Source organism: Grampus griseus (assembly GCF_964374135.1).
Source record: "Grampus griseus genome assembly, chromosome: 4".
Classification (NCBI taxonomy): Eukaryota; Metazoa; Chordata; class Mammalia; order Artiodactyla; family Delphinidae; genus Grampus; species Grampus griseus.
In genome coordinates this window covers 78,255,095-78,316,042 of record NC_138997.1, presented here as the reverse complement: position 1 = coordinate 78,316,042, position 60,948 = coordinate 78,255,095, and the positions used below count along the sequence as shown (strand labels likewise).

The 60,948-nt window shown below is 42.8% G+C and overlaps 1 protein-coding gene across 1 annotated transcript; it reads right to left on the bottom strand.

Moving 5' to 3' along the window:
• Positions 1 to 20,766: 20,766 nt before the first annotated feature.
• Positions 20,767 to 48,108, bottom strand: BEND4 (BEN domain containing 4; the record flags this gene model as incomplete). Its single annotated transcript, XM_082653892.1, has 5 exons — positions 20,767 to 20,984; positions 24,594 to 24,834; positions 29,243 to 29,334; positions 39,858 to 40,424; positions 47,625 to 48,108. 5 exons carry the CDS (start codon positions 48,106 to 48,108, stop codon positions 20,767 to 20,769), a joined length of 1,602 nt encoding a protein of 533 aa, XP_082510018.1.
• Between the last annotated feature and the right edge of the window lie 12,840 nt (positions 48,109 to 60,948).

Sequence of the window (60,948 nt, the reverse complement as noted above, 5' to 3'; positions counted from 1 at the left end):
TTGTTGCGGCATGAACCTGGGCCCCCTGCATTGGGAGCGTGGAGTCTTACCCGCTGGACCACCAGGGAAGTCCCTCCTTCGAAGCTTTAAAGCCAGGCACTGACTTCTCTCTAGCTATGAAAGTCCTACATGGCATCTTGCTTAATGTAGCCACTTTCATTTATTATCTGAGCCAGATCTTCTGGGTAACTTGCTGCAGCTTCTACATCAGCACTTGCTGCTTCACCTTGCAGTTTATGTTGTGGAAACGGCTTCTTACCTTAAACCTCATGAACCAGCCTCTGCTAGCTTCAGACTCTTCTGCAGTTGCCTTGCCTCTCAGCCTTCACAGAACTGAAGAGAGTTAGGGCCTGGCTCTGGATTAGGCTTTGGCTTAAGGGAATGTTGTGGCTTGTTTGTCTTCTATCCAGACCACTACAACTTTGTCCGTATCAGCCATAAGACCGTTTTGCTTTCTTATCATTCATGTTTTCACTGGAGTACCACTTCTAATTTCCTTCAAGAGCTTTTCCTTTGCATCTACAACCTGGCTGTTTGGTGCAAGAGGCCTAGCTTTTGTCCGGTTTTGAGACACCTTCCTCACTAAGCTTAATCATTTCTAGCTTTTGATTTAAAGTGAGAGAATGTGCACCTCTTCCTTTCACTTGAATGCTTGAGGCCATTGTAGGCTTATTCACTGGCCTAATTTCTACACTGTTGTGTCGGATGACAGGGAGGCCTGAGGGGTGGCAGATGGGGGAATGGCTGGTTAGAGCAGTCAGAACACACACAACATTTATCCACTGTTTGCCATCTTACATGGGCACACCGTGCCTCGTGCCTCAAAACAGTTAAAACAGTAACCTCAAAGATCACTGATCACAGATCACCGTAACAAATATAATAATAATGAAAACGTCTGAGATACGCAAGAATTACCAAAATGACACAGACACAAAGCGAGTGGATGCTATTGGAACAATGGTGCTGATAGACTTGCTCGGTGCAGGGTTGCCACAAACCCTCAATCTGTAAGAAACAATATCTGTGAAGGCAGTAAAGCAAAGCACAATAAAACAAGGTATGCCTGTTCTAACCCATTTAATCCTTACAAAGAGCCAGTGAAGAGGGAATTATTACTCATTTTTTTTTGCAGATGAGGAAACTGAGATACAGTAGTTACATGTGTCTGAGGACACTCAGCTGATAAGGGGCGGAGTCAGGATTTGAACTCACATAGTCTGGTTCTCTACAAGTCACTGCTAAGCAGAAGAGCCCAAGAAAGCTAACACTGTATAGAAAGTGGAGACAAAATTTTCATTTTGGTATAAAATGAGAAAATGAATTAATATTCAGTGGACAGAATAACTAGCTGGATCTAACTTGAACTGCCTGGAACAAGGGAGTTGGTGGGGTCGGGTGGCGAGTGGGACACTGACATTGTGTGGAAGCTGAGGAATTGTGTGTCACCTCGAGATTTATTTTCAAGCATTACTTAAAGGCCACCTTAGAGACAGATCCAGAAAACGGTATTTAGTTCACTTGCCAGTCATTGATTTGAACCATGCAGGAAAGAAATTTAGGGAAAGTTACAGAAATTAGCATTAACCAAAAATTTTTTAAAAATTTTAAACTTATATTTGAATAGACAAAACATATGACCCAAAATTAAGAATGTTCAAACAGATATATAGGGTGGCAGAAAAACAGAAACATAGGTCAATGGAACAAGATAGAAAGCCCAGAGATAAATCCACGCACCTACGGTCAACTAATCTATGACAAAGGAGGCAAGGATATACAATGGAGAAAAGACAGTCTCTTCAATAAGTGGTGCTGGGAAAACTGGACAGCTACATGTAAAAGAATGAAATTAGAACACTCCCTAACACCATACACAAAAATAAACTCAAAGTGGATTAGAGACCTAAATGTAAGACCAGACACCATAAAACTCTTAGAGGAAAACATAGGAAGAGCACTCTTTGACATAAATCACAGCAAGATCTTTTTTGATCCACTTCCTAGAGTAATGGAAATAAAAGCAAAAATAAACAAATGGGACCTAATGAAACTTAAAAGCTATTGCACAGCAAAGGAAACCATAAACAAGACGAAAAGACAGCCCTCGAAATGGGAGAAAATATTTGCAAACGAACCAACGGACAAAGGATTAATCTCCAAAATACATAAACAGCTCATGCAGCTCAATATTAAAAAAAACAAACAACCCAATCCAAAAATGGGCAGAAGACCTAAATAGACATTTCTCCAAAGAAGACATACAGATGGCCAAGAAGCACATGAAATCTGCTTGACATCACTAATTATTAGAGAAATGCAAATCAAAACTACCATGAGGTATCACCTCACACCAGTTAGAATGGGCATCATCAGAAAATCTACAAGCAACAAATGCTGGAGAGGGTGTGGAGAAAAGGGAACCCTCTTGTACTATTGGTGGGAATGTAAATTGACACAGCCACTCTGGAGAACAGTATGGAGGTTCCTTAAAAAACTAAGAATAGAATTACCATATGACCCAGCAATCCCACTACTGGGCATATACCCAGAGAAAACCATAATTCAAAAAGACACATGCACCCCAATGTTCATTGCAGCACTATTTACAATAGCCAGGTCATGGAAGCAACCTAAATACCCATCGACAGACGAATGGATAAAGAAGAAGTGGTACATACATACAATGGAATATTACTCAGCCATAAAAAGGAACGAAATTGGGTCATTTGTTGAGACGTGGATGGATCTAGAGACTGTCATACAGAGTGAAGTAAGTCAGAAAGAGATAAACAAATATCGTAAATTAACGCATATATGTGGAACCTAGAAAAATGGTACAGGTGAACCGGTTTGCAGGACAGAAATTGAGACACAGATGTACAGAACAAACATATGGACAACAAGGTGGGAAAGAAGCAGGGAGTGGTGGTGGTGTGATGAATTGGGCTATTGGGATTGACATGTATACACTGATGTGTGTAAAATGGATGACTAATAAGAAACTGCTGTATAAAAAAATAAAATTAAAAAAAAACTGGGCTTCCCTGGTGGCTCAGTGGTTGAGAGTCCGCCTGCCGATGCAGGGGATGCGGGTTCGTGCCCCGGTCCGGGAAGATCCCACATGCCGCGGAGCGGCTAGGCCCGTGAGTCATGGCCGCTGAGGCTGCGCATCCGGAGCCTGTGCTCCGCAGTGGGAGAGGCCACAGCAGTGAGAGGCCCGCGTACCGCAAAAAAAACAAAAAACAAAAAACAAAAAACCCAAATATATAGGGAATATTCTCTTTCTCAACTCTGACCCCTAGCTACCCATTCTTTTCCCAGAGGCAGCTAATGTTACAGTCTTGTGACGTATCCTTATTGATACTTGATGTATATATGCACACACACACATATATACAAGATTATAGTATATATTTCCTCTTCTACACAGATGGTAAAATACTTACACGTTAATGAATCTTATAATTTAAAAAGTACGCAGCCAATAGGACTTCCCTGGTGGTCCAGTGGTTAAGACTCTGCACTCCCAATGCAGGGGGCCTGGGTTCCATCCCTGGTCGGGGAACTAGATCCTGAGTGCCGAAACTAAGAGCCTGCATGTGGCAATGAAGATCCCAAGTGCCACAACTAAGACCCAGTGCAGCCAAATAAATAAATATTTTTTTAAAAGTTAAAATCATGTGATAAAGAAAAAAAAGTATGTGGCCAGGGGCTTCCCTGGTAGTGCAGTGGTTGAGAGTCCTCCTGCCGATGCAGGGGACACGGGTTCGTGCCCTGGCACGGGAAGATCCCATATGCCACAGAGCGGCTGGGTCTGTAAGCCAGGGACGCTGAGCCTTCGCATAAGTTTAAAAAAAAGTATGCTGCCAATTTTCAAAGTTTTGTGTTCACTGAAAATTATTGTATCGAGGATGTAACACAATATAGTGCTGTGCTTTACCATATGGTGGCCATTTGTGACTATTTACGTTTAAATTAATTAAATAAAATAAAAAATTCAGTTCCCCAGTTGCATTAGCCACATTTTCTTGTGTTCAATAGCTATGTGTGGTTACTGGCTACCATGTTGTACAATGCAGATATAGACCATTTCCATTATCACAGAAGGTTCTTTCAGACAGTACTAAAGATATATTGATATATAATTAGTTATTGGGCTATAACTTAAGGCTACCAACTAGTTAGCATTACTTTGAACAAGTAAATTTCTCATCTTCAAAATAGTTTGAACTTCATCTCTCATTCAAATGCACAGTCAACGTTCTGAACATTAGGGAAGAAAACCCTAAAAAAGTGTCCCTCACAACCCTCTATAAAATAGCAAACCCTATCCATTTCTCTCCATTTCCTATACAATATAGGAATACAATATACAACCCCTTAGCAAGAACTACTGGCTCTACCTCCAGAATATATTTGGAATCCATTTCTCCTCATCTCAGTTATTATCTTAATGTTAGCTATCATCATATCGTGCTTGAATTTTCAAAATAGCCTCTTAAGTGATTTCCCCCTAATAGCTCACACATTCTATTTCAACACAGCAGCTTGTGATTTTTTGAAAACATGTCAGATCATGTCCCTTCTCTTCTCAAAGCCCTCCCTGTGGTTTCTCATCTCACACAGAATAACATCATCTGTTCTGAGGAAGCATACAAGTTCTCCATGATGAGTTTCTCCACTATCTCTTGGACCCCATTTTCTACTATTCTCTCCCTCACTGTTCCAGCCAGACTGGCCTCCTTTCTGCTTTTCATACATCCTAAGCATGCTATCAACCCAGAGCCTTTGTACTGTCTGAAATACTCTTCCCGCCACATACCTGCACAGCACGCTGCTTTACTTCTTTAAATGTCTGTTGAAATGACACCGTATCAGTGAGCTCTTTCCTCACCACCCTTTATAAAATAGCAAACCCTCTCCATTTCTCTCCTTACCCCCTAATATTTCATTGCTTTGTTTTTGACTATAGCATTTATTACCTGCATACTATAATTTTATTCTTCTTTATTATCTATCTCCACTAGAATGTAACATCCATTAGAGCTGGATCTCCAGAAACTAGAATGGCATCTGACACATAGTAGGCATTCAATAAATATATGTTGATAAGTGAATATTTATGTATGATGCTGTCTCTAGAAGTATAAAGATAAAAAAGACCTAGACTTGGGATTTCCCTGGCGGTCCAGTGGTGAGGACTCCGTGCTTTCACTGCCAAGGGTGTGAGTTCGATCCCTGGCTGGGGAACTAAGATCCTGCACACCACATGGCAGGGCCAATAAAAAAAAGACATAGACACTCACAGTCTAGTTAATTGACAAAGAAGAAGCCCATACAAATAATTGCAATACAGTGTAATAATGTGCTTATCCAAAAACAGTTAAGTGGAGTAATATTAATCTTCATCAAAAGTAGGTTTGTGAGATAGGTCATGCTGATATGTTGCTCATGGGAGTGTGAAATGGGGCCTCCTCTCTGGAGGGTACTTTTCTAGTAGGTATCAAGAGTGGAAAATGTTCACACCTTTTGACCCAGTCATTTCACTTGTAGGAATGCAATCTAAGGAAATGGCATTGCTCTAGTATAAAAACATTTGAAAAAAATTAGGTAAATAGTTAAACAAAGTATGGCGTATTTGTAAGATAGACAGATCATAATGCAGTCTTTGGAATCATTTTTGGCAGAATACTTAATAAGATGACAAAATGCTTATGATAGAGAAAAACCTAAGAATACGCACCTATCACTTTAAGTTGTTACTGTTAAAGGTTGAGATTGGGGTGGGAGACGTCCTTTACTTTTCATTATTAATACAAAAATATTTTATGATCAAGAATTAGTTTTGCCAACTTTAGAAATGCTTGACTAATTTTTTAGTGGAAAAATAAAAATAGGACCCTAGTATATTAAGAATAATTTCAATTTTATGTACATAGAAAAAGGCCTAAAAGGAAATACACACACTAAATAGTAACAATGCTCATACATGATTTTTTTTTTTTTTTGATCATTTAGAGATTTCCTATGATGAACTTGTCTTTTAAAATTTGTTTTTAATTTTTGGCTGTGTTGGGTCTTTGTTGCTGCGTGCAGGCTTTCTCTAGTTGCGGCGAGCGGGGGCTACTCTTCGTTGTGGTGCACGGGCTTCTCATTGCGGTGGCTTCTCTTGTTGCGGAGCACGGGCTCTAGGCGCGCGGGCTCAGTAGTTGTGGTGCACGGGCTTCATTACTCAGTGGCATGTGGGATCTTCCCGGACCAGGGTTCGAACCCGTGTCTCCTGCATTGGCAGGCGGATTCTTAACCACTGCGCCACCAGGGAAGCCCTGTAAGTTTGGGTTTTGTTTTTGTTTTTTAGATTCCACATATAAATGATATCATATTTGCCTTTCTCTTACTTATTTCACTGCACATAACACCCTCCAGGTCCATCCATGTTGCTGCAAATGGCAGCAACTTTTCCTTCTTTATGACAGAATAACATTCCATTGTGTGTGTATATACATACATACATATATATTACATATACACATTTTCTTTTTTTATTGAGGTAACATCATTATGTAAGTTTCATGTGTACATTATATTTCTACAACACGCTCACCACCAAAAATTTATTTTCCACCTGTCACCATACAGTTGATCCCCTTTACCGATTTCACCCTCCACACCCTTCTTCTCTCGTAGCCACTATTGTGTTCTCTGCATCTATGTGTTTGTTTTTGTTTGGTTTGTACACCACATTTTCTTTATCCATTTATCCACTGATGAATGCTTAGGTTGTTTCCATATCTGGGCTATTGTAAATAATGATGCAATGAGCATCATTAGTGTTTTTGTTTTCTTCAAATAAATACCCAGAAGTGGAATTGCAGGATCATATGATAGGTCTACTTCTAATTTTTGAGGAACCTCCATACTGTTTTCCACAGTGGCTGCACCAATTTACATGCCCACCAGCAGTGCACAAGGGTTCCTTCTTCTCCACACCCTCACCAATGCCTATTATTTCTTACCTTTTGGACAATACCCATTCTAACAGGTGTGAGGTGGCATCTCATGGTTTTGAGTTGCATTTCCCTGATGATTAGTGATGTTGAGCACTTTTTCATGTTCCCTGTTGACTATTTGTATGTTTTCTTTGGAAAAATGTCTATTTAGATCCTCTGCTCATTTTTTATCAAGACTTTTTTCTTTTGCTACTGAATTGTATGTGTTCTTTATATGTATTCTGGATATTAACCCCTCATCAGATACGTGATTTGCAAATATTTCTCCCATTTGGTAGGTTGCCTTTCCATTTTGTTCATGGTTTCCTTTGTTATGCAGAAGACTTTTAGTTCGATGTAGTCTCACTTGCTTATTTTTGCTTTTGTTGTCTTTGCTTTTGGTGTCAAATCCAAAACAATCACTGCCAAGACTGAAGTCAAGGAGCTTACTGCCTACGTTTTCTTCTAGGAGATTTATGGTTTACTTACTTAATTTTTTGAAATTCGTCTGTGGTCCACTACATTCAGCTGAATTCCTCTTGAAGATTTACATTCCTAAAACTTAACTGTAGAATTAATTTTCTCCTTAATAAAGATAGTCATCACTGACTACTCTATCAGAAAAGAGCTTCCTTCTCTTCATTAGTTATTTTCATTGGCATTGTAAATTCTGTTGTCTCTTCATAGGATCAGCTAGAGCTGTGTTTCTCAAATTTTAACCTGTATACAAATCACCTGGGAATCTTGTTAAAATGCAGATTTTTTGATTCGGTAGGTATCAATTAATTCTAAAGTAATTAATGCTAAAGTTGCTGGCCCATGGACCACACTTTGACTATCAAAGCCTAAGATTATTTTCAGATGTTGTATATTAAGCCTGCTGGCACAGTAATATCTCATCTTTTACAATAAACGTATCTCTAAAGACATTTGATAGTTACTGTGGTTGTAAAATTGAAACACTTTTTAAAGAGAGATCACTATGAATTCTCATAAAGAATGCATTCTTACATAATTAATTATTGGGAGTAAATCCTGAATTGTATCCAAAGTATGATCATAAAATAATGTCAACAGTATTTTTAATAAACATTAAAGCTCAACTATGTGTTCCTTTAAAAATAATCCCTTGTGTAAGCTATTGCCTTAGTCTAACAATGCTGCCATCTTTAGGATATGTTTGGAACACCTGCTTGGGAGTTAACTATAGTATTTGTAACTCATTTGTAAAAATAGGCCTGATGAAGTGATGGATATCTTCATCTTTTGAGGATAAATGGAAATGTTTTGGGAAGCAGTCAAAGCTAGCTGGATCCAAGACTGATGAACATGGTGGATGGGTATATGATGGTTATTATCATTTTGGGTTAAAAATAAGGAACACCGTAATGAAATCTATTTTGTGTTTGCAGTTTATCATTTCATTCTGTAGGAGGAGCCCTAGAAACAACATGAATATTGTTTTAATGAGTTCATGTCCTTTCAAGGCAATTACTAATTTGAAGAATAATACTTATCTGAGCATATAAATTCTGGTTTCTTTGTTAAAGAAATCAGTCTCATTATCAGAGTTTCAAAATATGTGAGGCAAAACTGATAGAACTGAAAGAGAAATAGATAAATCCACACAACGCCCCTCTCACAATAAAAGTAGACTGGAAAATCAGTAAGCATACAGAAGATGTGGACGACACTATCAACTAACTTGACCTATTTGATATTTATAGTACATTCCATCCCAAAACAGAAATGAACATTCTTTTGAAGGGCACTTGGAATATTTACCAATAAAGACCATGTGCTTCGCCATAAAACATGTGTCAATAAAGTTAAGAGGATTTAAATCATACAAAGTATGTTCTTTGACCAAAATGGAATTGAGTTTAAAAACCCATAAAATGTAGAATTAAAATATATGACAGCAATAGCGCAAAGGAAGTGCATTGTTGTAAGTTTCTTACACTGTTAATGAAGTGGTATGTCTTTATTTCAAGGCAGCCCGCGATGTTAAAGATGTATATTGTTAAGTCATGGAGCAACCGCTAAAACACACGCGTGCGCATGCATGCGCGCACACACACACACACACACACACACACACACACACACAAAGAGGTATAGCTAATAAGCCAACAGTGGAGATAAAATGGAAACATAATAAATAATGAATCCAAAACAAGTCAAGTAACAAAGAAAAGATGAGTCAAATAGAAAACAAATAGCAAGATGTTAGGTTCAATTCTTATGTTAACTCAAAGAGGTAGATATTTTACAGATAAGGAAACTGAGACCTGGAGAGAGTTAAGTAATTTATGTATTGGGGCTGGGATTTCAGTTTAGGTCCCCTGTCTTCCAAGGTCTCTGTACTCTATCTAATGCCAAGGTACTGTAGTAGTGTGTGTGTGTATGCATTCTAGCTACCTGTGTGTAGAATAATTTGGAGAACTAAACCCCTATGTCTTCTAAGAGCTGTGAATATGATTGACATTTACATTTCCGCATGCCTGTATAACTAAAATAAATTCTTGCTTTTCGAATTACAGTGAAGTTATATAGAATTATTTCTTGAGGGTTTTCCCATCTGTCTTCACTTTCCATCACAGGTCAGGATGTGCATAGATTCTCTGCAGTTGAGGGAGTGGGATGAAATGGTGCCAGCGCTGCCACAGTGAGGACAACCTAAGTCATTTCCCACAAACCTCTTCAAATCTCTTAAAAGCTTCTTGCTGTGTTCATTATCTACGTATATACACATACATGAGCACAGTACACTAACATGTTAAAATATTTTGACACTCCATACAACATGCCAGGTTCTGTGGTAGGCAAAAGATATAAAAAGGTGAAAGAATTAATTATGTCCCCTGATATCATAGAGTTAAAAGTTTCATGAGGCATACAAACTTTATACAAAGAATCATACAAATATATATAATACTGTCATAAGTGCTATGAGAGCAGCAGGATACCATGACAGTTTAACAGGATGACCTATTTGCAGGTCCTCAATGGAAAAAGTCATTTTCTTTTTTTTTTAACATCTTTATTGGAGTATAATTGCTTTACAGTCATTTTCTTCTTATACAAACATATTAAAGACTTTGAAACTATTACAAAGCCACCAGGCTAGAAGTTGACTATAAGTCAGGTAAGTTAGTAATAAAACAATTCTTTCAACTTTAGCATGCTTGGAGCCACGTGATATATTTCTAACAGAGTCTCTTCAGTATGAAGGGCTGTCACCGCCAATTATTTTGAAAGTTATTCATCCTTCTCTTTCCAATTTGCGAAAAGAATGATTTTTTAAAAAATATTATTTATTTATTTGGCTGCGCTGGGTCTTAGTTGCGGCATGCGAACTCCTAGTTGCAGCATGTGGGATCTTAGTTCCTCGACCAGGGATTGAACCCGGGCCCCCGAGAGTGAAAGCCTGGAATTCTAACCACTGTAGTCCATAACATTTTTGTTAGATGAGAATAAAGATACACATCTTAAAGCTGTATTTCAAAACCACGTTTTAACCTCATTTATTAAAATTGGACAATGCGTAAGTACAAGGTCCACAAGATATGCTATTTTGATGTAACTCATCCCACCTTATCTGTCTATCATCTATCTATCTCTCCATTCATTCATAGAAGCAAGCGTATTTCTTAAACATCAGGATCAATGAATACAGAGGACTACTGACAGGCATTGAGACTGTGTCTCTACGGATCTTTAGGACTGAATCAGAACCAAGACTCACCTGGGACCCAGAAACTGCACCAATATTAATCTGGGAATTTTTTCAGGATTTTGAGCATCAGTCTTCTCGGGCCACCTTGAGAAATGAATTATAGTTGGATCAGCCAAAGCTGGGTAGACTTAAGAAGTAGTTACTGTTTTATCAGCCTCATTGTTGCAACTTTTTCCCTCAGCCTTGCAAATCTTCAAAGATCAGTTTTATTGCAGTCAGTGAAACACGGGCTTCTCACCTGGAATGGGCCGCCTGGATCAGCACCTGGCCTTTAGCGCTTCACCACCACTAGCTCTGTGACCTTGGGCACATGTCTCTAAGCATCAGTTTACTCATCTGCAGAGTGGGGATAATATTAGAGTTTACCTCGTAGGCTGTAAGAAGATTCACTGCGATAACGATAGTAAAGCATTCAACTACTGACTTAAAAAATGTTAACTATTCAAATTATTAAAAATTAAAAGGTCATTTATGTAAAGATGTCGACTCTCAAGATTTCAGTGAAGGGGAACCAAAGAGATCTTTGAACTATCTTAACTCATCCCCACGATCAATTGTGATTCACTTCTTCCCTTTACTGTGCCTCCGCCTTGCTCTACGTCCCAGGGGGCTGACCTGTGTGGACATCAAGGTGCTCTCCTGCCCTCTGGTTTCCAGCTGCTCGCAGCTAGAGGGGAGCATCGTGAGGAGACAGAAGTGAGTTGAGAAGTAAGGGTACTGATTCTCCTGGCTCCCTCCCTGCAGGCTCTGCAGAGTCTATCCATGTTTCCTCACAGGGAGATCACATTTCCTAGCAGGGAGCCCTCATTCCAGTACACCCACAGGCTCACCTCATCTCTTCAGTGATGACAGTGCCCTGCCAGTGCAAGGTCTGGACACGACACTCCTCACTGTAGTTTCAGGCTGCCCTGCTCACACCTTTGGACTAAGTGTTTTTATCCAGCTCTTCTCAAATCAACCGTGCCATCTGTTTCCTGACACACCGGTTGAAACACCAGGTATGGACCACTAGGATGGTGTCTATGTGAGGCCTGAGCAACGGCTTTAAGGGGAGAGGGGAAAAAGGAAAAGAGAAAATAGAATGATTCAACCAGGATTTGGGAGCACACCAAATTATGTATGAATAATTCTTTCCCTGAATTGGCATGTACTTTGGCTGATATGGTCAGATTGAACTATTTTGGTATGATAGAGACAGACTCAGTGACCTTTATTTTCTCTCATTCTATGCCTGATTCAGCTTTGTAAATACAGCTTTATTGGGGGAACAAGTTGCCTACTGGAACTTGGGATTTTCTCATAATTCATAATAGGTCTCGGTCATTTTTCTCCAACTGTTCAGCCGCTGGCTGTATTTATTTGGTTCTTGGGACACAGTACCTGATACAGGCAAGCACCTCAGGCTCTCAGTAAATATACTGCATGAATGTGTAATCAACTTTAAAGGGTCCATCCATGTTGTAGTATGTATTAGTATTTCATTCCTTTTTTATGACTGAACAACACTCCACTGTGTGGATACACCACATTTTGTTTGTCCATTCATCAATTAACGGACATTTGGATTGATTCCACTTTTTGGTATCATAGGGCTCCTGTGAACATTTGTGTACAAGTTTTTGTGTAGACATGTCTCCAATTCTCTGGGGTATATACCCATGAGTGGAATTGCTGGGTCAAAGGATAAACTATATTTAACTTTTTTTTTTTTTTTTTTTTTTTGCGGTATGTGGGCCTCTCACTGTTGTGGCCTCTCCCGTTGCGGAGCACAGGCTCCGGACGCGCAGGCTCAGCGGCCATGGCTCATGGGCCCAGCCACTCCACGGCATGTGGGATCTTCCCGGACCGGGGCACGAACCCGTGTCCCCTGCACCGGCAGGCGGACTCTCAACCACTGCGCCACCAGGGAAGCCCTATATTTAACTTTTTAAGGAGTTGCCAAACTGTTTTTCAAAGTGACTGCACCATTTTACATTCCTTCCAGCAATGTATGAAGGTTTCAATCTGTCCATATCCTAGCTAGTATTTGTTACTGTGTATCTTTTTCATTGGTATTTCACTGTGGTTTAATTTGCATTTCCCTAATAACTGGTGATGTTGAGCATCTTTTCATGTGCCTAACGGCCATTTGTATCTTCCTTGGAGAATGTATATTCAGAACCCTCGCTCACTTTTAATTAGGTTATTTGTGTTTATTGTTGAATTGTAAGAGATCTATATACTCTGGCTACAAGTTTCTTATCAGATATATAATCTGCAAATATCTTCTCCCATTCTGTGGGTTATCGTTTTGTTCTTCATGTTGTTCTTGGAAGCACAAAAGTTTTTCATTTTGAAGTACAATTTATCTTTTCTTTTTGTTGTCACTTATGCTTTCCGGTGTCATATTGAAAAAAACATGGCTTAACCCAAGAAGATTCACTCCTGTGTTTTCTTCTAAGAGTTTTATAATTTTAGCTCTTCCATTTAGGTCTATGATCTATTTTCAATTATTTTTTGCACATGGTATAAAAGTAGGGGTCCAATTTCATTCTTTTGGATGTGGATATCCTGCTGTCTCAGGATCATTTGTTGAAATGACTATTCTTGCCCCAATAAGTTATCTTGGCACCCTTGTTAAAAATCAACTGACTGCAAATGTAAGGATTTTTGTTGGCTATCTGGATTCCTTGCAGTTCCATCAGAACTTTAGGGTAAGCTTGTCAATTTCTGCAGAGAAGTCACCTGAGATTTGCGTAGAAATTGCAATGGACCAGTAGATCAATTTGGGGAGTATTGCCATCTTAACAGTATCGATTCTTCCACTCCATTATCATGGGATGTCTTCCCGCTATTTAGATCTTTTAAAATTTCTTCCAATAATGTGTTGTAGTTTGCAGTGTACAAGTCTGGCATTTGTTTTTTAAAATTTATTCCTAAGTATTTTGTTCTTTCTGATGTTATTGAAAATAAAACTTTTCTAAGTTTCATTTTCAGAGTGTTTATTGTTAGTGTATAGAAATACAGTTGATTTTCCTATATCGATCTTGTATCCTGCAACCTTGCTGAATCTGTTCCTATACTTTTTTGATCTGTAGCTTTTACTCTGTGTGACCTGCTACAAAATATTAAAAAACCGAAGTTACTTAATAATCCTCTTTTAATGCTTTAGAATAATAAAATAATTTAAATTTCATTTTAATTGATATCCCAATTCAAACTCAAATTATTTGGACTAAATTATTATTTTTTCATCCAAAACTACTGTTCAGAACATTGCATCTTGTAGTGCAAAAATAAAACATCTCTTTTCCCTAAAATGAAAAATGTGTTTTGTCTTAGTTTTTCCTTATGAATGACACTTATTCAGTTTCGCTGTTCAGTAATGGTTGATACATCAGATTTATATTTTACGTAATAACTAAAAGTGGGAAGCCACCACTATGCCACCTTATTTAGCCATAGCTACTTTGCTTTTGTAGTCAGGTCACTGTTCAAAAACCATAAACAAGCAGCGTCTGTTTATTGTTAAAGGTCAAGAGTAGCAGCTGTGGGGTTTCCTCCTCTCCCTGATAGAATGGAACTATAGAAGCATGTATGTTTAAAATGCGAATGTACAAAATACTGTACAGAAATCTTGGATTACATGTCCCTGGATCATCATTGGTTGTCCCATTCATTCACTAGATCAAGTGAATTTTTGGATGAGTTCTGGTCGGTTCCCTGACATAACCATCTTTTCTGTTTAAAAACAAACGAACGAACAAACCAACCAGAAAAGCGTCTGGTTGAATTGGAGAAAGATGCAAAAAGCAAGTTAAAACACTTAACAGAGACTTGACATTTATTGTGCAATTTCATCTCCAACAGAACATGTGGCATTCTAGAGGTATATGAGGTAATAAAATCAATACTCCAGTTAGAACACCTGAAATAATTGGCTCTAGTAACAAATGTTTCTTATAATTAAAAATATTGAATGTTTAGAAAACTCTTATAACATTTTAAGTTCCTAAAAGGAAAGTGCTAACACTTAAAAAACAACTTACTCTTCTATATAAATTGTTCACAGAAAATCTTGCTATTCTATATTACACTATGCATTTATAGTTTTATTAACATACCTCTGGTGGGTTTTAACTCTACACAGTACAATCAAATAGAAATTATTCATAGAGAATCAACAAGACTTCAACAATAAAAATATTAGGATCAATGGATTTGTCACAGTTTCTCCACAAGTGTTCATCATAGAAAATAGAGTAAAGGCAAGTTGGCCCCAGTGTTAGGCTGCTACATGAAGTTCCAGAGAGGAGAGACACACGAGGGCAATGCTTAAATGGGGCAGGGTCGGACTAGACCAGGGACCTTGAAGGTTTCAGGACCCCTCTCATGGACTGGCATGCCCTATTCCTTAGAAACAAAGCCAGGCCCTGGTGGCCACGGCAAGCTCTTGAACTTAAACACAGCCAGAGATGTTAAAGCCACAACTACAGGAAAGAACAGATTACTGTATTTTCCTACAAAAACTTCACGACAGTTCTCACAGTGACATCACAGATTGAAACCCTCCCTTCCAAACCAGACTCATCAATTCTAAGGCTATGAATACAACAAATGTGAAAAGTGAATGGACATTGGCTCTGATGTCCAGTGCCATTTCTACCATCTAGCCGTTCCCAAAGACCATCACGTCACTGAGTTCAAAGTTTTGCTTTTATATCCCTGCGTTTTTGTACTGGGAACCTATGACAGAAATGTGAACAAATTTTAATTTATTCACTACCTCAATTAAACAACAAATCCATTCCAAAGTGTTTAAGGGGTTTGAGAACCTTAACTACTAGGGAAAACTGAACTAGTCATTCTGCTTACTAAACCCAAAGATTTCCTCTTATTAGCTGAGTACCTTGGGCAGTGTCCTTATCAATAAAATGGGGTGGTAACAATAACACCCTAGAGGGTGGTTGTGAGGATTAAAATGAGAGGATGCATTAAAGTGCTTACCAAAGTACCTGGCGCACAAGGGCTCAACGTATATAAGCTATAGCTATTGTTATTGTTGGGGGTTTTGAATGGGCCAATGTGCACAAGACCCATCTGGCTACTTGTAGTGGGGCAATTATTCTGAGAATGAACAGGCTTTTGAATAAGTCATCTTAGCAGATGAATTTTCACTGTAATTTGGGGAATTGTGATTCAGTGAAAACCTAGCCTGTATATTAGCCAGCTATGGATGGTCAGGAGGAAATTTAATCTGGTTATTTTTACCACAAAGATTTGGTAATTTAGTGCTTTCAAGAGCCAAGCTTACCGAGCTGGTCATTAGATGAGTGAAGTCCAGACCTCTCAATGTTTCTTGCAACTGAATACACTGTGGAGGGTAAAAGTGGTCTCTAACGTGTAAACATATCCGTTATAGTTTTGAATGTTAATTAGGAGGCAAGTTTTGGTGAGTTATTATTTTTGCACTCCATGCTGTCTGGTATCAATTCTTCACTCTCCTCTAAATAATAACACAAATAGAAGTGATGCCACTGGCTCATAAAATGTAAGTAACTGCGGAGGGCCATCAACTGGGTGACATTTTTCTACATTATTCAAGTGAAGTGGTTATTTTTATCCAGTACTTACACGACTGAAAGAAGCCATCACTATGTTTACAAAAATATATCATAATGATACATACTGCTGTTTAGACACATTTACACTAGAGTTCTGACTCAAGCATCCTATTTGACATGTTTTGCCAAGCAGTTTTGGCAAGTGTCACCACATTAAACACGCACCAGCAAGGCTTGCACCATATGTGCAAAATCACTTTCTATTACATTTCTAAAAACTGGTATATAAGAGCTGTCAAAAATTACAAACAGCTGTACTGTGAAATGAGAAAAGTTTAAATCTTTTTTAAAACAAAGTTATCCAAGAATGAGACTTTTTAAAATGATAGAAATCGAAGAAAAACTAAGGAGGTAGTCAGTGGGTATCAGGTTTAGGTTCTAGAGTACACACTGAATGACAGAATTCACATGAGGGCAACATACGTTTGCTTTCCGGAAAACAGTGCATGCTTCATCCTACTTCATGCTCCATCCGTTTTCTGATAGCAACAGGAGGTCAAGCCATTAAAGGTGGCGGGAAAATGTAGACATCACGAACTTGTAGATTCCCAAGTTTGTATTATTGTCTAGATTTTTGGAAAACATCTGATATCACAAGAATATACTGGACTTAACCATTCTTTCGATATCTGACACACGGAGGAGCTGGATCAAATAAGATATTGAGTAATTTATATCGCCTTATAATCCTGGTGAACAATTCTCTCGGGTCAATGTGTTTATGACTGATGAAGGGCTAAGGAAGATCCAGGATATAAAATGACCCACTTGCCCTACAGCTATGAAGTAGCCACATGTATAACATATCTTCCAATTCCCCTACCAAAGGAGATGATGGCTATTTCCAGCAAATGCTCTAATACTATCCTCTCCGTTCCTAGTGAAGCCTTATGAAACATAAATGGTGACAGTAGCCTCAGTGCTCTGGTGGAAATTCTCAACCAAGAGAGTGGAGCCTGGGTTCAGGGCTGAATATTTTCAATTGACAGTTTTTCTCCAAAGCATTTAATACTGAGGTTAAACCATCAGATTGTGAATGGTGGACCTTCAAAAGAGACCGTGAGAAGTGGGAGCTTAGTAACTGCTCGCAGAATATGACGCATCCCCCCACCCCAACTCCCGGTTCCTGGCCTACATCCCCCAAACAGATCACTGAAGGGTTATGCTGGGCCAGGCGGAACTGCACTTGGCGTTCCATTCACTGGGAAAGCAGGCATGCTCTTTGTGATATGACTTTAATTTGGGAAACCTCAGGACACATCAAGACACTGTCACTGAGAGTAGGTATGGTTGCCTTGATAGATGGGATTATGAACCATGCCCAGTCACTGACAAAATACCAAATTTGGTCTGTGGTGTCAGGCCAGACCTATGACCTTTTCTCTCACCAATGAGGTGGAGCAAAGCGGCATCCTGAGCTGTTTTAATTCAATCTATGTTATTCCAATGCTAAAATGACTCAGGGAAGCTGCTAAAAGCTGACATGAGTATGAATGTCTCCTCAAGAGAGCAATTTGTCCAACTGCCAGACAAAGATGTAGAAGATCAAATCAAGAAAATATACAGGTCTCCAGGTCTCCAAAGAGATCAACGGAAAGGCTGACAGAGCAGTGACAGCATCCAATCTTCTCACTGGTGAGCTTTTAACCTTGCTACAGAGGCTGCGATGGCCTTACCCAAAAAATAAGTGAACGATCCTTGCAAACCCTGACTTGAAAATCAGGTGACCATGCAGGCAACCACCACAAGCCAGGTAATATACCAGCCTTAAAGGGGAAGTGCAAATAGCAGCATGTGACATGGACTAAGGAGAGGACAAAGCAGAACAGCCGAGCAGATACTGTGTCACAGCCCGAGGGCCATTGGTGCCCGCGTCAGGCGGTGGGTTCGGCTAAAGGAACACAGCAACTGCATCAACGGTGAAGAGTGGAATGGAACGTCTGACTGGGGACAGGGGATCGTAGGTCCTAGACCCAGGAGAGGCGTTAGAACTGGCCGTGTGATGCTAAGTCAGTCATCTTTCTGGGCCTGGATCGCTCATGTGCGTAAGAGATGACCAGTGTGCAGCTCTGAACATTTTAGAATTTGTGAAGTATTGGAAAACAGCTGATAGAGAGATAATTCACCTGAAAACAGGGGTGGGAGGGAGAGATCAGGTGTACCTTCGAGCAAAGGCTGGTGCGACCACGGGCCTTAAGGGGCAGAGCCTCCTGACCCCAGGAGCCTTCTCAGGGGATGATAACAGGAGTGGAGCAAGCACTTGTCTTAAGGATGCCGACCTGTAAGGCTGTGGAGAATGAATGCAGAAATGCTCCATCACCACCTTCCGTGAAGATCAGCCCAACACTCGGCTCCATGATGACGCGTAGATGTGAACATGTGTGGAATTCGCAAGCTTTCAGGGAAACGATAAGAATTGGAAGTTCTTTTGTTTTTTTTTTTTAAGGCAGTGGTCGAATATTGCTGCTATAGAACAAAAAAGGACAGTGAACTCAGCAGTAAGGATAACTAAAGTCCAATGCAAAGAAAGGAAAAGTAGGATGGAAAGACAGGTGAGATTATGGTGGTATTTTTCTCCTGGCAAAGATTTCGTGTCACCAAAGATTCTTATAAGATATTGACTTCTAGACCTTGAAAACGCCTCAGGGAGTATCTTTCTTCCTCGGAGAGCCAAAGATACTAGTCTCATCGTTCCCAGAAGCACCGCATTTGCCCTTATCTTTTCCTTTACCTGCAAATTTTAGCTAAGTTGCTCCAAAACAGGATTGAAATATTAGTTCTCCCCATACCATTTAACAGATCTGACAAATGACCATCTCTATAAACAAACTTTTCAGTGGGCGAAACTAATAATCGTAACAAAAGCTAAACAAGGACCTATTGCTAGGGTCATGCACAGAGTTGATGCTAATTATAGAAGATAAAGGGTAATTTATTATTTTACTTTGTCAAAAGGTGGCAAAAAACCCTCTTTATGCATGGATGCTCATAAACTTGAAATGAATTTCCAACCCATTCTCAAAACCCTTAGTCATGTTTGTAGATGACATTAGCAGCCTTCACTAACAGCTGCCCATTTAGCCCTCAACTCTAGAAAGAATGCAGACATCTGGATTAGGCTGATAAAGGAAGCCTCCCCTCCCACCCAAACCCGAAGCACTCAGAAAGATTCTAGCATCTCTAGAGCATCTGCGGATAAGAAATGGTTCCAAAGACATTACTACTAACTTCGCAGATGATGCTCAACATATTAAACCGGGGAAAGTGGGTGGGAGTGGTCACCGCTAACTCAGCCAGAGCCAGTAGTTCAGGGGGATACTGGCGGGAAGGAGGCACACAGCAGTTGGGATGAAACATTTCCATCGGTGACAACAAGAAACAAGATTTATGCAAATTCTGAAGATCAACTCAGCACAAAAAGACCCTCAAATTTCTGAGAAATTACAGACAAGCCCATTGCATAGTTGTCAGAATGGCCTTGAAGCTGTGTGTATACAATTCCAGAACATCTGGTCAATTCAGTGAATCCCATCAGTCACATCACTTTGTCTGGTCCTCAGTGCACCAACTAGCTGACTGAGATGCTCATTGTTCAACCCAGCGCTTTGGCATCGTGTCAACAAAGCCCGATTTAAGGCTATGGAAACTGTGAACTTACAAAATCGAGCATCTGAAAATGGTTTTGAATCTTTGGATGTTTCTTGACTGATACGGTGAAAACTATTACTGTTTGTTAACTTCAGAGATCATATAGTGCCTTCCTGATCAACACAGGAGAAATTCTTTTGTGTGGTAAACATAACAGCTGACTTCCAATTAATCACTGTCTAGAGGTGGCTTCTCATCTCTGGTTTCTTTTTAGTAACAGGCTCTGTCAATGTTAGACACAGCATGCAATGTCACCTATCTTATGTCTTTGCTGAGAAGTATAAATTCAAGTCTTTGGAAAACATAAAGACAACTTATTTGAATTAAATAAAGAGAATGCTTGTTCCTTGTCCCTTAGGATAACGCCATGTCTCTACCTTCCCCCATGGGCAGGGACACTAACCCAATCTCTGTGGGGACCAGCTCTGCTCAGGAAACAGAGCTCACTTGAAGATTTCGGACAGGTGACCAGGAGCTCACCTCTCTTTTTTCACCCTCACCGTCTAACTAGTCATCATTTAAAATCAATTGTCATTTTTTCTTTGTATAATGTAATACTGTGAAAATCTCTGTAGGCTCCATAGACTTCCCAAACAACCCTAAAATGGGTTTGTACTAGGAACTGTGGCAGTAGGTCAAGAGTTAAGGTTTAGGATGTGTAAACCTTTAACTCCGTTAGGATGTGACAGAGTGACATGCTCTGGATTCTAAAGTGATGGTAACAGAACATTCACAACTGGAACTCTTGAGAGGACCGGCTGCTAGTGTGGAAACATTCTGTCCACTAATCACCAGACCCGTCCTGGGAATTTTTAGTGAAGACTTCATCCTGGGAAGCCTGGTGATCAATCCCTTCATAAAAGGAGCCTCCGTTGTGCAGGAAAGTCCCCACTGCCCGCCCCTGCCGAGCGTGACCCACAGCGTCACTGAACACTTTGTTTATCTGCTCCTCCGAGGGCATCCACCAGTCGGGGTTGGAGGTACAGTGCATCCTAATGAATTCTGTAGGAATACACACAACAGTAAAAAAAAAAAAGAGAGAGAAAAACAGCTGGTTTTTGCAGCGAATTATAGGAAGGCTGCTTAAACTTTAACAGAAGCTCTATAAGAAAAGCTTTATGGGACATCCGATGTAATGCCATGATGATGTCACTTATTAGACCCAACTTACGCCATACACATTTTCTACTCAGGTGCAAAAGTAAAAATTACATAAGTGAGAGTGATTCCCTCTAAGGCACGATTGCTATGAAAGGTAAATTTGATTTGCGAGGCGTGGTATGCACCATGCTTGGTAAAAAAAAAGTTAAGAGTACATTTCAAAACCCTGTTGTTAACATGCTCACATTTTTAGAATGTTAACTATCTCCAGAAGCACAGCAAATATCATCAGATGGTATTCTTTAACCAGCTACTGATTTGTAGATTAAGTGCAAAAAAATAAAATCTCAATGAGTAAGAAATTGCCTAAGTTTTGGTTCAGGTTTTCACATTCTTAAAATGTTACTACAGGCTATACTTTATTTCTCTAATTGTGATGTCTATAAGTGTACTGACAAATATTTTTTAGATGACTTTTCCTCTAAATATTTAATATCACCAGAAAGCAATTAGCATGCCTGGAAGAAAGAATATACAAAAAGTAGCTCAGACTCCAATGAAACAAACTTGGCCTCCCTTGGGTTGAGCTCACATTAACCCTTCCTCTATTTTCTCAGGGAGTCAGGGGACATGTATAGTTCCTACACAGCTATTTTAATATGGACATCTGTAAACTGAAATGGAAAAAGTTCGACTGAAATGAGCATTCTGGGAAAAGTTCTAAGTCAAACTGTGCTTTTTTTCACAGCTGACTGAAAGTTCAAGGTGACCGCCATTTACACACCATTTCTTCGCCAGCACTGCTCCCTCTACAAGACAATGGTTCTGGCTGTAGGACTGGATTTGTCTGAAATTTATTTGTGAAATCCCGACCCTGTTTGCCCATGGAAGCTGATGCTTTTAAGTACCTGGACCCGAAAAATCCCATGAACTGAACTGTGCCCATCTTGGCAGAGACGCAGGGGCATCCCCTTCAACTCCATGCCTGAGGTGAGAGACTCGTTCACCTCGCCTAAGTCCCAGCCCTAGTGGCCCTCCTGGGGGACACAACTGTGTTTATTCAGCTCCTCGCCCTGCAAAACTGTCAGGAACCAGATGGTCTATGCTGGGCTACGGGCCTAGGAAACACCGAAGGATGCTTTTCAAACCTAGGTCGTGGTCATTATAATGCTGAGCAGAGAGAAAGGAGGTATTCTGGGACCACGAGTGCTCAAATATCTAGTCCTCTCCCTATTATTTTCCTTGCATTCACGTCTATTCATTATGTCCTCAAATCATCTCCAGCCAGGCTATCAACTCCAGAATTCAGGCATTCTGTTTTCTCTTCCTCTGTCTTCCTCAGGTTCCCTACCTCATGTGTTCAGGGAGTATGCAATAACTGTTTAAGTAGTTTCTCTCTCTCCAGATTCCCCACTCTCATGAACACAGAGAAATGAAAGACTCCAAGTATCCACGAGAGGAAGTCAAGGCTAACTGCTGAGGATGCCGCAGCCCCGCCCCTCTAAGAACGTGCTGCTCTGTGACACCTCCCTCCCCCTCCCCCTCCTCAGTGCCCGCTGCTGCAACAGGACTTCCCCTAACGTTGTGTCAGACTACTACAGGCTAAAAGCAGAGCTCATTCTGTTACACGGATAGGAAGTGTCCTCACATCACTGACCCCCCCCTTCCTTCCGGGGTCAAACCACCCTGGGGACAGGCCAGCCTAGAATTTGATTTCATTCCCCGAAGCACCCTGCTTTCCATCCCTCAAGTGTCCAACTGTCTGAGGCTTCCTTGGCCATTCTAATCTTGCTGACCACAAGGGTGTCCACCCTGGGAGTCAGCAAGCATAAACCTGCAGGAGGGGAATCCCATTTAGGTCACAGGAAGGCCCCAGGATTTCAGCCTTTGGGACAGACATAAATGCTCTAACCAGCCGCCCCGACACAATCAGCAGTTCTTGCCTATGCATTCTCCACCCATGGGCGGGTGGAAGCCTGTGCGTCCTGCCCAGCTCTCCCTGCTGGAGAGTGCACATTCTGGTCAGGCAGCCTGGACTGCATCTGTGTCACAGTGGGTCCCGCAGCACTGACACTAGTGCTTTGAGACGTATATTAATCCCTCAGTTTCACTGACTTGCTTGTTAAAATATAAATCATTTAACAAGGATTTCTGGAAAGGGATACCTTAGTGGGGCCCCTTATCCTGATTCCCTTGTAAGCCTCAGGGCAACTTCCAGAGTACTCGCGGAGCGGGCTCTCAGGACAGCCCCCACGCTCACCGCTGCCTCTGCTGCCTCCGTCTGCTCTGACGATGCTGGGGAATAAGGGAAACTATGGCTAGTCTGCTAAGACAGACCCTGGAAATTTCCATTACCCAGTCACTCTGAGTAAGTAGAATTTTCAGACTGGCCAACAGGGGGTGCTCCAGCATACCTGTGCTGACTTAATGCTGGTGTTTTCATTCTAGGTGGTTTTCTCAAGTCTAGGCCACCAGCCTCAATCACTTGGGGTGGTCGTGAGGTGCAGTAATGCGTGCCTCCCCTGTCTTCACGCCAGACCCGCTGAATCAGAAGTTCAGGGTGGGTCTGGGGATCTCCGCTACTAACAAGTACTACACAGGCACCTTAGGCACGCTGACAGTCCCTGTGGGCAGGCCCAGAGGGGTGTAGGAGTGAGTGTCCCTTCTGATGACTAAGGCCTTATCAGTGATAAGGTTTTTCAGTGTGATTTCTTCACCAGGAAATATTTTGATCCCTGTCCAGAGTAAATCTTTATTGTCTTTCCAACCAATAAGATCACTCTTGAACTGTACAGGTTGACATTTGAGCTATTTGATATGGGTTTTTCAGGTGTGAATGCGCTTTTGTTGCCACTATAGTGTCTCCACTTGTCTGTGTTTATTTATTTGCACCCACTGAATCAACCGTATACACCTCCTTACCCTCTGCCTGGCCTACCCGTAGTGTGGATCAGCTGCAAAGTAACCAGCTGTTAATGCTGAGGAAATGGTATTATCTGAGTAGTATTTTTTAATACAGAAACTTTAAAAAAACCGAACAGAATAAAATCTGAGTGGGCGAGAAATACTTTAGGCCTAAGGAAAATTGATTCTAAATAAATTTAAGGAGTTGGGCCAAGTATTCTTGAGAGGGTAGCTAGATTGGGGGAGGGCGTCATAGGCTGCAAATGAAATTGGGATAATTTTTGAGGTTCCTCGGCTTCTTTTCCTCTGTGCTTTCCCCAAGTGCTCCAGCTTTGCTGGAGGTCGCCTTCCCGGGCGGCAAAGAAAATCTGAACTTAAAGCGTGAAACATGAAGTGCTATGCAGTGCTCTGTGCCATTAAGTGCTAAAGCAAACGAAGAATTTTTAAAGGACTTCTTGATACCAAGGAGATGGGCCACATGAAGCCTATAACGTCTCAGCGGAAAGAAACCAAAATACAGTAAAGGCTGAACACTTGCACGGGGGAGCCACAGCCAATGCGGTGAAATGAGATCACAGATGGACACTGAGTGGAAGGATGCAGTACCTCGGAGGCATGTTACTTTAACTGGATCCAGAGGGCGTCTTTCAGGACCTGTCTCTCCTGACTGCACTGACCTTTTCCTTTTCCCAAGGCCGCATGAGTACTTAAGCTCATCGGTTGTGAAAACAAATCTGATGAGGTATCGAAGGAGCCGCCTCCCGTCTTTCTTTGAAGAATTTACAGCCTCGTCCCACTGTTTGCTCGTTATGTAGACAGGATAGTTGTTCAACAGCTGCTTGCTTCCCTGGAAAAGCGAAATATTTTCTCATTACCTACCTGGCCGGCCAGCCAGCCAGCAGCCCAGGCGATCTCCATTTCAAAGGCAAACATGCTTTTTAACCAAGTGGCTATACTGACAATGAACCAGGTACTGAAGAGCACAAGTAATTGCTCACACTCAGAACGGGGCACTTTTCAAATTACATTTGCATTTTCTATAACAAGAGCCAATGAGGTATAATGAACACCTTTGAAAGAGGAGCTATTTATAACTTGCATTTTAACAGGTAGGTTAAAATGTGTCAAGATCCAATGACAGGGAACACTATTTAAATATAACCCGTAACTTTCCTTTTCAATCTATTAAAATATGCAAAAATGACTTTGAAGAGTGTGATCAAACAGGTCTCTTCATCCTTTGGTTGGCGGTTAAGTACTTTTAGAAATGATGCTGGTGGGCTACTACCATAAGGTATTTTTTTGTGTTTCATGCACCTAATATCTGATAGCCATTGTATTTCAGTGGAAACATTAAACAGTGAATTTTAAAGAGGGGGCATTGTGGAAACAAACAAAAATCACTAATAATAATGCAAAACAAGTTTTCTCATATTATAGCTTCTGCAAATGCCACTATGTCAACTCAAAATTTTTCTTACTTTTCACCTTCATAATTTATGTCTGCTATAAAATTCCCAGGCTAAATAGTTGCACTGGGACTAATTACAGGAATTTCTGTAACATTTATAAGCCATGTTTAAGTCAATTGCACCTACACGACCATTATTTTAGCTCTGGTTGTCCATAAAATTCTACAGTCCAGGGCAAATTAATTAACCCATGATCTCAGCTTTAATGTACTTCTTCCCCAGTAATTAAGGTGTACAAAATAAAGAAGGGAAACTCACTCAGTTTTACAACTCTGCAAATTTACTACAGGTTATAAATTTGGCACTATTTGGAACTGATAGGTTTTAATTTTAAAAAGTGCTCTGTTCAGTTAAGCTCTGAGAAGGGCAAATGGTTTAGGAGCCAACAGGAAAGAAAGAGGCAGTAGGTATGGCTATGAAACTGTGACTGAATTATACCCATGGAAACTCATCACCGCAGCATTCATACTCCCTTGAAATAGCAGGAGTGTGACTTTGTGTCCTTTTTAAGGGAAGCAGCTGAGGGAGGTGGTTTGTGGTTTGAATTTAGAGTCAGCCTGGGTTTGAACTAAATCTCGGTTCTGGGTTTTATTTGTTGTTTCGTGAGCAAATTACTTTAACTTGTTGGACCAAAGTTTCCCCATCTATAACACGGGAAGAACTAAATTATCATGGGTTTAAAATACGAGTACTCGGGAGCATAAACCAACCCCTGGCTCTGTGTACTACGTATGATCAAAAGATGGGCAGGAGCCCAGAGGTTCCGAAGGGTCCTTCAGCCCAGGCTGCTGTTTCACGGCAGGAGGGGAGAGATGGAGGGACGACTGGAGTGACGGGCAGTGCCGATGGAGAAGTGAGGATGAGAGATGTAAAACCAAGGTGGTCAGGCAACCAATCCACTGAGCCAGGGTACGGGGGACTGAGGAGTGAAGATGGTTCCCAGGTGCAACGGGGGTGTCCTCCACAAAGATAAGGAACAGAAGGTTATGGCTGGGGGGAGGAGGAGGCAGATAGCAAGGAAGAACAGTGCCTGACATATACTAGGTGCAATGAACATCCATCGGGTGGGTGACTGATGCAGTAAATACTACCGCGGCTGGCACGGAGCAGACACTCAATACCGGTGGCTACAATGAAGAGTTCTTAATTTTCTTTTTTTTGCGGTATGCGGGCCTCCCACTGTTGTGGCCTCTCCCGCTGCGGAGCACAGGCTCCGGACGCGCAGGCTCAGCGGCCATGGCTCACAGGCCCAGTCGCTCTGCGGCATGTGGGATCTCCCCGGACCGGGGCACGAACCTGCGTCCCCTGAATCGGCAGGCGGACTCTCAACCACTGCGTCACCAGGGAAGCCCCGCTGTATGTTTTAAAAACAGCTTTCCCTCGGGTGTGTGAGCTCATCTGGCAAGCCAGAATGCCCGTGGCTGTTTGGCCAAGAAGGTTAAATCCTCTCCCAAAGTCTCACAAGTCAAAAGGCACAGCTGGGAACCCTGTCCCCAAATTCAGAGTTGCCCCTAAAACAAGAGCTGAGGCTATTTCAAGATGGGAGGTACTTGAGATGAGAGAGCTGGCAATCCAGGGAAGGTGCCCTCTCCAAGCTTGAAAGCATCCACTCCTGCAGAAGAGCTCAACAGCCCTTCCAAAATGTAGAAATACCATTTGGAGGCCATCTTCAAGAAATAAAGAAAGGGAAGGAGGCAGAGAGGAAGGAAGGGAGGAAGGAAGGAGGAGAAAGAGAGAAAGTCATTTATAGCCCCAAATGCTGTGGATGAGGTTACCCATGCTGTTTCAGCACAGCTAATAGAAATCAAATATGATTAAATAATACTACTGAGAAGATGCTCATTTGCCTGAAATGACAATAAAAATAATATAGTAATAACGATGATGATGGGTAATAAAGTTTTAAATAGTCCTATCTGGAGGAAATGTAGATATTTCCCTTATTTTTATATTTTTATAGAATTCTCTTCATATTAGCCACCAGAAGGGTATTGGTGACCTATACCAACTCTGACCTATTGTCAAGTCACTCTGAACAAACCAATTTGAACAGCACTTATTTAATGTCTTCATAGAGTCATATCCAGACGGAAGATGGAGGTGTATACTAACTTTTAAGTAAGTTCTGATTTAGTCTCATGAACAATGTGCTCTCTGAGCACAGAGGAGTGTGGCAATCAGGAAGAGCTTCTGGAAGAAGTGGGCTTTTCAGATGTGCTTTTTGTATAATAGAAATGTCAAGTTAAAAAATGTGGACCCGGGACTTCCCTGGTGGCGCAGTGGGTAGGACTCCAAGCTCCCAATGCAGGAGGCCTGGGTTTGATCCCTGGTCAGGGAACTAGATCCCACATGCATGCTGCAGCTAAGGAGCCCAAAAGCTACAACTAAGGAGCCCACCTGCTGCAGCTAAGACCCGGCACAACCAAATAAAATAAATAAATTAAAAAAAAAAAAAAAGGAAAGAAAATGATTGGAAAGACTTTGGGTTTAAAAGAGAGGTCGGTTAAAAAAAAATAAAATGTGGACCCTATTTTAGGGAGCAAAGGATTTTAAGCATGTGACATTTATTTTGGATCTGTATTTTAGAAAAATAACTTTCCAGTGTGGAGCACGGAGAAGAAAGAATCTACTGCGACAGCCCAGGTGACACGTGACTGAGAATGAACTAGCGACAAGAGGCTGTTCAACGTGACCGTCAGGAATGAGGAAGAGGAAGAGTCTGTGATGCCTCGAAAGTTTCTGCCCAGGGTTGGTGCTGCTTTTATTGAAGAGGAAACAGGAGTAACGATGGGTATTCAGAGGAGGCATGGTGAGTTCCACTGGTCAGGCAGTAGGACACAATGGTCTGGAGTCGAGTCCTGGGGACTGGGGCCTAGATCTAAATTTGGGACTCGTAAGTTCACACATGGTTGATGTTCAGAGAGAGCGTAACTGAGCAGAGAAAGGTAGTGGAGAGATGAAAGGTCAAAGTCCAGAGAACGGGGGTTGGAAAACTCCTTAAAGCTTAATAAGAAACGGACGGGGAACCACAAGAGAGTCCTGACACAAAGGCCCAGAGAAAGGGAGCAGCTGGAGGAGGGGTGAGGCCCTGCGTATGACGAGGGCTGGAAAATGGGCCCCTGGACTGGACAACTGGGAGAGTAGCAGGCTGAGGGGGCTCTCGCAGACCATTCGCTGCGTCGTGGAGGTGGAGCCGGATTACGGAGGCAGGGGAGGGCAAAGGAGAACTGAGAGTGGAGCAATGAATATACACCAGTCTTTCAAGTGTTTAATCACGGAGAAGAATGAGGTCCCCATTCAGCAAATGCCTTCGATGACACGCACTGGGGATGCCAATGGGGACGAGACCTGGGCCCAACCTTCAAGGAGCGGGATGTGTCGTGGTGTACGATGAAGGTGCCGATAGGATGCTTCGGGTGATGGAAGGAGAAAGAAAAGATAATCACTGAGGGATGGAGGGAGAATCAAAGGAGGGCTGATTTTCAGGGTGGGAAGACTTGGAACAAACACTGGCTCTGCCTGAGGGAACGACAGGTGGGTTCTCTGTGCCAAAAGAATGGGGGGAGACTTGCCCGCAGGATTTAAACTATTTCTTTTTCTCCCCCTCAGAGTACAGAGTTGAATCTTCACGACGCATGATCTTTCTCCACAGGATATATACTCACCCATAAACCTCAGAGTCAAACATGTATTTTGCTAGCCAATCTGTCCTGGTATATATCTACATGGGTAAACTACCAGGGTGCTTCATCTTAAGGAAATTCCACACGGAATGAGACCTACCTCGGCCGGCTGGTCGGCTGGCTGTGGGATCACAAGCTGGTTGTAGTGCTGAAGCAACGTCTTCAGGTAGTCTAAAACCGTCTGGCAGGGCACTGGGTAGAAGAGATTGCAACAATTGCACATTAGCTATTTTGTGCTGGGAAAATAAAAAGCTTTAAGGTTTAAAAAGATTTTTGATGCAAACTTCTAAAAAAAAAGACTCATTTTCTAAAGGAAATAGAATCTTCTCTCATTTGACATCTGTAGTTATTTCAGTTTGTAAATATAGAACAGATGCTATGGTTCGGGGAGAATTTTTAGGCTCAGCACAGCTCACTGAAAACTTTTAAGTCAAACCTACTCTAAGATGAATCTGGGTTAATAATAATGATATCACACTGAACAACTCACAGAAGAGACATGTCTTCTTTGACTCAAGTTGGAACATTAGCACCCGACGGTACTTTTTAAAATTAAAGTACTGAAAACTAATGTTTCACTGGTTTTGGATCAATGATATAATGATCATTTGTAGGGCCATTCATTCCTAGTTCTTCAGGAAAGCAGTAAGCCATGCACTTTAGACCTGCTTCCTGACACAGACACATGTAGTTTTTCTGGTAAGTGTCTCACTCCTCCCCTCTCCAGAAACTCACCTGATCTGGTCCAATTCAGATTCGGTTATTATGTATTTCATTAACTGTTGCACTATATTTTGTGAGGCACAGTCTTACAGAATCACTGAATAATCACAATAAAACGGAACAGATGTTAACCCAACATAGAGTCTGACATTTTTTTTTTGTACCATTGCATAAATAATTCTTATATTTTAAGATTTATATTAGAGCCCTTTCCAGAGTATTAACTGATTGCTTTTAAAGGTCTTGGTAACTTAGTAAATAACCTAACAGATACGAATTATTGCCATCATCTGTCTTGGCTGTGTGTTTTCTTAAGATGTTTTTGTCACATTGAAGAAAATAATAAATATTTAACCTAAACCCTAATTTTAAAGTATCACCACTGAGCCTTCTTCACTTCATTTTTCTCAGCACTTTTTTGAGAGCAAACTGAAATTATCTTTATCTCCTGCTAACAGCTCTGGGTTTTTCAGGTGACATCACATTGCAACATAAATCAAAAACTATATCACCATCCTTTTGAAGAATTTGAATGATAAGAAGTAGAAGTAGGTTAGGAAATTTTTCTTCTTGCCAAAAAATATTTTCTTAAATAACATCCTTATAGACTTGTGTCTTACAGACCTGTGTCATAGGTCACTCTTGTATAGTCATTTGAATATATTCTTCAAATTAAAGAAGCAGTTTCAGGACAACCGCAAGATTGTGCCTTCAACAAAAAGAAGGCACGTGTGTATCAGTTTGAAGTAGGACTTTTATTAAACCAAAGTTTAATAAAACCTGTCAAGTACCTCTAATTTCATCATCCTATTAAAAGACTAACCCACTTTAGAGCCCACCCTGATGTAACTAAACCCTTTGTTTTATTTATAATTCGGCCAGACCTTGCCCAAGTTCCTTCTAAGGGGCGCACTTACTGGCCAACAGTTCTATGTTCTGACAGACACTTTCACCCTGGGTATGGCTGAGTAGAGACTCTGAGTCACTGAGAGCTAGAAAATCCACTTTCTAAACCACACCACTTCTGCTAGGGTATGCAGTGTTCACCAAAAAGTCTGAGCAAGTTAACTGAATGACAAACAAGAATTTCCCACATTACTAGAGTTCCACAAACAAACAGTCTAACCCACTTTGCTCTCGGTGAGTGAGAATGTATCTTCTGGCAATGGGCACGGATTACAGGAGAAAAGCAGAAGCCGTGAGAAGCTAACGGAGACAGGAAACAAGTTTGCTGTTGAGTTCTGGCTTTTCATTAGCTGTGTGGCCTCTGGGACTCCATTTAACTTCTGTGCGTGAGTCCCTTCTACACACTGCTGAAAAGAAGGATCTCGGTAGCAGCAATGCAACTGTGTATATGTCACTGCTTTTCCAAGTGACACGTGAGAGGTATTACTCTGAATTTAGTTTGCAAGTTTTAGTAAAATTTGTAAATACTCACTGACTAAGATTTGAACGAAACTTCTTCTGATACTTTATCCATACTTTACGTTTGTTTAGGGAAGAAGTGTTTAAGTGAAGCACAAAAACGCTTACAAAACTGAATATTCAGTGTGACCTCAACCATGTTAAAAATAATTATGTGCGCAGAGAAGAGATTGGAAAGAAATAAACCAAAGTGTTAATAATTTAAAATGATTATATTTTGGTAACAGAATTAGGGCAGTTATTATTACCTTTATCCTTTATCATCCTTGTAAAAACCAGTTTAAAAAAAGTTCTACAGTGGGCATGTATTATAACTACTTAGAAGTTGTTTGAAGAATGTCTACATGACTGTTATCTCCCCTTCCTTTGCTATATGACCTTCAGTGTTGCCTGTGTAGCCCTGGAAGGGCTTGGAGGACGACTCTCCCATCCCTACACCCCCAGTATTTAGGCAGCAGTGCTAAGCCCTGAGCGAGGCCGGCTGAGGCACATGCGCTGGAAGAAAGTGGAATTTCATGTGACTTTACTGGCTGTAAGGCTCTCCTGAAGGCAAGTGGGTCCTGTGGGTGGTATCTGGGCACAAGGCCGAAGGCCAGGAAGACTTAGCTACTGAATTGACTCTGTACAGTTGGCGGCTGTACTGTCTGGGAGACTCTTAAGTAAGGGCCTTCCAAGGAGAACTGCTCTGATTCTGTTTTTGCCTATATTAAGGGTGCTTGGGTCTCAAGTACCTAATTTTCCTGGCAGATCATTGCATTAACATCTTGATCAGTTTCTCTTCTTGTTCCTCAAGCATTATTTAATCTACTTTGCTATGTAATTGTTTTTTTTTTTTAAGAAGATGTTGGGGGTAGGAGTTTATTAATTAATTTATTTTTGCCGTGTTGGGTCTTCGTTTCTGTGTGAGGCCTTTCTCTAGTTGTGGCAAGCGGGGGCCACTCTTCATCGCGGTGCGCGGGCCTCTCACTATCGCGGCGTCTCTTGTTGCGGAGCACAGGCTCCAGACGCGCAGGCTCAGTAGTTGTGGCTCACGGGCCTAGTTGCTCCGCGGCATGTGGGATCTTCCCAGACCACGGCTCGAACCCGTATCCCCTGCATTAGTAGGCAGATTCTCAACCACTGCGCCACCAGGGAAGCCCTATAATGGTTTTTTAAAGACTCAAAACATTTACCTCCAAGTATACCACATACAATTTTATAGGGAGATTGAAATTGTTTACTGTCCTCTGACGACCATGCCATCTGTGTGCTTATTTCAAGTGTCCTATTCATATCGTCTCCATAAAGTATAAGTTCCGCAATTGTAAATGTCTAGAAATAAACAATGAGCTTTAAGTGTTACTCAGCCTACAGACGCACGGTAATTCTCTTGATTATCACAATGTCCTGTCTCTGTTTAATTTAATTGACGTGTGTAGCTGCTACAACAGAACGTGCCTGACACTGGGCTGGGAATCGGGGTTATGAGGATGACTGTGACTTAGTCTCTATCCTCAAGGACCTTACACAGCCTGCCTCTCCTCGTATCAAGACCCCAGAAGAGACAGACACACAGAGAGTAAAAACTGGCCCTGATACAGACTTCAACAGAAGCAAGTATGATGTACGACAGCAAGTGGTTAATTCTGCCAGGAAACTGGGGGAGGGCTTGTTATGGACAGGTGTCGCCTGACCTGGGTACTGATGGCTGAAGAGGAGTTTCTCGAGTGGGGAAAAGGAGGATATGTTGGAAGGACAGCAGGAGTTAAGGGAAGACCAGAAGCAAGGGCACAGCGGCTCAGGAATCACAAATTGTCCAGAGGGGTTGGAACACTCGGTGTATGGTGGGAACTGAGGGGCGAGTCTCCAAAAATGAACAGGAAGACTCAGGCAGTGAAGGATGTCATGTGCCACATTGAGGGGGCTGGAGTTTACTCCATGGGCCAATAGAGGCTTTTCAGCAGTGGGTGACGTGGGCCTTTTCAGTTGGCAGAGCCTGGCGTCTGGGGGAGTTGAGTGGCTATCGCAAGAGTCCATATGGTGAAACAGGCCTGGATGAAAGCAATGGGGAGAGGGGGGAGGACCCCATACCGGTGGGTATGTACGAGGTGGAATCCAGAGGAGAGGAGGCTGACATCAAGGAGGGAGAGAGATGGTTATGGATGGAACTGCGGCTCCCAACCTGGGTAACTAACTGAATGCTGACCTTTTTACAAGGTAAGACTACCATCAACAATCTGAGAAAACCACTTAAGATTTCTGTATGATCAGGCACAGGACCATGTCTCTGTTTCTTTTTTTTTTTTTGCGGTACGCGGGCCTCTCACTGTTGTGGCCTCTCCCGTCGCGGAGCGCAGACTCCGGACACGCAGGCTCAGTGGCCATGGCTCACGGGCCCAGCCGCTCCGTGGCATGTGGGATCTTCCTGGACTGGGGCACGAACCCGTGTCCCCTGCATCGGCAGGCGGACTCTCAACCACTGCGCCACCAGGGAAGCCCCCTGCCTCTCTGTTTCTTAAGGTTGCTCTTTGTTGAGTGCTTCCTGGAACACCTAGCAGGCACTCGGTTGCTACTTAATGAACTTAATACTTCCAGCATTCCAGTATTATTAACCTCACCTTACAGAAAGGGGAAACCGAGGCTCAGTATGGTTAAGTAAGTTGCCTAAAACCACAGATAGCAAGAGGCAGGAGCAGAAATCCAAACCCAGGTTTGACTCCAGGGCCATTTTCTTCAGCCCACGCTGTTCTGTGTCCCTCAGTCTCACAGCTACCGCCAATAGTCGTGCTGACTTCTACCAAATTCTGAGTAAAAGAACTCAATCCTTTATTGCTCTCTGTTCCTATCACTCGCTCTAGTTTTTTACTCAGAACATTCATTCTCCTTAGAACGCGCACGTTAAGCTTGATCAATGTGTTTCTCGGGACCAGAAGTCGACCTGAGCCTTCTCCCACAGGCATTTCTGGGCACGTGGGCTGGAGGGTGGCACGAGCACGGGAGAGCACTGGCATTGCGACACCACTTACTCCAAGGGCTTTTTGTTCTTACAAAACTAGTTATCCAAAAACAGACACCGATTTATCTTTTTAAAATCTTCGCACGTAGAATATCCTTACCTAGGACCAGCACTTTGTACGTAATCCAAGGTTAATTCTCTAGTTTGTAGCCTCCTGAGTTAGTACAGTTGATCCTCATTATTTGCAGGTTCTGGACCTGCAAATCTGTCTACTCGCTAAAATGTATTTGTAACGGTCAAATCTGTATTTGGGGTGCTCTTGCGGTCACTGCGGACTTTGGCTGGTCACTGAGAAATCTGAATTTCTGGAATCACACACCCCCAGCTGAGGCTGAACAAGGTAACACTTGGCTTGCTCGTTTCAGCCCTCATACGATAACAAGGGTTCTTTTCATGTTCTGTTTAGTGCCATGGTTTTTGCATTTTTGTGCCTTTTCTGCTTGGTGATTTCGCTGTTTAAAAGGAGCCCCAAACGGAGAGTTGAAGTGGTGTCTAAGTGTTCCTGAGCGCAAGGCTGTGATGTGCTTCAAGGGGAAAATGCGTGTTAGATAAGCTTTGTTCAGGCTTGAGTCACAGCGTTGCTGGCTGTGAATTCAGTGTTAACCAACTAATACTATATATTAAATAAGGGCTCGTTAAACAAAAACATACTTAAAACGACGTTTTGTCATGGGCTGACGAAAATGTTGCAACCAGAGGCTCTCGGGAACCGAGGTCTGTATTTCCCCTCAGAGTAATGCCTTGCTGATTCAGTGCTCACAGCTTACAGAATAGAACGACTGTGAATAATGAGAATCGACTACATTTTGAGGGTGGAAGAGGGTAATAAACTAGCTCTGGAGTCAAGAGGCTTCGATTCTAATCTGAGGTCTGCCACAGACTTTACCTGTCCAGGTTGCAACCTCTTTGTCTGTAAAATGGGAATATTAATTTTTGTTTGGAGTTATGAAGATAAATTGAGATGATCATAAATGTACTTTTTAGAAAGTAGAAAGTTCTTTACTAATATCAACAGTAAGTGTATCTTCTCTATATTTGGCACTTAGAAAACGTCAAGTTTTTTTTTTTTTTTTTTTTTTTGCGATACACGGGCCTCTCACTGTTGTGGCCTCTCCCGTTGCGGAGCACAGGCTCCGGATGCGCAGGCTCAGCGGCCATGGCTCACGGGCCCAGCCGCTCTGTGGCATGTGGGATCTTCCCGGATCGGGGCACGAACCCGTGTCCCCTGCATCAGCAGGCGGACTCTCAACCACTGTGCCACCAGGGAAGCCCAAGGTATTTTTAATGTGTCATAATTATTTTACTTTGGAAGTTATTATTTTTTAAATTTTATTGAAGTATAGTTGATTTACAATGTTGTCTTAGTTTCAGGTTACAGCACAGTGATTCAGTTTATATATATATATATATATATATATATATATACACATATATATTCTTTTTCAGATTCTTTTCCCTTATAGCTTATTACAAAATATTGAGTACAGTTCCCTGTGCTATACAGTAGGTCCTCGCTGATTATCTATTTTGTATATAGTAGTGTGGAAGTGATTTTTTTTTTTTTTGCGGTACACGGGCCTCTCACTGTTGTGGCCTCTCCCGTTGCGGAGTACAGGCTCCGGACGCGCAGGCTTAGCGGCCATGGGCTCACGGGCCCAGCCGCCGCTCTGCGGCATGTGGGATCTTCCCGGACCAGGGCACAAACCCGTGTTCCCTGCATCGGCAGGCGGACTCTCAACCACTGCGCCACCAGGGGAGCCCTGGAAGTGATTTTTTAATTACCATACAGTATTTTATATTTCTAACACCCACATTTTATCATATTTTTAAATCTCTGAACTTGGTGTTCAAAGATAATTATAATGTGCAATTACGATTTGCAGTGTTTTTTCTTCTTCCTTAGTGGAACATAAAGTATTAGTGTGTCTTACATTCAATGGGGGCTTAAATTAGATGAAATATGGTATTTTATACCCACCCTCCCTTATGAGTTCTCTTCACCCAGTGCTGACTGTAAGCTTTCTGAATAAATGTGACTACTCTAACCTGACATCTTCTCCATAGAGAAGTTTGCCCATCACCATTCTTCTTCTTCTTCTTCTTTTTTTTTAATGGTACGCGGGCCTCTCACTGTTGTGGCCTCTCCCGTTGCGGAGCACAGGCTCCAGACGCGCAGGCTCAGCGGCCATGGCTCACGGGCCCAGCCGCTCCGCGGCACGTGGGATCCTCCCAGACTGGGGCATTAACCCGTGTCCCCTGCATTGGCAGGCAGACTCTCAACCACTGCGCCACCAGGGAAGCCCTACCATTCTTCTTTTAATAACCTCTCAGCTCTTTGTATTCCTGATCCAAATGTCTTCCTTTTGTGACTTTTTCTTCTTTTAACCTATTTTCACTTTCTTTTAAAAAATTTAAACTTTTAAACAGACTTTCTATTTTCTAGTGTGATAATCTAATGTAAAAGAAAATGTGCTAATGCTATTTCCTGGGATAAAATATTTAATTGCCTATATCTGCAGATAACTCTGGAAAGTAAGTTAGACAGCACTTTCTAGAAGCCCCTTGTTTGCCTGTAGTTGATAATCAATAAGACTTTGTTGAATGTTTCACAAATAATACAATAAACAAAGGCCCTCTCGGGTGGTGCCAGAAAGAATACCCCTCCCCGGTCCCTCCTTTCGGTGAGGGCTGTCACCTTCCTTTCCCCCTTTTACAGCTACCCAAGTGAAAGCATTTTTTCCTGTAGACTAATAGGCTCATTTCTTTTGAACTCTCAGTTCAAGAACTGCTCCCAGATATAAATGCTTTATTTAAGGGGGGGGGGAAAAAAAAGAAAGAAACTGGAATCTCAGAGTTGCTCAACAGCCTGACTCTGGAGAGAGAGGGAAGTGCCTGAGGAACACTGCCCCGGAACTGACCCACTGCAGGTGCTCCCATCATCTTGCTCACCTTATTTCCTCCGCTAACTGCTGCGCGCTCCTCTCCCCTTTGTACTCATCCACCCTGCTCGGCTGTAAGAAGAGTGATCGTACAACATACGGGCAGATTCTACAGGAAGAAAGCCCCAGGTCCTTCCATGGAAATGTACGGCCTCTAGGATAACAGAGGCCTACTGGGATCATTGGGAAGCACGGATACTGCTTAGGGAAAATCGATCCCAAATCTCACAGGAAAGTTACGGCTTGCAAAATATTCTTGTTACGTACAAAACCAGAGTATTATTGCTGTACTTTTCTTCATATGGATAAAAGTAACAGATTCCCCCTCGGCCCTGCCCACACCAAAGGCACAGCTCGTAGAATGCCAGAGTGGATTCCTGGGTGATCACCCACAGGCTGGTTTGCTGTTTAGCCAAAGATGGAGGTTGGGAGGTGAGGAGGGCAAGAGGGCAGTTATGTCTCTCTTTGATTCAAGTCTTTCATCTCGAGGGGCACTTTCAACCTGACGCCCAATACTAAGGTATCCCTAGGTAATGAATCCAGGAGTTAAGTAATCACAAATGGCTAATCTTTCCTGCATTTCACACTATTTTTTTTCTATTCATAATTGACAAACTGAGTTTCCTCTATATCGTTGAATTTCAGTATGGATTATTTAAAGCAATCATGGCTCTCCACATAGAACTGGTTCAAGTTCATGGAGGGAACTCTTTACAGTAACAGTGGTGGAATGTTTACAGTAACAGTGGTGATCATTAGCTTAATTTCAACAACTGTCATTCAATGTCTGACCATCAAGAGGACTCAAGAAATTGCAGCATTCTCGTCTTTCTGGGAAGCAGAGAAGGACAATGATAAGTGGCAGGCCAGCAATGAGTTACCCCTGACACAGACATTTCATCTGTATGGATTTAGGAAACAAGAAGTGGAGTGAACCCCAAATTTGCTTGGTAAGTTTACCAAGGGCAGACGGCTCACCAAATATTTACGGTTAGGAATTAGGCAATAACACTCTGGACATTTGTGTCACCTGTCCTTGCACTCTGAAACTCTTCCCCACAGCTCTGAATGGCTGATGCAAGGACCTGCAGCTGGCTGATCTCCAGGACACTATCTTCTCCCCTAATGAAAGAGGAGTGGGGAGTAAGATGCAACATACCCTTTTGGCGGTAAAACCAATAGTTCACATAATTTATGAAACTGTGCAAGTTGTAAAATCCCAGCGTGTCCGCTGCACCCATATCTCTTTGACTCGGAGAAACCAGTAGCGCTCTGGTTCCACCGCATTCTTCTGGGTCCTGCCAGTCAGTCTCTCTGCTGCAGTCAGATCCGGCCTGGCAGGGACAACGCCAAGACTCTGCATCTAACCCCAGGGCTCAAATGTAACAACAGAGAATGGATTTCCTTCACCTCTTGCTTCTCTCCCACAACTGCACTCAATCTAATTCCAAAACGTTCTGAGCCAAACCTCAGCTCTATTTGGGCAATTCTCTTAAATGAAAGGACAGAAGGAAAATAAATTTCTGATTTGGCAATTCTAATAAGCAAATGGGTAACTTTCTTCAACACTTCCTTCTTTTTACCTCAGCTGCCAAACTGGGTGGTGCAAAGACACCGAGTTAGGAAAAGAACGTAATTTCTATTTCTATTTATGGATCAGCCTTAAAACTTTTAAATCTGTTATGTATGCTTTATTTTGAACATATTAGTATGCAAGTATACGTATGTAAATAACCAATGAATGTGTACATTGGTAGATACACGCTCAAAAATTTTTATCAATGGGCTGCATGATTAAAAAGGTCTTAATGTCTTTTATAAGCCACAGACATGCAGGAATGACCTCAAAGATATAGGCAAAATCAGGAGCTTTCCAAATAGGGAAAAAAAATGGCTTTGCAACCCAGAGAAGATCTTGCCATAAAGATGACTTTACTACTCTGCAGATCTAGTGTCTCTGCGAGGCGGTACAATGCCTCGCGTTTAGCCAGGAGCACAACTAGTTTGCGACCAGCTTAATAACTGGTCTGTCTTTGAGATATTCCTTTTAGTTTACAGTTGCATAATAACTTTAAGGGGGAGTTTGCACGCTAAAAAGAGACCATGCCTATTGAAACTTAACAAGAAAGGGGAGAAGTTAGTGGAATAGAAGAGACCATTTTGTTCTCTGAGCCCTGCCTCTGTAGTTATCATTTCATTTTAATTTCTCTCATGGACTAATAAAACACATATATCAAAGTCTTTAAAAATACAAAAGCCATTTTAAAGGAACAGGGTCACTTTTTGAAGAAAGTTCAAGCTCACAGAACCTGGCCTATTTCAATCTCATTGCACTACATCTGGGAATCACTTTTGTATCAGTGGAGACATCTTTTAATTGGACCATAGTTTTCAGGCCTACACCCCAGAAGACTGTGGCTTAAACACAGGACAAGGCTAGCGGCTCATCTTGAAATTTCCATTTGGCACTGGTAGGCTAAAACTGTGCATGCCTGTTTTTCTAACTCTTCTACATCGCCGGCCCAAACAACAACAAAAAGCCACACATACACGCACACGTGCATACATACATGCAGATGGGACACTGGAAAGGAATGAGTTGCAGGTGGCTTGCAAGGAACAGGGCAGGGTACCTGGGATGCTCTCTAACTTTCTTCTGAGCTCTTCATTTTCTTGTTGCAGTGACACCACCTCCTGCTCCAGCTCTTGGCACCGAGGACAGTAGCCCTCCTCTTCCTCCTCCTCTTCTTCCTCAGGCAGCGTAGAAGAGGATGGGTGACCGTGGGATTCGGATGTCGCTGGGGAGGTCCAGCCACCTAGCGTGTGCACGGGGGATGTTGCTAGAGGATCCACGTCCGCCAGGTGGCCATACTCACTGACTGAGGAGGTGTTTGCAGTCGGAAAGCTCCCGGAGAGCAGGTAATTTTGTAGGGAGTCAGTGAAAACCCTCAAGAAGGCAGAAGTCTGTTGTTTCCTTTGCATATATTGCATCTCTATGTCTACACTGTCTGAGGTCTGACTGTGGACCCCTTTGCCAACAGGGCACTGCTCCTGTCTTTCAGTGTAACTTGAGCCTTCCTGCTTTACGCAAGAAATCAGGGATTGAGAATGGCTGGAGTCCAGAAGCTTTCCTCCACAATTTAAGAGGCTAAGGACTCGGCTGCATTGTTGAGCAAAGGCGTCCAAGATCATACGACTCTCTGAAATACAAGAGAAGACACGTCAGAGACTGCCAGCCAAGACAAGGGACAAGTAAGGTCCTCGGCCTAGAGTTTAACATTAAAAAATGTCAAAAACATGGACTTCTACTCCCTGCTACACACACAGGTGACATGGTGCATCCACTCCTAATAGGATGCATAGCTTCCGGCTGCTCTGTGACTGGTGGGGTGCCTGATGAGCCACCCCTAACTTGACTCTGGGAAATGGCTGGACTGCGAGACGGGGGCACCGGATAGACACTCCCTCTGCGTGGTTATTAACCGGCCTGCACAGGTCTGAACTCACACCTTTGGCTTCATTAATATCCTTACTCTAATGAATCGAGCCAGCCCTGCAGACTCAACTCCTCATTGACAGGAGGGCTTACAGCAATCATTACGTCTATTTCTGGAGTGCCCTCATGCCCTTGCTATTAATCAGCTGATACAATCCCTGCTGAGAGTACGTTGCTCCCAGATGCAAAATGGAGAAGAACGATGAGTCTTTCTGAAGAGCTCACTAAACGTCTAAGGTAAAATAAAGAGTGGGCCTACAAGGCAAATAGTGAGGAGCCCCGAAGCAAGCCTGTGTCATCCAACATCTGTGCTCACCATTCTTTTACTTTATCTGCTAACTTAGATTTCTTGTCAAGGCCAGCGTTTAGCTTGATCTATAGCAGCAGCATCTGAAAAGCAATAGTGCCTCTTCTCAGGGCTTCTCCCACCAAATCTCTTAAATGGTATGTGCTGAGGGTGCCAGTTAGTTTCCACAAGTGTATTCTAAAGCATATTAACTGTTAATCAGTGGAAAGCAAAAAGCGAACAGAAAACAATCAGTTCACTTCAAAAAGAAAGAAAGAAAAACCCAATGTCCTGAAAATGTGATTTAATGTTGCCAGTCTAAGGGGCTTGAAAATCCACCCTAAATGTAACCGTCACAAGAACACTGTCTTCCTTCTGGACCACCACCCAGAACGTGCTATTTATATCAATAAATACCCACAGAGAGACAGATAACTTTTTTAGGGCTTATATAGAGCTATCAGGGTACCTCTCATTTCCTCTCCCACCCTACGTGGAATAATGGTAACAAACAAAATATTGTAGGTTCTAGATGCCGAGATCCGTTGTTTATGATAGAAATGTAACGAGTCACTTGCTGTCTCTGGAAATGTTGACTAGCTGTATTTTTTTCTGAGGGGAAAAAAATAACCTTGAAAAGTGAAAAGTGGTGAGATGCTTGAGGGCTTCTATGGGGACAACAAACTAAATAGCTGTGATTAAGAAATTGATTTCTCTAGAAAACCCAGGACGATGACCAGCAAACCAACCTTCAGAAACCTCCAGGTGGTACTTCAGCCTCTACTTTGTTTTTTCTTACTATTCTTCCTGAAGTAACTAAGATATCAGGGGAAGGGGGTACAAGTCTCCTATTTCACTTATTTAATAAGAATATACATAAAGCCCAGAGCATAGAGCAAGCACCTCTCATATCTCCCAAATCTATAAAATGCTCCCATTCCTAAATCTCTCAGGAAAAATGACAAGTCAGAACACAGAGGCCAGTTCTTCTCAGTTCAGGAGAGATTTATAGACTGTATATTCCATGAGTGGACTGGGGTTTGAGGGCCAGCACAGAATCTCTAGAAATATTTACTGAATACATGTGGGGACTCTTATAAATAAATAGAGTATCTTAGTTTACAGCATTTGTACCCTTACCCTGAATCCCACATATATTAGGCACAGGCCTATTTTTTACACGATTATTTTGAGTACTAAAGAAAGAACTAGATGCCAGGTATAGTTTTAGGCTAGAGCTGATAGATGGGCTGGGAACTTGGCTGAAGTAGCGGCCAAGATAAAGTCGGCTTGCTGCCTTGGAGAAAAAGGGATGTGGATATGGGAAGGGTATTTCGCACACCGAACACTGGAAGTGATGATGACTCTGCCCCCAGCCAGGTGGAAAGGAATAACTAAGCTCATGATTTGAACCAAAACTTAATGGAGAAAGACTTCAAAGAGCTGGGTGTTATATCTTACAATGACCAAAACCGAATAAATGAGAAAGTAAACAGTTGAACCATACAAGTGGGGAGGTTTAAGATGCTGCATTCTCATTTCTTCACTCCTGGCTTTTTGTTCTTTTATTAGTAAAATCAAAGGACAATATTGATTGGCGACTCTCAATTCTAGCACACCAGCAGTTTTCACTCATTTAATCCTATAATCCCATTCTAGATCTAAAGTTGTATCTACTGTTTGCATTTTAATCAGAATAGTCCCAAGTGATTTACAGCCTATACACCTATAACATAACCTTGATGAAAGGAACAAAATATGAAAGGAAAGGCTAAAACAGAATTGCCTAGAAAGAACTGCTCGAATGTATCTGTCCACTGTCCTAAGGAGCTCAGTTGTTTTAATCATGTTGATAAAACACGTTAGGGTATAGATTTGAAGGGAAAAAAAAAAATCTGATGTAGAGACAAGCATGATTTGTTTTCTTAACTGAAGGATAAACTCGTAATATGCTGAGAAAAAAAATCATTATGTAATATACTACATTATGAAGATAATGTATTAAAGTGCACTCAGAATATCAGAGAATAGTTACAATCATAAAACGGTTCTTGCCTGCAGTTTTTTCAAATGCTTCATTCTGAATTTGTTCTCAGAACGAATATATGTAAAAATGCCAGCTGTAGCCCTAAAGCTGTATTCTCTTCTTTTCACTACCTTATAGTTGAATAGTATTTTATGTCAATACATTGAAGAGTATGATGAAAAATACTACTATTATACTTGGTGGGAAATGGCAAATCTTTACACTTAACACACATTGCAGCCAGCAGTGCTTTAGCTTTCCATACGGAATATAATTAGAACACAAGTACTGTGCGATGCCCATTATTGCTGAGAAATGGAGAAAAGTTCTGTTTTCATATGAACACGATTGAATGGCCACTGATCCACGATTCTTAACTGAGCAAAGTGTGAACATGTATTTTGAAATTTTTAAACTCTTTTCCCCCGCTAGGCACAGAATGTTCCAGTCAAGTGATGGCAAGGAAGTACAAAGTCAACAGTTTATAGAGAGGCTTTAAAACAACCTAGTTGATCCCTAACTTCTTTAAAATTAAACACCGTAAAATGTTAATAAATCACAATCACAAGGCACTCTAAAACGACCACATCTCTCTCATTTATTTTGCTTTATTGTGCAATCTGTCGGGATCTAATATCATGTTGCAAATTGTGCCCAGTCTGATTCCAGAATCCGAACCCGTGTTATTTTTGTAATTAAAAACTTCATTTCTAGAATTTCTTCAGAATTTAAGTGGTTTAATCCATCCTAAATCTGATAAGTGAAGAAGAGGGATGGGAATTCAGCAATGAAACACAGGCTCCCTACTTTAACATCCTTCTTTGTAAGTAAAGCCTTGAATGGAATTTGCCCATCACAGCAGATTCCCAAGAGTATTCTGTTTCTATAAAGGAGATCACAGTAGTCAAGATTAGTGGTAATCTTTTGATTTTAGCCCACAAAGGGTGAAATATATTAATACTAAAAATGCAGAGGCAGAAAAAAAATTTTTGTGACCTATACGACCCTGTATCCATATATTACATCTATCAAAAGGATTTGCAACTAGTTCAAAATAGATAATTTCCTTAAAACATTAATATAACTTCTTTTTATGAGAGGACTTCGTGGCACAGAAAACAGAAGTTAGAAAATGAAAGCATCTTTGGAAGCATCACCCCTGTCTTAAATCAATGAACTACTGTATGTCTTTCAAAAAAAATGCCATCCAATTTTTTTTCTGTAATGGCAAGTATCAACACAGCAAAACAGGATGCAATTTTTCTAAATAAATAAATCAATGATGTGTCAAAAATTAACAGATGAGTTAATATACTCAGTGCTATCAAAACCAGATGGTGCTTCCTAATATCCATCCTGCTCAGTCAATCCCTGAATATTTTCTGGACCATCGGTATATAAAATAGGATGCTGCTATTCGTGATGGCAAACAAAAGCAATCATGCCTGCCAAGCACATACTATAACAGGCAGCATTTCAGCTCTGCTAGACAGAAAGTAATTAGAATGCTTTTAATGTCCAAAAGAATGATGCTGATAGGCTGCCGCAGATGTGTAGATTTATGAATATTTATATGGTGGTTTATAGCTGACACTTTTATCAGTTGAAGAAGATAAAATATCTGCCTGCCTCAAAAGCTTGACAGTCAGGTTAATAAAATCTCATTAAAGAGAATGACCTATGCAATTATATAGGATTTATTGTAATTCATTTTTGATTGTACTCTGCTTAAAGATGCAATTTCCCATTTCCTGATGCCAAATTTAGGCTGCATATCAAGATCTACGTGGGTTTTAACTCTAAGCCTCCCACAGAGGAAAAATAGGCTTTTAGAACCACGGCATATTACCGCTTTTAAGGAAAATTATACTCTTCAGGAGATTTTACAAGAATGTTGAAAAATCTATTTTAATCATGTATTTCTCCTCTCAATGGTTTATGGCCCTTAATGGCAAATAAGGTTCACTTCAACCCTTTCATCTTTTCACTGCATTTTCTCTGGACACTCAGTTATCTCTCTTCCATCCTTGACTCATTTCATCTCATCGACATTTTGACTATTTTCAGTTTACGAGGTAGCCTGAGACCCTGCAGTACCACTGTTGTGAGGGTGCCACAAGCAAATCACCACCCCTACACCTACCCCACCCAGTGTGCTAGGATGGCTGTCTGTACACACATGCTTATTGGTTCAAAGTGGAACCACTAGTTCCTCAAAGAGCCAATCAGCTCTTCAGGTGACTGTCCCTCTGATGGCCACTCACATCACTGTGCCTGTTAAGAGATGGCTTTGTCCCCCAATGATTAATAGTATGACCATAATTCATGATGTCTAGTACTATGGTCTTTTTTTTTTTTTGCCCCTGACCATTTTCCTCACTGCATGGCAGAAAACTACCATTCAATTCCCATCTTTCCAACAAGTACATGGCATCCTGTCTTGGGGCTATCTAGCCTACCTCTCTATGACCTCTCTTAAAAAAAAAAAAAAAAAGGCAGCAGCAGCACTGAAAATAAAAGGAAATAAGAAACACAGGGAGTTGGAGGGACATCAAAAAGCCCCTTTCCACTCCTTTAGATTCAGTGATATGATTTCCACCTGCGGACAGAGACAAACTAAACAGGACGTTAGAAGAAACACTGAAAAAGAGGACATTCAGAACAAGGTAAGAAGGAAACAACAACAGCAAAAACTCCTTATGGATAAAAGAGTGGGGCAACTGCCAGAGTAGAAGGCACCATGGAAAGGATAGCAAGTGACTGGCGCAGAAAAAAGAAATATAGGAAAAATAGCAGGGAAAGGCAAGGTTAAAACTATGGATGAAAATGGAAATGAGAGGGGGCAGATTTATACTGTATGAAAAAAAGTAGAAGACAGAAAGAAAGACAGTCCGCAAAGACTGAAAGGAGAAAGCAGGATGAGATTAAAGACTGAACTGGGCAGATAAAGAGGGGGGAAAACCCCAATGAACATGGTGGCACTGAGGCTGTGCAAAGGAGTAAGCAAAATATAGAATGTGGAAAAAAGGACCCAAACTTCTGAACAATGTAAAGATAAAGGAAGATAAAGCAGAGCCGGGAAATAAACAAGGAGTGAACAAGAAGTAGTATATAAGAAAACCAGACCCCAAGCCCAGAGAGCACACAAACCTCACTAAGAAGGGGGGAAAACAGAAGAAAAATGAGGAAAGTGAAAGTAGGCTAGCCTCACAGTGAACATAGAAGCACAGCGGAATTAAAATACAGGGAAAAAAACCACACCTCACAAACAATAAGGACATCCACATAAAAACCTCGCCAACATCTCCCAGCCAGTGAGGGATGTGACAGAGCAAGTCTTCACTATAACCTGTAATTAGGTTTTCTTTCTCAAAACCAATCCTTCCTGTGTCAAAATACTGACAAACAACAGAACATGAGCTTAGGCATCTATAACGCATTTCAAGACAATGCTCCTATTTTCATTAGGAAAAAAGGAAGCCGTGGATTCACTGATATGCAGGATTTGGGGGGCTCCACAGTGCCATACAAGGCCTGAGCAGGAACTTTTCGTTCTGAGCGGCGGGATACACGGGGCTGCGAGTCCAAGGGGAGCAGAGAGCACACTTGGGCGCAGGCCCCAGGCTGTGACCTCTCCACCAGCCCGTCGCCCTCCCCGCCGCTAGGCTGGAGAGCCGGCTTTTCTCAGGAGTCGCGTACCCTGGGGTGGATGCTCCCCGAAAGGCAGTCATTTCTAAGGGGCCTGGGACCCCGCGGTGCAGCAGCGCCCACCCGGCGGGGCCCAGAGCGCCCGGGGTTCCCGGGGCTGGGGGGGAGGGGCGGGAGGTCTCCGTCCCTTAAGTCGCGGCCGCCGGGGCGAGCGCCAGTTCCAACCGCGCGGCTGCTGCAGAGGAGCCTCGCGTCCTGCACACACCGGCGGGGACTCTGCGGTGGCCGGGTAAAGGGGGCCAGGGAGAGGCAGAGACAGCGCGCGCGCGCCAGGAAAAAGCAGGAAAGCAGCCCTAGGGCCAGCCGCGTGACCACGACAGAGTGAGCGAGAAAAAGAGAACCAGAGGGCAAATGAGAAGGGAAAAAGAGAAGGAAGAACAAATGGAGGAGAGAGGCAGATAAAGGGAAGAAGCAGAAGGAGAAAGTGAAGCAGCGGAGGGGAAAGGGAGGGCGTCCCCGAGAACCGCCAGAGTAGCGCCCGCTTCTCCCCGCGCCGCCGCCGCTGTCACCCCACGGTGTCCCGCCCCCACTCCCCGCCTGCGCGCCGCCCCCGCCCCGCCGATCGCCCCTGCCCGGGCGCCGAGCGGGACGCTAGCGGCGGAGCCACCTGTTAAGAGGCGCGCGCGCCATCGGAAGCCCCGGACGCGGCGGCGGTGAACCTCCAGAAGTTGCTGCCGGCGCGTAGAGGCCTTGGGGGTGCGCTCGGACGCCCCGACGCTCCCTCAGCCGGCTCTGGGAGCCTCCCGCTCTCCCCTCCCACCCCCCACCCACCCCGCTGGGCAAGGCGCGCGGGAGGCTGTCCTCGGTCCCCGCTTTCTCTTTCCCGGGTCCTACCCCTCCCCCAACCCGTGGCGGGACGGAAAGTTGCTCCCGAGAGTTGGTACCTGCGCTGAGCTCCAGGCTGGCGCCGTTGCCGCCCGCGCTGCTGCTGCCCGCGGCGGCTGCCGCCGGGCCCGAGCCGTACCTGACGACGGCGGCGAAAGATGAGGACGACGACGCGGCGGGGGCCGCGGGCGGCGGCGCTGGGGTCCTCAGGTGGCCCTGGGACGTGGCGGGCGTGCAGGACGGAGACGACGACGAGGCGGCGGCGGCGGCCCGGCCGGGCCCGGGTGGGTAAGAGCTCTGCGCTTGGAACTGCTGCGGTGGCGGCGGCGGCTCGCTGCTGCTGATGGAGACCGCGGCTTGCGGCGCGAAGGCCGGCGGGGGCGGCCGCACGTGCGGCAGCTCCACCAGGGTGGGTCGCTCGTACCGCTTGGCCAGCGTCGGTCTCTTGCTGGGGAATGTCTTGAGGACGCTGTAGGGGCTGCGCTGCTTGTAGATTTTGGGGACGCTGGGCCCCTCTTCCGCCGGCTGCATCTCCTCCTCCATTCTGCGCCTCTGGGCAGGTCCCGGGTCGCACGCCCCCTCCGCGCCCGGCGCCTGGCTCCGAGGGTGCCTCTGCCGCCCGCCCAACGGCTCTGCCCGAGTGCGCGCGCGTGGAAGGGTGGCTGTCTGTGCCGTGGCCGCCGTCGTCGCCGCCGCCGCCACCACTGCCGCCTGTCGCGAAGGCTGGCATCGCCGAGCCCCTGCGCGGGGGGCTGCCGCCCGAGCGCTGATTGACAGGCTGCCTCACCAATGCCTGGAGGGAGAAAGGAGGTAAAGAGCAAGTGTTTAGGGTTATATCTGCTAATGATAATGGGGGCGGGGGCGGGGCCTGGCGCCGCCGCTGCCGCCCGCGTGGTCGCCCAGCCGGGTGTGCGCCTCCGACGGGGGAAGGGAAGGAATGAGCCGGGACCAGGAGGGTCCCCGGGTAACAGCGCGAGGTTCCGGCCGGGACGAGACTTCGGAGCCCCAGACTTGCACTTGAGGCTCCTGCTGCTGTGGGCGGGGTTCAGTTTTAGGAAAGAGCTCTTGGCGCCGCCTGCTTGACCCCGAACTCTCGGGGTTGCCCTGAGGGGCTGGTAGTAGTAGGGGTGGGGCGGTAGCTAGAGTACATGTGCGCCTTGGGAAGATATTACAACCTGTTCTTCTGCTGATGGGGAATTGCTCCCCCAGCCTTCTGAAAGGAACATCTTCAGAAGGTCTTGACCTAGGTCGCTGCGAGTTGTTTGCGCGCCCGGGGGTTTCTGTCTATACCCAGCTCCTGGCCTTCGAGCTTATGTTGTCCTAAGAGCACACAAAGCATCGGGCTTTCACGTTATTTCAGTTAGTTCCCTACAGGGCCCCTGAGAGGGCGTAACAGAATTGGTGTCCCCATTCCACAGATGAGAAAACCGAGGCTCTTGGAGGAAATTACCCAAAGTCAGACACTCAAGAGTGTGTGGCTGAGTTGCACAGATGTACTCAGATATTCAAATTCACATTTCTCGTATTACGTAGACTCTGTGCAATTGAGGGAAAAAAATATGACCTGATACCTCCTTTTGGGACGGTGACTAGATACTCGCAACAATGTCATTTGGTATATATTTATTTGTAAGTGCTTGTAGCATCAAGATGTGCCGAAAGGTCTTGCTCCCTGCGTTGCCCAGGCAGCTCCTCACTGCACCTGGGGTCACACGGCCAGGGTTTCTGGAGGACACACAATTTCAGTAGTTGTTTGAATGAGGGAAGAGCCTCTGTGGTTTGGAGGAGGATCCCATGAGCTAGAGATGTCTTCAGATCTAGAGGACTGTCGTCGCTTCTCCCAGGCACTTTTGGGAGCAAATCACCCCTCCCCTAGGTCAGCTCCAATACCAGCATACTCCCTTCCCTGGTTTGCTTTTCAGCCTTCAATCTTCGCTCTCCAGGTTAGAATTCTGGGTACATCTCCTCCTGGATGTGTGACCGTCATCTCTCCACTCTGAAGTTAGGTTCCTTTTCAGAGCTTTCCTTTTGGACTTGGGAAGGTGACCTATTTTCTTCTTCTGAGGGTTCAGGACCTTGGCCTCTCATTTGCCAGACCTCCCTTCCTTTGGAAGCCATCTCTCTCTTTGCAGGATCAGCTTCTGTGTTTCTCCACCCTAGATAGTCTCCCTCTCTGCAGCCTCCTCAGATCATGCTGTGGTTTTTGCCCCCCCTCCATTTATTAGAGATGAAATAAATAATGCCATAAATAAAAGTATTTGGGAGTCCAGGAACTGTCAGGGCTGATTAGGGCATAGAGGACATTTTCTTTCTCATTATGCAAAAACATTTCATGGGGAAATAAAAGAGGTTTCATTGTAACTCATGCATGTCATATTTCAAGGAATTCAAGATATTAATCATATTTAACATTATTTGCAACGTTTCTCCCTGGCTTCTGAAAACTGCTAAATGAGGACACGTGGATCACTAAGAAAAAGGGAGACAAGCATGAGAGGGACAGTTAAGAAATAATGAAATGCTGGTGAGAGACAGGGAGAAAGAATGAGATGCCAGGGAGATGTTTCTTAGGCACATGAGTGAGAAATGGGGAAGCTTCTTCTGAGACGTGAGACAGCTGAAATTGAATGATATACTGGAGGAAACAAATGATAACAAACCTCCCCAAGCTTTTCTTTCTATAAAGCAGTTCTGAATTTTGCATTGAAATGTTTCTCTCCCACTTTACTCCCAGATAATTTGTCAATAAGTCCTGGCTTTTGAAAAGAAATTGGGTGGTGGCAGTGTGTGTGTGTGGTGAGGGGGAAGGGGTTAGAGGGGAGAAATTCTTCAGTCCTTCTACTGAAGAAGTAATTTCCTATACCTGGGAGCTTTCTCTTCTGCTTATGTATTTTTCATTTGTATCATCCTCACCACTTAAGCACCTTAAGAGACTGGGAACAGTACTTCTGTTGTTATATTTTACCAACGAAAAGGACCTGGCCATCCTGTATGCCAAAAATGGATGTTTCTATAAAACAGAATGGTTAAAATTAGTGATTTGGCTAAAAAAATAAAAAGAGGTCCTAGAGGAAAAATATTAGAATTTTTAAAATGACCAGCTTTTAGATCCTCACGCTAGCAGTCACCTATGTCTGGGTCCATAGCAAAATGAAGTGCTTAATATTCACTCTTTAGAAAATAAAATGGGCATTTACTCCAAGTGTGGAATTGGACTCAATTTTAAAATTGTAACTGACCACTATACCCTGGCTGGGGTTGTACTTAGTTGAGTATCGTACATGAATGTAATGTATTGAAGTGTTTATAAAATCATTGGCAGCACTTTGTAAGCATCTTGCTGTAAATAATACTCCAAATTACCAGATGATATCTCCTCTTTAGGGTCTCATAGGGGCTGACAGGATCGTAATTACACCCGTGCTTTAAATCTTTTTAGGTATTTACTCTTATTTCAAAAAAAAAAGGTAGTGAACTTTTAAAAGCCAAGTGGCTATTTATGGATAGGGTGATTTTTTGATTGGCAGCATGTCAATTCCTCGAAGCCATCCAGAATATAGCTTTTAAATAATAAGTCAGCCATGGGAAATGCTTTTTATTGCACCAATTTCAATGATATTTAATGAGCTTCTGATTGACTGTTTGATCTCCCAATGTTTTGTGCTACTTTTAATTCATTTCGTATAATAGAAAAAAAAAAGTAATTGGAATAAAATTTTGTGACAAGATAATGACCTTCCACTTTGAAATTAAATGTCTGATTAGCTTCAACATTTTAATGCTGAGATGATATTGCAGCAGGAACAGGGGTGTGCATACTATCATTCGGTGGAAAATGACTGAGGAATACTCCTTTGCTTTTTCCATTTGCATAGCAGAAAGGGCATGGTGGCCACGGAATCATAAGCTCAGAGTCCTAGAAAGGACCAAAATGGTCTTTTATTCTTGTGACTGAGCATATGCCCATGGCTTTTCTATGACCCTGTCAAGTGGTTGTACAAACCATGCTTAAATACCTCCAGTGGTGGGAACTTCACTACTTCTGCGAGCAGCATTCACCCAGGGATTTCCTCAACAAATATATATTGAGTGCCTACCATGTCTGCTAGGGACCTTTCTAAGCACTGAGGATACAGCCGAGCCAAATTTCAAGATCCTACTATTATAGAATTGGGGTGGGCAGATAAATAAACTAGTAGCTAACTGAACAGTATTAATATATTTATATAATAAATATATTGGGAGATTGGGATTGACGTATACACACTACTATATATAAAATAGGTAACTAATAAGGACCTACTGTATAGCACAGGGTATTCTACTCAATACTCTGTAATGGCCTTTATGGGAAAAAAATCTAAAAAAAGAGTGGATATATGTATATGTATAACTGATTCACTTTGCTGTACACCTGAAACTAACACAACATTGTAAATGAACTATACTCCCATGAACATTAAAAATTAAAAAAAAAAGGGCTTCCCTGGTGGCGCAGTGGTTGAGAGTCCGCCTGCTGATGCAGGGGACACAGGTTCGTGCCCCGGTCTGGGAAGATCCCACATGCTGCAGAGCGGCTGGGCCCGTGAGCCATGGCCGCTGAGCCTGCGCGTCCGTAGTCTGTGCTCTGCAACGGGAGAGGCCACAACAGTGAGAGGCCCGCGTACCGCAAAAAAAAAAATATATATATATAATAAATACATTATGCTTATGTAATAATATTTTAAATATGTTAAATAATATATAATGCATAATAACACTGTTATTATTATATCAGATAGAAATAATTATGATGAAAAAATAGGATGGGTATGTTACTTTTGAGAGAGTGCTTGAGAAGATCTCTCTGAGGGTGGAACAACTGAGCTGACAGTTTACTCTTAAAAAGAGCCATCCATGAGAAGAGCAGTCCAGGCCGAGGGACAACGGGTGTACGAGCCATAAGGTGGGAACAGACTTGATGTTCTCAGGGAGTTGAAAGAAGGGCCAGTAGTTGGAGTGTCCTGGCAAGGGGCAGAGTGAGGAGATGAGGCCTGAGAGGCAGGCTGGGTCCTGGCTGGGCAGGGCCTTGTCCATCTGGGGAAATGTTTGGGATTCATTCCAAATGCAGTGGGAAGCTAGGAAGCAGTTAAGCTGGGGAGTGACGTCACCAGATTTATGTTCTTGAGAGAGAGTTTTCAGAAAAGGTAAAGTCACGACTCCCATACATAAAAATGAACAGATGTTAAAGATTTTATTTAACTTGCTCAATGCCCTCATAGTATTCAAAGGACAATTTGACGTGGAATAAAGGAAGGTTGAATTGAATGTGTAAATGGTTTTTTCGTGTGTAAGCTGGTTTTCCCATGAGGAATGTGGGTGAGGGCTGCAAGGGAACCTCTACCAGGCAGGACTGTTTGCACATCTCTCAGTTATCTAACCTTTCAAAGTTGTAAAAATAGTTCAAAGACAATGAAAGAGTAGAATCAGGTAATTGGGGACGGTGTGCTGTATGTAGACAATGCAGTTTTCCGATGAAACACAATTTCTTTACTACAGCGCTTTAAAAAATAAAACCTTTTAATTTTGACGTAATTACAGATTCTAAACTTATTATTTTGAAATAATTACAGACTCACAGGAAGTTGCAAAGATAGTGCAGAGAGGTGCCAGGTACCCTTCATCCATTTCTCCCAATGGGTACATTTTATGTACCTTTAGTTATGTAAGTGGAATAAGGCAATGCATGATCTTTTGAGAGTTTCCACCTACTTTAGTGCCCTTGAGATCCATCCACATTGATTTATCAATAGCTTGATCCTTTTTATTGCTGAGTGAGTGGTTATCCCACACTTTGTTTAACCATTCACCTGTTGTAGGATATTTTCGTTGCTTTCAGTTCGGGACTATTGCAAATAAAGTTGCTCTGAATAATCAGGTACAGGTTTTTGTGTGGATGTAAGTTTTATTTCTCTGGGAGTAAATGTCCAGGAGTGGATTGCTGGTCTTTCTACAGTATTTTAAAAGGTTCATTCTGCTTTGTGGACAATGGACTGTAGAGGATCAAACTGGCAGCTGGGTAACTATTTTCTAAAAAGTGACTGAGTAAACTTTTCAAAATATAATCATGTTTCTCCACCGCCCTCCATTATCTTCCTCCTCTGTAGAGTAAAATCCAAAGACATGCATTTGCCTACTGAAGGCCCCTCAGGATCTACAACCATCCCTTGCCTCTCAGGCCCCATTCCTTCGGTCGCCTCCTTCACTCACTCCATTCCAGCCTCGATGGTCTTGAACAGGCTCCAAATGTCTTGTGTCAGGATTCTTACAATTTTTTTTTTTTTTTTTTTTTTTTTTTTTGCGGTACACGGGCCTCTCACTGTTGTGGCCTCTCTCGTTGCTGAGCACAGGCTCCGGACGTGCAGGCTCAGCGGCCACGGCTCACGGGCCCAGCCGCTCCGCAGCATGTGGGATCCTCCCGGACCAGGGCATGAACCCGTGTCCCCTGCATCGGCAGGCGGACTCTCAACCACTGTGCCACCAGGGAATCCCAGGATTCTTACTCTTAATGTTCCTTCTGCTTAAAATGTTCTTTCCCCAGATGTCTGCGTAACTTCCTACCTTATCTCCTTCCAGTCTTTGCTGTAGTCTTTCTCAGTGAGCCCTTCACTAATCACTGTATTCACAATTGCAACCCGGCTTCCCCTCCCCCATACTCCCCATCTCCCTATCCAGCACCTATCACCATCTGTCATGCTATACAGACTACATGCTATACAATGTCTTGTACATTGTACAGTCAGCCCTGCATATCCTTGGGTTGTGCATCTGTGGTTTCAACCAACCATGGATTGAATTTCAAAATTCGACCTGCTGATACCTGGGGCTGACTGTACCACTGCCATTTTATGTAGGGGACTTGAGCAGCCATTTTGTGTAGGGACTTGAGCAGCCATTTCATGTAAGGACTTGAGTTGCCATTTTATGTAGGGTCTTGAGCAGCCATTTTGTGTAGGGACTTGAGCAGCCATTTTACATAGGGTCTTTAACAGCCATTTTATGTGAGGACTCGAGCAGCCATTTTGTGTAGGGACTTGAGCAGCCATTTTATATAGGGACCTGAGCAGCCATTTTATGTAGGGACCTGAGCAACCATTTTGCATAAGGGACTTGAGAGTCCGAGGAGCTTGGTCCCTGCAGGGCGTCCTGGAACCAATGCTGAGAAATGACTCACTTATTTACTGTTTGCTTCTGGGGAGTAGAATGCAAACTCCTTGAGGGCAGGGATTTTTTTGTCTGTTCTGTTCCTTGAGTCTGCAGCTTCTAGAATAGCACCTAGCACAGAGTAGAGGCTCAGGAAACATTTGGTGGATGAATGGGTGACTTTAGGAGGCCCAGGCAGTAGTCCAGATCAGAGCTAAGACTGCTTGGACCAGTGCAGTGGTAGTTCCAATGGAAGGAAGTAGATAAATGCAGACTATATTCAAGAGGCAGTCTGCTCCATTTTATACAGCTTCGAACAGCAGAAAGTTTATCCTTATGTCAAGCCCAAATTTGCTTCTTCCAACTGTTGGCCCTTGGGGCTCTTCAGAAGAAGTGAATCCTCTCCTTAACCTGGCTTTAGAGTGATCTCTACAACATTTTTTCTTTCCTTCCTATGACGGTTTCTAGGACCTTTTTGAAATGGCTCCATCCTTTTAAACAGCAGAATAGGACAGTCATCTTTGCTCTAATTACTGTTTTTCTCACTAATAAGATTCTGTGTTCGTTAGGACTCTTTCAGTAGCGAGTGACAGAAACCCAACACAAATGGATTAAGCAGAAAGAGCTTATAGCTGACATATCCCTGAAGACTAGAGGTAGGGCTGGTGTAGGGCAGGCATGAATGCTCATATGGTATTATTAGGAATCTACCTCCCTCCATTTCTCACCTGCAGTTTTCCTTCTGTTGATCCATTTTCTGGCAGGTTCTTCCTTTGTGGTGTTCATCTGGCCACCAGCAGTTGTCACTTGTGTGAAAAGAGGACACCTCTTTCCCATCAGCACCAGGAAAATAACAGAATTAACTATCATTGTTTAATTGTGTCTTGATAATGGATTAGTTTGTTTGTTTGTTGACCCTTCCAATATTGTGATGTTGAGGCTGTTTCTCTTAAGGTGAAGAGAACTAGAGAACAAGGAATTGAAGGAATTTCCCCAAAGTCACAAAGCAAGTCATTGAAGAATTTAACACAAGTCAAGATTCTTCTGTTTAATCAAAGTAGCACATATAACTTGTCAAGCTTAGTAAATTTAATCTTTTATTCTCTATTCCTCACTTCCCTCCAATTTCGGAAAGAACATTCCTCCCAAAGAGCTAAAAATCACCCTGGACAGAAGTATGAGCTTGAGAAATATAGGAGAATCAAGCTGGATATTAAAGCTGGGAGGGAAAAAGGAGGAGCAAGTCATTAAGAGAAAGTTGAGGAGATGTAGTAACAGCAAGTTGAACTGTGGGTGATTCAGTTTCTAAAAAGAGTTTGCAGTCTCCACCAGCAATATCAATTTCCTTTCTACCCTCTCTTCATTTCTTTATATGAGTATGGTATTGCAACAGGACACGATCAGTTCCTAATGTTAATTAGTATTTAAGCCAGAATTTTACTCCATAGTACCACAGGAGGACCAACTTCCACGGAGAAGGTTCTGAAATGAGCCAGTGAAATACAATCTTAACTGGCAGTTAAATGTTGAGGTTTTGTAACATTACACATTATACGCTTTATTGGAATTTTTACAAATTAATCCATACCATATGTCCCAACCAAGAGAGTGACTGGATTTGTCTGCTGTCCTGGTTGCTTGGAGTATTTCATGGTTTGCTAACAGAGCTTCTTTATTTATTCTTAAAATTTTATTGAAGTACAGCTGATTTACAAAGTTGTGTTCGTTTCTGGTGTACAGCAAAGTGATTCAGTTGTACATATATATAAGAGTTTGCATTTGCTAATCCCAAACTTCTAATCCATCCCTCCCTCACCCTCCTCCCCCTTGGCAGCCACAGGTCTGTTCTCTATGTCTGTGAGTCTGTTTCTGTTTTGTAGATAAGTTCATTTGTGTCATATTTTAGATTCCACACATAAGTGATATCATAGGGTATTTGTCTTTCTCTTTCTGACTTACTTCACTTAATATAATAATCTCTAGGTCCATCCATGTTGCTGCAAGTGGCATTATTTCATTCTTTTTTATGGCTGAGTAGTACTCCATTGTATATAAGTACCACATCTTCTTTATCCATTCATGTGTTGATGGACAATTTAGTTTACTTCCATGTCTTGGCTATTGTAAATAGTGCTGCTATGAACATAGGGGTGCATGTATCTTTTTTGAATTAAAGTTTTGTGTGGATATATGCCCAGGAGTGGGACTGCTGGATCATATAGTAATTCTATTTTTAGTTTTTGTGAGGAAACTCCATACTGTTTTTCATAGTGGCTGCACCAGTTCACATTCCTACCAACAGTGTAGGAGGGTTCCCTTTTCTCCACACCCTCTCCAGCATTTGTTATTTGTAGACTTTTTGATGATGGCCATCCTGACCATTGTGAGTTGGTACCTCATTGTAGTTTTGACTTGCATTTCTCTAATAATTAGCGATGTTGAGCATCTTTTCATGTGCCTATTTGTCATCTGTATGTCTTCTTTGGAGAAATGCATACTTAAGTCTTCTGCCCATTTTTTTTTTTTCTGCCCATTTTTTGATTGAGTTGTTTGTTTTTTTCTCTTATTGAGTTGTATGAGCTGTTTGTATATTTTGGAAATTAAGCCCTTAGCAAAGCTTATTTAAGCACTCATTTTTGAAAACCAGTAGAAATATGTTTTTGCTGCAGAAACTGTGATAATTTTCTAGCTGACTTATGTAATGTGCAGGCATCTGGGCTTTTTGCGGTACGTGGGCCTCTCACTGTCGTGGCCTCTCCCGTTGCGGAGCACAGGCTCCGGACGCGCAGGATCAGCGGCCATGGCTCACGGGCCCAGCCGCTCCGCGGCACGTGGGATCTTCCCGGACCGGGGCACGAACCCGTGTCCCCTGCATCAGCAGGCGGACTCTCAACCACTGCGCCACCAGGGAAACCTGGGCTTTTTGTATCTGTTTTCTAGGCTAGGAAACAGGAAAGTTTAATTTGTTCCCCCCTCTTCTTTTGTCTTCAAAAAGCAGCTGGTAATAAACATTATGTGTTGTATGAAGATCAACAATAACCCTTTGACTTATTGTTTTCAGGTTAGTCAGACTTCTAGGTCTCCCGTCTCCCCAACAGCTTCAAAGTGAATGATTACAGAATCATAGACTTTGCTTTTCTGTAAGGGACTATTTTAGTTTCCTAGGGCTGTCGTAACAAAGTAGCACAAATTAAGTGGCTTTAACCACAGAAATTCATCGTCTCACAATTTTGGAGAAGTCTGAGATCAAGCCAGATTGGCTTCCTTCTGAGGGCAGCGAGGAAGAATCTGGTCCATACTCTCACCTAACTTCTGGTGGTTGGCTTGCTGGCGATGTCTGGTGTTCCTTGGCTTGTAGAAACATCACCTCCATCTCTGCCTCCATCTTCCCATGGCATTCTCCCTGTGTGCCTGTCTCTGTGTTCAAATTTCTGTTTGTGGTACTTTCTTACCTCAACCCTAGCAAACTAATACATATACCACATAGGTAGATTATATGATAGTCTCTAGTAACAAAAATGAATTAGGACAGAAAGGTCAAATGTTTGATTTTTTTAAAAACAAGTCTACCAGAACGTGTATGATTTAATATACACTGATAGAAGACTGATTTGCACACAATAGATATGCACACTTGGGCACAAACAGTGGCTTCCCATGAGGTTACAAATCACAGGGCCAATGTGTACATGACGTTCAGAGCAGGGACCTTTGATCATTCCTATCATGCTCTTTGAATTCAATGAATTCAAGCACAACCCCGGAAATGCTGAAGGAGAGTTACACAGGGCGAATGCCTCCGTGCCTTCTCCAACCCAACCCCCAAAAGTATGGTCAGAAAACAAGTTTAATTAAACATAAAAACTATTAAAAGCATGTATAAATATATTTTTAGTCAGCCGGTCTTAATGTTGGCTGACTAAACTTTGCTGGGAGAATTTTCAGATACACTGTCGCCCAGATCCTTCCCCAGACCAAATAAAACAGAACCTTGGTGGTTTAAGCATCTCTTTGGATGATTTGAATATACAGCTATACTGAGACCGACTGACTGAAGCAATGGCAGTGTCCCTAGAATAAACACATCATGGTATCAAGGTAGCCATGTGGAAGACCAGTATACATTGGGATGCTTGAGCATTTTGCTGTTAATGAGAAAACAGGGTAGCTCCCTGTCTCCCCCAGCATAGATAAGTGGCTACAGTTAGAGAGCAATCCCATTGGCCTGGAGTTCGGGCTAAGCAGGGATTAAAAAAGGGAAGAGGGCTTCCCTGGTGGCTTGGTGGTTGGGAGTCCGCCTGCCAGTGCAGGGGACACGGGTTTGAGCCCTGGTTCGGGAGGATCCCACGTGCCGCGGAGCGGCTGAGCCCGTGCACCACAACTACTGAGCCTGCGCTCTAGAGCCCGTGAGCCACAACTGCCGAGTCCATGTGCCACAGCTGCTGGGGCCCGCGCGCCTGGAGCCCGTGCTCCGCAGCGGGAGAGGCCACAGAGGTGAGAGGCCTGCGCACGGCGGCGAAGGGTGGCCCCCCACTCGCTGCAACTGGAGAGGGCCTGTGCAGCGGCGGGGACCCAATGCAGCCAAAAGTAAATAAAATAAATTTTTTAAAAAGGGAAGAAATGGATTGAATGCAGAAGAGGATTGAGATTAGCAAGACAACAGGTTTATTGGGTATGAAAGAAACTCAGCCTTTTGTAAGAGGGGAAAATACATTCAGCTCAGACAGGCACCTTCTGTGAGAGGTCAAGGCGGCGATTTAAACTTTTAGTCTTTTATATTATGACTCTTTTGGTTGCAAGAGACAGAAATCCAACTCAAATCAGATTAAGCACAAAGGGAAGTTTGCTGGCTCATTCAACTCAAAAGCATGCTGAAATATCTTACAGGAAAGGTGAAAAGGACTGCAGGAATTAGAGTCTTTGAGATTAGAAAAAGGGGCTCACTGATTCTCGAATTTTCTCTCTCCATCTAACTCTTATCTCTCCATGTTTCATGATAGGTGGCCTCCAGCAGACACAAAGTGTCGTCATCTTCTCAGCTTAAAATCCACAACAGAAAGACAGCTGGTACATGCCGTCCTTGGACCCGTCTTCATTGTTTGGGAGAGAGGGTTCCAGTATGGGCTAGGCTTGGGTACTGCATGTGGGGAAGTGGTTCCCTGAGGAAGGGATGCAGGTAGACAAAAGCAACTGCTCTCTACTGCATCTTTGAGAGTGAATTAATAGCTCCTCTTTCAACCTTTCATAAAAGCCATTTCTGTGGGATAAGAATGCTCCCTAAATCAAGGAAAGAGCCTTCTTTGGAAATCCAAGGGAAAAATGAAATGACAAGGGAAGAAAATCATGAATGTCAAAAGGGAGAGTCAAATGGTTTTATGCCTAACTGTCTCTCTTTTCTAGTTCGTGAAATTTAGGAGGATTGATCTGGACTTGTTTGTTCACGGACAGATACACCTGTGCAAACAATGACTTGGCTGGCTGTCCGCACACTCTGCTCTGTAAAGGAGGTAATGCATTTTCTGTAACATGCATGACAACAGCTGTTACTTAGGTTACTTTCTCTTTAAAGAAAGAACCTAGTGGTTTTGTTTTGCTTTTCTCTCCCATTGGGACCCCAGGCTTCCCAAGAAAGGTCATCCATGAATTTGGAAGCTAAGAAACAGACCCATGGGTGTGACCCCCATCTCCATCTTGAACCTGGGGGGCATGTGTTTCAGCCTATTGAAACTATCATAGGTGTTTCAGATTTCCAAGAACACCGATATGGTTTCAAGTATATAGATTTGTTTTTCTATGGAGTAACATTGAAAGAGATCCTATTTTTTTTCTAGAAACTTGTAAGCTTCTCCATGCCCCAGGTGTCTCATTTTTGCTAGTAGAAGGGTAGCATGAGTGTTGTTCTGAGTAAAAGTTTGGGTGGTACAATGCAGAATTTCAAAGTTGTGGGCTGTGCTAACCATCTATTATCTGTGTGTCTGAGAAGTAGAGAGCATAGAATAGAAGGTAGGGGTATGATGAGCTCTGGAGCCAGTGCCTTGGGTTTTATGTTGGCTCTTCCACTTACCAGCTGTGAGTTCTTGCACCAGTTACTTAACCCTCAGTGCCTTGGTTTGTCCATCTATAAAATGGGGATAATAATAGTGCCCGCTTGGCAGCATTGTTCTGAGGATGAAAGGAATGAATATGTGGCACATAAACAGA